Source organism: Phyllopteryx taeniolatus, chromosome 17, assembly GCF_024500385.1.
Source record: "Phyllopteryx taeniolatus isolate TA_2022b chromosome 17, UOR_Ptae_1.2, whole genome shotgun sequence".
Lineage (NCBI taxonomy): Eukaryota > Metazoa > Chordata > Actinopteri > Syngnathiformes > Syngnathidae > Phyllopteryx > Phyllopteryx taeniolatus.
In genome coordinates, this window is record NC_084518.1 from 5,277,899 (window position 1) to 5,349,987 (window position 72,089).

A 72,089-nucleotide genomic window follows, 5' to 3' on the forward strand; every position below is an offset into this window, starting at 1 on the left:
TATTGATTTAAACAAGCCTATTAAAATGTTTCAACATCAATATTTGTACTTGTTATTGTCTAGAACAAGCATCCAAATACATAGTACTTCAATGAGGAATTTTCCTCACCTGCTGCAGTTGACATGTCAGGCCGTGACAGGTTGACGTGTCCAAAATGTGGCCGGCCAAAATCTGGCTGATTTAAGATTTAATCAGAAAACGAGCCTAAAAATGTTACTTAGTGTATTCTGGGGAGGCTTTTTTCTGCAGACATCATTTGTGAGTCCAGAGCTATGGAATAAATGCTTACAGGATTAGATAGGCCCGACGGGAGAATCTGCACAGCCAGAGAAGCGGGAAGCTGCACGCCTTTGCTGAATTAAGCACATGGGAGAATATGCGGCTTTCTTGGGAATTTTGTACTGGTAGGAATGGGCCAATTATTACCTAATCACTTAATCACAATTATTTGAGATAATCACAATTACTGTATTTCATCATAATCGTTTCCATTTTAAAATTTCATACATAAAAAAACTGAAATAGAAGATCTACAAGCTTACAACATGACACCAAAGAACTGTACTGTACCAAGAAAGTCTGGCCAGCTATGTGAATGTGCACCATGTTGTTACCCACCTAATATACAGGAGTATCAGCATGTGCTTTATGATTGCATTTACTGTCAGTTTATCCCTACGCATTGAGCTTTTCCTTCACAGAGTCATCCATCCATCAACTCCAGCATGGAAAATCTCAGACACCCATTCCTCAGTAACAAGGATGTATTTAGGTTCCGAAATTTGATACTCGATAGTACCAACGTAATTCGGTTGGTGACATAAGAGTAACAAATTCGGTAACCATACCTAACTGTACGTCTGGCATTTAGATTGGCTGCCAAGGTTAACTGGATGCTTACATTAGCTTTATCCACCACAGTGGCTAACGATAAGTTAGCTGGCCGGAAATATTCATTCATTTCATCCAGGTTGTAATGTTATTTACCTCACAGTAGACAGCCATTGTCCCAGACACAGACATCGTCAGATTATTTCTATAATTTATCTTCTACAACAATGCCCTGGTAAAGATTAGCTAGTTATTGCTAAGCAAAGCTAACCATAGTTGCCATACTTGTACTCTTGTTTGTTTAATGTGAACAACACTAAAGGTCATAAAATACAGCAAGCTTCACAGAAAGTGCAATATCTTATATTAATATCAAAGGTGGTGTAACCAGACCCCTGCCGTTACTGTTCCACTTCACCATTAAAAAAAAGCAGCCACTCCAAAGCAGCTGAAAAAGTGGAATCAGAAACAAAAATGTCGAATTCGAGAAGGCAGGTCTTTTCCAACCCAATAGTGATGTAGCTTGAACCCGATGTTGTTGATCAAACTCAAACCCAGCCACCTATATACAGTCTTTGGGTTATGAAATACATGCATTTTGTTTTGTGTCGTGGGCGGTGCATCTCTTGGCCAACAGATGGTTTAACAATTGAATCCAATGTTTGAGTAAAACTGACCCAAGCTGTGGCCCAAAAGCGCCAACCCAACAGTTGAATTGCATAATTTTAACCAATAATTTAGTTAGATACATTATGCTGAATGAAAGCATTATTTATCATTAGCCTACATCCTAATTAAATGGGAATACTGTAATTCTATGCTCTAAATTAGGGTTGGGCGTTCACAATGATCTGTCATTGTGTTAATTGAAATGTTCTGTATCAAAAGTACTAGTGTTATCTGTACTCGGTATCAGTGAGTACTCAAGAGTGAATATCGTTCTAAAAAAATATGGTATCATCCATTCATCCCTATTAATTAAAGATTTTCACCTACATGCAAACACAAAGGTGAACAAACAACGTGTTGCCCGGAGACTTAAAAATGATATAATATGAGTAAGAATAATCAGAATGGATATTAATACATTTCTACTATGTAAGAAAAAGACAATAGACACAATAAGTACAAAAAAATAAAAGAAAATTTTAAAAAATCCAGGATTTACATGAAAATCATGTGAGATTGAAATACTGGAACACATAAAACAAAAGCAATGGTCCTGACAATGACATTCAAAAACAAGTAATTTTGATACAACTCACCTATTTGATACTACTTCTTTTACGCAAATCATTGTTTCCTACCTCGTCCATCATATCCAACTATTATAACAATTGCTTCTTCCCTGTAATTATGGGAAAGTGTTTATAAACGTTTGACTCCTAAATATAAAATTAGGACTGGCTGTCAGCACTGAAAATACTGAATAATAATAAATAAAAAATCCCCCAAACATTTGTAATATTTTAACTACAATAGTACATTATTTTTAAGTTTTAAGTTTTTTTGCTTTTTGAAAAAAAAAATACAATATCCATGCATTGTAATAGTTTAATACAATTTTGGGATTGTATGTTTCAGATGAATCCAGTACTATGAATAATCAGTTTTAATTGCTTTTGCAGAATAGATTATGAATGAACAGTTGTAATTATTATTAAAAAATTCCACACTAATAGTCTAAATATGGCGGCACGGTGACCGACTGGTTAGAGCGTCAGCCTCACAGTTCTGAGGACCCGGGTTCAATACCCGGCCCCGCCTGTGTGGAGTTTGCATGTTCTCCCCGTGCCTGCATGGGTTTTCTCCGGGCACTCCGGTTTCCTCCCACATCCCAAAAACATGCATTAATTGGAGACTCTAAATTGCCCGTAGGCATGACTGTGAGTGCGAATGGTTGTTTGTTTCTATGTGCCCTGCGATTGGCTGGCAACCAGTTCAGGGTGTACCCCGCCTCCTGCCCGATGACAGCTGGGATAGGCTCCAGCACGCCCGCGACCCTAGTGAGGAGAAGCGGCTCAGAAAATGGATGGAAAGGGTAGTCTAAATATGGCAAAGCTAGTAATTCCTGATCTCGAACCTACTTAATATGGGCCTATTGTTGACCCTGTATTTCTTTGTGTAATTCTAAGATGATTTTTATCATCGACAGTCATTTCCAATAGATGTACTTCCCCCGACTCTTTCATCTTTTAAAACACAATTTGTTTTGTTTGTCGTCATTCTTGTATGCGATCAACTTCGTCACACCAGTTGACACGAACCCGATGACGTCACTGTTGTTTCGCGCTCTCGCCAGCCTCGTACGTCAGAGGCACTTTACCTTCAAACAAAAATACGTTATGTGTAACGTTGAACTGCTTGTGCGTGCTGTATTTTAGGATAGATATTGTGACAATGTTGGAAATAATGAGCTGCTAATAATCAACACAGGCGTCGTCTCCACTTGATTGTTATTGTGTGGGTGGCGGTAAGTGCGTGTTCCTTTAAGGGTGGTGTCAAAGCAGCAGGCGGGGAGGAGGAGTGTGATTGTCCCCGTTCAGTGCTCCAGTCCACCGAGAGGGGACTCCGCGAAGAAACAACTCCCACAGACTGGCCGCACGCAGCACACCGCCGCCCGGACTGTTGTGGCACGAAGAAAAGAGTCACTGAGGCATTTCTGGACTTATGTTTTGATGTCGAAAGCCCGACTCGCCATTTTTTTTGTCTCGTGCCCGGAGTGACAAGACAGATGCATGCCGTTTTCAATGGATTTGCCTGCCCGTGTCGAAGATTAATGCGCCTCTCTGGCTGGACACCGCAGGTAGGAGATTCGCGTACCAAGAGAAACACTCTTGTCACATACACTGGGGTTAAAAAAAAAAAAAAAAAGATCTAATGTATACACTGTTACCCACCACGGGCGTGGTGTGGACTGTTCTGTCTTATAATTACGTATTTTATTGAGGGCAGGCGAGGTTGCTTGGGTGTAGTAAGGCGAGCGGAGGCGCGTACGGATGTATCACCGAAAACGTGTGATGAAGTATAAAGCCGCCCACAGACGATATCTGCATAGCCGAACAATAAACTAGTCCCGGGCCAGACGTATTTTGTGTGTAAAATGTTTATAGATTTAAAAAAACAAAAAACACCCAAGTTAAGAATGATATATCGTTAACTTGAAAGCCATTGGAAAAATGAAAGCACCGTTCTGTGTTGCTAGTGTAACGTTACTGTCACAAATTGATCATAGGGGCATCACCGCTCGTTGAACATCGAAGCCACCCCATCGAATGGTTGTTCTCAGTCTTTGTAACATTAGTTACTGTAGTCCATCACTTTAGGTCCAAACACAACAGGCAGCCTCTGACATTGGATAGTTTTTGGCATTGGGGGGGCGGGGGGGGCATACAAATTGAAATGTAAATGTGAACCTGAGAATCAAGATGGGTTGTACTAAATGGCAATACACAGACTTAACAAAATAATATTTTGGCTTAGATATTTCCTTGACTTTGTTCCCAATCTATGTTGCATATTCTACTTTTTACATTACAGATCACCTACTCGGAGACAGTGAGCAAGCACTTTAACTACAGTTTGGGTTTAGATCTAGAATTTAGAACTTTCTATTGTTGTTGTTAAAAACATTCGGCCTTTAAATGTGATCTACATGGCTTGGGTCATGAGCCACAAAATGGCAATTTTGTCCTGCTTCTTACTGGAAAAAAATGGGAGCGAGAGAGAGGGAGAGTGTTTTTGTTTTCTCTGGCGTTGGTGAAGTGCATCCTGTAATGTTCATGTCATCATGACATGTGTTATTGGAGTTCAAAGATTTGCGTTGTATAAGTAGCAGCCTTTGACTGGCCTTTATGTGGGGTGGTTTGTTTCCTTGAATGTCCTGTTGCTCCATTTGACTTTGGCTGAGAGCAGAGTCGAAAGGTCATACGCTGAGGTTTGTGACAAGTTACATTAAAGAAGGCAAAGTACATTTTGCTCTTAGGTTTGAAAAGGGCACCTTTGAAAGCCGCACAGCAGCAGCCTGATGTTGCAATCAAAGTCTACAAAGGAATGGTGTATTCATGCGCCACCTTTCACAAACCTAATTTAGCCTCAGTCAAGTTTAGAATAATGTAGAGGGAAATCTAACTTTTTAAATCCTGTGTCTGGGGTTCTACCATTTAGCCTACCTTTTGTTGAGCATTTAAGCTGCTTAATTATTTGACCTGAACCTAGACAAGTTTTTCAAGGTTATTCAGTTTGCCCTTTGTAGCCACAATAACCTAAAAATTCCACATTCAGAACCATGCTTGAAAGTTTTACTTTTTACAAAGTGGTCTGTATCTATAGGCATTGTATTGGTGGTGGTAGGTTGTGTTAACTGAGTTATCTGCTATTATCCTGGAAGCTGCTTTCGAGTGATGTGCAGTACAGCCTGCAACAGAACCAGAGGGCTTTTAAACTGCCGAATGCCAATTCTTGGGAGGCTGCTGCATATTGCAAGTATCTTTACGACGTCATCGGAAGTGGCACTTACATTTATTATGAAGCGCGATAGCATTTTCATGCCACAGTAGTACATCATGCCATAGATAAAGACATCAAAAACAAACTTCAACTCCATAGTTCATTACATCTGTCAGTCACAAGTGTAAGACGCACAATCAGAAAGTTTTGAGGTTTGCCTCACACCTTTGGATCACTGAGTCACTCTGTGGGGGAAAACAAATCAAAAGCACAATCTACCAGAACAAGTGTCGGGGCATTTACCGCACATTTTGATTTATTGCAGACCTGGGAGCTGCCCGGTACTGTTTTTTGGCCACTAAACATTGTTCAAGGGCACTTTGACAGTAGATGTTCAGGAACAGAAGCGCATTCTCATCTACTTAGAGCCCAGCAGGGAATCATACCAGAGGCCATTTGACCTCAAGCTCATTTCTCTAATTGTTCGGACTTTATATTTGTAAGCAGTATGCATTGAGTCACATTATTTAAATGTCAATTTTATTGGTAGTTTAATAATTATTCCAGTCCTGTTACTGTACTGAGATTTATATGAAAGAATTAAAGAGCTCATGTCTTTAATTATTTGGCCCAGTACAAAAAAACTGTACTCAATCAATATTTGAAATAAATACTTATCTGTACAGTGGACCCAGAGATTTTGAATGCTATAATAATGTCTCAGAACTGTTTGCTTCAGAAGCTTCACAGAATAAGGGAATGTGAAATCCAGGTTTTGGATTTTACTGCTAATTTTAGCTGTTAGTGATCATTTTATCTTGCCACTGACTGACTAGCTGCTACACAAGTTGTCACTTGTAATCAAAAGATATTTTGTGTATTGTTTGAACATTTTACATTAGTGATTAGCTTCTTTTTATGCTTGTGTGACATCTAAAGTTGTAAAATGATACATATTTACACTCTCCTTATTCACGATTAAAGTTAATAGTGTTTAAATATTGTTTCATTTTATTAAAATGCAAGTGGTGGTTAATGTGCTTGCACAGATTTTACAGCTGCAGTAACTAATAATGTTAAAATGTTTCTAAAACATTACTTACTACAGTTTGACGCTGGAACATATTCTTACAAAATCTAGTATTTCATATGGGAAGATTTTGGAAAGCCAAACAAATCAGGAGGTTGACAAGTGTCCTACAATGGATTGGATTTTGGCATTTGAGGTGCCACTGTATTTTATAGATGATAGCTCTAGATTTTCTCACATGCCACATAGTGTTTTACAGTAATCTGCTTTGAGGATGCACAAGTTACAAAAACCTCACAAGATACATTTTCTAAGGGAATTTTTGGCTGAAATGATATTGTTGTGTGGATTGTTTAAGGCCCTATTTTGGTGTACTGTTGCTTGGAAGATTTGTGTTGTTGCAAGCTCTTCAGTTATGGCATTATCTCATTCACAGATGATCACTCTGGCCCCCATTGGTGCTTCTGTCATGAACAGAAGGCAACCAAAGTCAATGGGACTCATTTTGATGACAAGGCAAGAACAGCTAAATGCGTATTTACAGCTATCTCTCTTGGATGCAGGCTGGGATGACGGAGTGTGAGGAAGAAAAATGGACGCCTCCAACGCAAGCCCCGACCGAGAGCTATAGGGCCAGCCAGTGTTGAATAGCTTTTCAACCACATGCAACCTCCCCGAACCCTCTTTCATCCTCACCTCCAACCCTACTGCAAGCATGCTTCACCTTGGCCTTGGCACAATGACAGGCCCCTCAATTATCTTCACCCATTGATTGTGGCTGATTGAAATAGTCTTGAATTATTTAGACCGCAGGAGAATGGCTCACTAAATTGAAGAAAGAGAACATGACGTGTTACCAAAGTGCCACCCCTGCTTTTAAAAAACAGGCCCATTACACCTGTGCTTATCAATGAAGCAGAGAAGGTAAACAAACCTATGAGCTGCTCTACTCAAAATCTCTGCTACTCCTTTTTGAAACATTAGACTGAGGAAATGTAGAATTGAGCAATGATGTGAGAGGATTTGACTTCCTTCCTGGCTGGGCCGGTGTGGTCACAGCAGAGGAATGCAGTAGAAGTGACTACCTCCCCTGCTTCTCCTCCTGTAGCGGAGCTGCTGCCCTCCGGCTGTAGAGGTGCAGTAGGAAGGTTTCTCTACCAGTGTGGTGACTGTGCTGCAGTCAGACAAGGGGAAGGTCTCTGTTGCCACAAGCAGGCTAATGTCAAAGCCGTGACAGAGTGGGCGGGTTGCAAAAGGAATGAGGACAGACTCTCAAGAGAGCAGGAGGCACAGTTGTGTTGTATCTGCAAAGGAAGTACAAAGGAAAAAGATATCGTCTTTGTACTGCACTTGTCGCACTTGAAGTATCAAGTCTGCAATAATGCAGTAATTGCTCCTGAGAATCATCAAATATGTACAAAATGACTTGATTGGTTATGCACCTTTTATACTTAATGATATTTGTGTTGTCAACAGTTACACAATGTAAATGGCATGGTGTAACTGTAAGAAGTTTAGGTGAAGGCTAGTACAATGGGTCACACAGTTGAGAGACTGAGGTCAGCTGTTATTCAGCTGTGTCTTATTTTAACCACTTTATGTGCCAGGAGTGAAGGGGAGAAGCTGGGGGCTAAGTGAAAATGCCACTCAGAGTCCCTGCCCTCGTCAAGGTTAGTGGCTTGTCTTTGTAAGTTGAGGGATTGATGCATGAGGCTGTCTGGCGCTAAATTCAAAGTCCAAGGCTGTCACTGGAAGCCGTCCTTCCCTCACTTTGCAGGCTATCGCAGGACCATGTCCTTCCCAACTTCTTAGCAACCTGTCCTTTTGGGAACCTTGAGCAGCCTAGGCAAGGGCATAGTGTCTGGTGCAGTAAGCCGGTGCAGAGGGGGAGGCTTTACGTAACATTCTGCTTGAAACATGGGTGTATGACTTCCTTGACACGGAGCAGTGCAGTGCACAGCAGCGCAGCTTACCGCTAATATACCCCATCTACATCACCCCAGACAAGGGGGGTGCAGAGAGATCTTTTAAAAGCTTTCGTTTGAAATTACATTTTCCTCAGCCATTAACTAAAGAGGCGTTTTCAGAATTTATGAATGAATGATGGATATGTTGCACTAGGCAGCAGGGAGGGGAGGGGAGACAAGAGAGCAGGGCTGCATATGCAGTATAGGTGTCAAAAGTTGGACCTCCAGGATGTATTTCCATTAAGTAAAAAAAGTAAAATTGGGTACATCGGGATCAAAACTTTGTTCCTAAGAGGTACTTGTAGTTTTACAGATTAGAATACATAAATTTGTCATTTCAGTACTTTTTCCAAGTAGTTTGATGAAACCCTATCATATGCTTAACACCCCAAATCCTTGTTGATTTAGTGTGATGAGCTGACTTGTTGCTTGGCAACAAGAAATAGTTGGATCTGCAGCACAATATATACAGTACAATTGTACAGTGCATTGTTTAGAATGGGATAATTGCAAAGTGATCCCGAAGCATTTTTTTTTTTATTATTTTTTGAGTCTTACTATTTCTTCTTGCTAAATGGCTGCTGTAGTGATCAAATCAGCAACAGGAAATGAATGTTTGATGTACCAGTGAGACCATTTTGAACACAAAAGAATAATGACCCTTGTGACAAAGGACTTTAAATGAAAGCATCTTTAAACTCACTTTGGTTGCTCGTTTACATGACAACTGAAAACCACCCCTTTTCTAAAACAGTACATAGTTCCCAAGTGCATCACAATCATTTATGATTGGCAGTACATTGGTACAGTACATTGTTCGAATCAAGATAAAGGGATTGATAACGCTCCTCCAGCAAGGTTCGACATTAACAGTGGCCCGATGGCCCGCGGCAAGTACGCCGTTGTGTCAGGCCACCACCTAACTATAGACTCTGGCCCGACCGGACCAGTACAAAGTTCTAAGTCAACCAAAAACTTTGGCTTCCTGCAGTGGAAGGAAAATGAGGAATGCCCTGAAGTAGGCTTTACAGATCAGGATTTTTGGGGCCGATCAGCAAGTTTAAAAAAAACGATCACCGATCCGATCACAAGATGGAGGAATGTGTATTTAAATGACCTGTTCATTTACTGTATATACTTGTGTACTTAATTGCTCCAAAAATTCTATTTACAATAAATAATGTATCTTTGTTCCTCTATTTATGCCAGTAAAGCCTGAACAGACAGAACAAATGAATGGTCTTCTATTAGATGGCAGGAAGTAAATACAGTAATTAATGTATCCACCTTTTGTGACATTTTTGTTTGTTAGTTTGCCGTGAGATTTTTCAATTGTACAATATTGACTCCATAAAGGTTGGAAATCACTGCTCTAGTCAGATCGTGTATTCTAATTAGTCAGGTCAAACCAACATTACATGAAAGAAATAATGGGTGCTAACATACTGTAATTAAATTACTCTATTTTTAATTAAATTCACCCACACCGAAACCTTAGAGCATGATTCGACAGCACGGCGGCATGTTTACGTCCAACCGTTCGTGCTACCGCTAGCTTGCTAGGCTCCCTAACATTGCCTGCTTGTGAGCCGTATCGTATTAAAAGTACGTGAACATACCTCAAGCAAGCCTTAAACGAACGTCCTCTCCTGTCCTGAGCACCGGTGACCACCAACACACGTTTTCCCCCATTTTGTCCTCACAATATAGTCTGCGCGATCCACTCTTGTTGTCGTCGCCACAGTAACAAGTGTATGCGGTCGCATTTGAGTTGACACGATAAAGCCCAATGGTCGTAAAAAAACGCGATGCCGTGTAATCGGAATACAAGATTTTGTTGCAGTAGTAGCGAATTTGTCTTGTAGTCTGATCCGGGCATTACGTGTTGCCTGTCGGTGTAATCGGAATACAAGATTTTATTGCAGTAGTAGCGTATTTGTCTTGTAGTCTGATCCGGGCATTATGTGTTGCCTGTCTCCGACGTGTTGTCTGACCCTCACCGCCGACTTTTAAAATTATTATTTTTTTTATAAATAACTTAATTCGCCGTCAGATATTTACAGTACTACGTCAAAAGACACGCGACAGGCTAAAAATAAACTAGCTTTTGGATTCAAATATACTGTGCACGCAATATAGGCCGATACTGATCAGCCCAATAATATCGGTGTAAAGTCTACCCTGAAGTCTAGGCAGCCCTGACGTCAGCTTTTGAGGTAGCGGACAGAGCTCCCCGGTGGTCCCACTATGGTCTTGGAGCCTTGAGCAGGAATGGCTAAGGAGTAAAGTGCTTGAGTTTATAAAAAGTCCTTTTTAAAAGCTTGAATTTATCCAACTTCAATGTATGAATTAAAGCCATGTGAATATTGTCAGCTCAAAATGTAGCTTAAAATCACATTTATATTAGGGAAGCACCAATGCCGGTATCGGTGCCGATACTGCACATCTGGACTCGATCAAATATTATGCTCTGCAAAATGGGTGATGAACTCCGCTCAGGTTGCGACGGAGGCCGTCCGGCTGTCCAAGCAAGCACCAAGCTTTACAAGCCCCTTCACCCACTCGGCTCCGCGCTGCTCGGCTCCGGCCAAGCCAGCCCCGCTCCCATCACAAAGCCGCAACGGAGAAAGCCGGGCGGGCGACACAAGCGTGTGTGATCAAGTATCACTCAGTTGTACTGTCATCCTTTTACAGTATTCCATAACTTGTGGTATTCTCAAGAAGCAGTCTATTTGTTTTTACTGTTTTTATTTTGTAGTTAAAACACAAAGGTATCGTGGCATCCAACCAGAATCTACATTCTTCCTCGTCTCTTATCTACTGTATGTAATCCTTTTACCTAGTGCCCTTTCGTGTTAGACTGAGACAACACAACTGAAATGCCTTGTGCTGTAGTCTACCTTTAAAGACATGTTGCAGCAACACTGTTAGAAAAACATGCAGTTGAATGGTAAAATGTCAGCAATGACAAGTTGTACATTAAAGAGTGTTTTATTTAAGTGAAACTTAAACTTGTTCAAATTTTTAAACAATATCTTATTAAAACATTTGTATCACAATTGCAAGATGTAAGGGCATTATCAAGTATTGCTACTTTGTATCTGTGAATTGGTCAACTTGTTATTGTATTTGTACTCGGTCTAAAAATAGTGGTATATATAAAAAAAGAAAATAAAAATTAAAAATGTATTAATATGGCGCATTTCATACACAAGGTAACTCAATTCTGCTTTACATGATTAAAAGCATTTTAAAACAAAAAAAACAGCTTATAAACATTTAAAACAAGAGAAAAATCAAAGTACAATTAATACAGCGTACAGTGTAAGAAATATAATTTAAAAGCAGAAATGCTCTAAAACGCATGGGGAAAAAAGTTTTTAACCAGGACCCAAAATCATTTACACTCAGGGCTCACGTAACTTCTGTTGGCAACTTATTCCAGTTTGTGTGCAGCATAATAGCTAAATGCTGCTGTTTAATGCTCTTTTGGGGGAGTCCAGTCAAAAGGCCAAGTCAAGTCTACTGGGGATAAAAGCATGGATGAGCTTCTCCTGATCTGATTGGCACATGCAAGTCTTCACTCTGGATATGTTCTTCAGATGGTAGAAGGCAGTTTTAGTAATTGATTTGCTGTGACTGTTGAAAGTCAGGTCGGACTCTTATCAGTACGCCATAGTTTCGGACATGGTCTTTGTTTTTTTTTAAAGAGAGTGACTACAAGTATTAAAAACAGCAATCCTCTTTCTTTATTGCCAAAAACAATTATCTCAGTTTTGCTGTGGTTTAATTGAAGAACATTTTGGCTCATCCAGTTATTTGTTTTAGACAGTGACACAGCACCTTAATTGAATTGTAGTCATCTGGAGACACTCCTGGATAAAACTTTGTGTCATCTGCATAGCGATGATAGTCAAAATTAAAGTTCTGAAGAATTTGGCCCAAGGGTAGCATATACAGGCTGAATTGGAGGGGTCCAAAAATGTACCCTTGAGGGACCCCATAGGTCATTGCCATTCGATGAGATTGAACACTTCCAATGGTTACAAAATAAAGGCCTCTTTATACTCCCGACAACGGCCACATTGCATCACGTGACCGACGAACTGGCCCACGCTGCCCCGCTGCGTTGCTTGACGCACACACAGCAAAAATTGTTGCTGCGCGTAGAATGCCGCGGAGATCATCTCTCTGGATTGGTCCGTTTTAGTCACATACTGTGATGACGTACTCACCATTCCTCCCGGTTCCACATAGCACCTACGCCGCCGCCTTCTCGATTGATTTTGCAGCATAATTAAACGTATCATCTGGTCATCTAGGTCCATTTGTTCTAGCAGACTCTGTTCTACGGTCGCCATTGTTCCTTGTTACGGAAAGGAAAGTAAAAACGGCTCCCGGAAATGGCCAAAAAATGCAGAGGAAACCCCACCCTGTGGCATCTTCGCCAATACCAGCTGTAGCGACACCCCTGACTTGGAGGAGACCTGCAGCACACTTTCAAAACAGTGGGCGTGGGTTGCGCTCGAGTATAAAGGCAAACTGCGTGCGGGATAGCCGCAGTGACGTCAGGACGGTCGCCGTCCGCGCGAGTATAAAGACACCTTAACTCCTTTCCTTCAGGTGTAGGACCTGAACCATTTAACGACTGTTCCATTTAGTCCTACCCACTTTTCCAACCTGTGCAGCAGATGATCTACCGTATAAAAAGCCACACTGAGATCCAACACCACCAGAATTGAGACCTTTTCCCAAGTCAGTATTCAACCTTATATCATTTAGCACTTTGATAAGAGCAGATTCTGTACTGTGATGAGTTCAGAAAGCTGATTGAAATTTGTAAAAAAGTCCATTTAAGTTCAAGAAATTGCTGAGTTGATTAAAAATAACTTTCTCAACAATTTTGGCTATGAAAGTGGTATTAGTAAATCCCTAATTTAAAGAATTGCACTTGCACTGTTAAAAATGGTATTACCGGTAATTGCTTATTTTGTACGTTTGTTTTTAGTTTATAACAATTAAATTGATGGAAAAACATTTGTGTCAATACGAAATTAATTTTTCATGCCGCTTCATCTCTACTTCAGACACTTCACAAAACTGTCATCAGCAGCATTGCATTGCAAGATTTCTATGACTGCTGTTTGTTTTCTTTGCTGCCTTTGGCTGTTTTCTTAATTTGACAGGTTTACTTCCACATTGTAAATGGCTCATCCACAAATACGTAATAGGTGCCCAAACAATGTAAAAGGCAAAACCATGTAGTATATAATAGACTTTACACCGATTTTATCGGGCTGATCGGTATCTGCCGATATTTAGCATTTTATGCTGATTGGCTTTAATGTCATAATTCGCCGATCATTGATCGGCTCCACAAAAGACATTTACTACGCGTCGCCATCGTGCACAGTATATTTGAATCCAAAAGCTATTTTATTTTTAGCCTTGTCGCGTGTCATTTGACGTAGTATTGGAAATATCTGACGGCCAATAAAGTTATTTAACAAAAAAAAATAATGTCGGCGGTGTACAACAGAGACAGCACAACAAGTCTGAGACAGGCAACACGTAATGCCCGGATCAGACTACAAGACAAATTTGCTCTTTCATGATTGCACTATGTCAGAGTACTTCAATAAAATCTTGTACTCCAATACCACCGCATCCCGTTTTTTACGATCATTGGGCTTGTCAACTCAAATGCCACCGGATACACTCGTTACCGTGGCGACGACAACAAGAGTGGAGCACGCCGACTTTGTATTGTAAGGATAAAATGGGGAAGTTTTTCCACATGGAAATAATACAAATAATAATAATAAATTAATAATAATAATACAGCACAACACTTAATATAATACTCTAATGTTCTAATCATATTTATTACTATCCACTCACAATGTGTTCCGTTGTGGTTATGTAGCACTGAGTAGCTTGTGATGCCCAACTATCTGTAACGAGTGAGATGCTATTAGGGTTGGGCATCAAGAATTTAGAACCGATTGGAACCGGGACTAACGTTCCGGTTCTCCCGGAATCGTTCAAATTTAAAAATTTTAGTTCCCAGTTAGGTTGCCTATAGTCCACCCACCCCGAAGAACAAGTGGCGAAAACCAACGAAGAAGAGTGTGCACAAAGACGTGCTTGTGCCCAATGGTGGCGGCAGCGAACAAAAGTGTGTCATAACATTGTTAAAATTTAATGACCAGTCGCCTCAGTGCAACACTTGGAATAAGATTATATTGTGCAAAGAGGAGGCTTTCACGATGTGTAGTGTCTGACGTGCTCCGAGCCTCAGCCTAAACCGCACGGAGCTTCAGTGAAGGCAATTGGGTGAGTGAAGCAAAACTTCACCGGAGCAACTTTACATCACAATGAATTGGGACAAAATTCACATAAACTTTGTCTCACGCTATCACAAACACTAACCTTAGGCATTATCGGTGAGTAGGGAAAGGAATCAGCGTTTTATAGCAATTGGTTCCATCCATTTTAAAAAATTACCGGTGCTGTGTGAAGTTACCTTACATGCCAAAATGCTGAGTTCCGGTGTGTACTCTTCAAAATAAAAGGCTACAAGCTTAAAACAGGAAGTCAAGTTAAAACCTGGAAATATAAACCATTTGACGTGATGAAACAGTCCCAAATAACCATTTCAACAATGCTATATTTAACTTTTGCTGAAACATTAATGAATATTAAGTCAATTGGGTTAGTTGCACACACATTGCCTTTTAGTTCATATGTTTGATATTGATACTGGTTATAAAAAAACCTGAATCAAATGTTAATTTTAGTCTGTGATGTGGGGTGCTAAGAAAGGAGATGTTCATAATTTGGACACCCTTTATTTAAACCATGCAAACATTTTTGACCCAGCCCCCTAAAAGAATCTGAATCGAGAATCGTTTGGAATTGGAATCGAAATAAGGAACTGGAATCGGAACTGGATGCCCAACCCTAGATGCTGTGCCTGCTCGATGCTCTTTTTCATTTGCTCATTTTGCTCGAAAGGTTTCGGTGTTGCCGTTTTGCTGAAGTATGTCCATGATGAAATTCTGTACATTGTACATTTTATCATCAACCTTTTAGCTCTCGTGCTGTCATGAGAAAAACCCAGTAGAAATGTCTCACAAATTGATGTTTGGCCTCGCTTACATCTTTTTTACGGGTCATGGTTCGTCAAGTGGTTCTCCCATCTTAAGGGAGATGTGGTTTGCTCCTCAGACCGGCCCACCCAATAGCGCCAGGAAAAAAACAACAACTACTGTTTGATACTCCCATGATCCCCTGCAACGCCACAGACAGGAAGTCCTTTTCATTAAAAGTGATATCTCTCGCTCTCCCACGCACACACATCCATATAAAATCTGCTGTTATTGCTTAGTATTGATACAGTCGATTGATTACGTTTTAAAACTATTTTCATCCGGAAGGCTAATTTGCCATGCACAGATCGATCTATTTGGATTGTAGGTATACATCCATGTAATGAATGAATCTTTACACCCCTCGTACAAAGTCTTTAAAGTACTTGATTGTTTCACTGTTATGGAGAATACTTTGTTGAAAATACTTGGATTTACACCATGTACCGATTTTCTGAAAGCTGTTTGACAATTTTTTTTTTTTTTTAAAACAATTTATTTTATACTACTGTTGAAAATTTTAGTAGTGGGAAAAACCTAGAGTTTGTCTACCAGTTGTGGTTATAAGTGCAATAAATATAAAATAAAGTATCCTTCTATGCTTTCTACTCTATGTAACTGGCTGGTAACGTATCTATATTTGAACGTTTTTCCAAAAGTGATGCAATAATTGGTATCCCTGGAATCTAATTACATTTATGAAGGAGTACTTCAGCAACAAGTTCAATAATTTTTTGGGGGAATGTAATTAGTAACTGCAACTATTTACTTTTTGAAAAGTAATTTGCGCAACACTGCTCATTTCTATGTTCCTATACTTGAAAGGCCAGTGACATTTCGTCGGAAACCCAGTTATCTCTCACTAAGAGTGATCCTTGAATTGCTCCACAATTATTTCCTTTTGTAAACCTCTAGCCCACTTACAAATCCGTTAGTGAGATGACGATATTCAGTATGTCCATTCCAGAGCAGAATAAACAGACTGAAAAGTGAGTTCAGAAGTACAGCTTTCTTCTAAACTGTGGTCGACAAAAGGCCATTTGAGGAGGAGATGGCGGGCACAGTGCTGATGACTTGAGGCAGCCATATGACCTATTACTTGGGCAAAATGGACTGGTGACCAGAAGATTGCTGGCTCATACTCCACTCACCCTCTGCCCTTGAGCAAAGGCAATTAACCTGGATTCCTCCAGTAAATATCCAGCTGTAGAAAGGGGAAAAGATGTGCAAGAGTGATCACCGTGTAAGTGACTTTGAATGAAACTGTCCACTAAGCAGGAAGATTAAAACTGATAATCAAATTAGCGCTTATGATTGCAAGCTATGAAAGCAGGACTGTGAACATGTATACCACAGTCACCCCTCCACCCTCTGGACTGTCGTAATTGTGCTCTTCCCCACTCACATGCACTGACTTTTTCTTTGGCATTGTGGCTAGTGTGTGACCTTGAACTGATTATTGAGGAGGCTTTTTACTTAACTATCCAGAAAGAGATACAATCATGTGAGACACCCTTTACTCCCAACAACTCTTTGACCTTGTATGCATATAAGGATGAAAGGGGTGGAGACCCTTATGATGTGCAGGTTTGCAGCTGTCAGTCAATTGGGTAATGAGTCCCAAGGTCGACAAGGGTCGAGGTCATGCCAGACTGAACAATTTTTCTCCACCAATCCCTGCCCTTGTGTCTAATTGGGGAATGCCAGGCTGCAAATGTTCTCTGATTTAATGGCAGTGAGTAGGTTGTTACCTTTTCCATTCTCAATCACAGAGAATGTCAGGAAAAGTTTGTTTCATGTTTCACAGTGATGCCCAGGGTGAGCTTTTTCTTTTTTTGCTGACTTGCATTATTTGTTGTATGTGCTGTCTGCCTCCAGCTGCCCTGCAGTTTAAAACCGGCTGGCTCGCTGTCTCATTGTGGAACATGCTACTGTCGCAGCTTGAGAGTATTTTAAGCTTGCACATTAACATGTCTGCCACCTTTATGTTTACCATATGGCTGGCTAAATCAGGATCTGTCTAAATATGATTGCATAAATGCCCTTCACCTTAATACAGTTGACCTCTAAATTTGAATGCTCTTTCAATCCTACAATTCAGAGTGGCATAAAAATCTTCTAGGAAATATGCCTCTAAAGTTGCACACAAACCCGAAGTTCAAATCACCATCGGACATAACGTCATATCTCGTAAGACTTCAGCATAACTCTTTGAGACGCCGGCTAAATGAGCAAATAATGGATTAGTGTGACTTGCTCTTGCTTTTTTGTGGTAAGGAACTGGGAAGTGCACCATACTTGTGCCTCATGAGGAACGACTCACCTCAGTACGAGCAGTAAAATCCCTCTACATGTTTAATAATGTGCCCGTTGCTCACTTCAGTTCTTTAACTCATTTTTAACATTTATTTGCCAGTATACAACTTTTTATAGCCAAAGCACTTCCATATGATAGGTTCTCCAACTGTCTGGGCTCTAAGTTTACTGCCATCTATACTTCAAGGTGCCATGTTTATTTTTATCGGAAACTTCCATCCATCCATTTTCTGAGCCGCTTATCCTCACACGAGTAGCGGGAGTGCTGGAGCCTATCCCAGCTATCTTCGGGCGAGAGGCGGGGTAAACCCTGAACTGGTCACCAGCCAATCGCAGGGCACATATAAACAAACAACCATTCGCACTCACATTCACACCAACCGGTAATTTAGGGTCTTCAATCAACCGACCACGCATGTTTTTGGGATGTTGGAGGAAACTGGAATACCCAGAGAAAACCCACGCAGGCACGGGGAGAACATTTGAACCACGGTCATCAGAACTGTGAGACGGATGTGCTAACCAGTCGTCCACCGTGCAACCAAGAAGAACTAGAATACAGGAAATTGGGGAAAGCTTGTATAATGATTTTGTGATCTCTTAGTTGCACACATGCACACAGACACATGCAAAGAGAAACTGTCACACTTTTATAACCATGTTTACATGTCTGCGGCCAGAACAGGCATAGGAGCCAGACAAATGTGGTTTATCCAGGGCCTCTTTCATTCTAATCCACCTTTTCTCCCATTCAGCGTTGACCTTGGTGCTTATGAGGAGGCAGGGCTTGACCTACATCAACCCCTTTAACTGGAACTAGAAACCGAACCAGCCTCTGGTGAATAAATAGACCTGGGACCGTTTCTACTTTTTTCTACAGTAATTTTGTCTGTGTCTGGCCTTTTTTGTTAGACTTTCCACAAAGTAGGCTCCAATACAGCAAGGCTTTTCAGCATCTCTGGCAGAAGAGAAAATTAGAACACTAGGCTCCATCACTCATCTCAGAGGCAACAATATGTCTATGTGCACCAGGTCACCAATAGCATGTATGGGCTTAGCGCTGTGCTGGTGAGATTTTAGCAGCAGGTCAACCTTCCTGTTTTTTAAAGCAGCATGTCAAACTGTTGCTAATGCAAATCAGTACATACATAAACGTGTACTCAATAGCAGCTGGTGGAATAAAAGTAATTCTACAGGCAACCTGTAAGACAGTGTAGTGCTCACATAAGGCGGGATAATATTCAGAATACCATCCCACAGTAATGGTTTTAAAGGATGTAAACAGTGGTGAGTACCTTACATTTAATTTAGGAGGTTGCATATTTTGCACAGAAAACCTCAAGTAGAATTGTTCAGTGTGTCTATTTAAAATGCGTATTTAAGAGTATTTAAATGGACATAATTAAATGTATCTCTCGTACAAGTATAGCTCTTAAACAAAAGCTAAACAGTGGTTGCTGGCCAACACTAAGGCCTCATTGAGTGATGATTTTTGCCTTGCACATTATTTATTTGAAATTAGCAGTCAAAGGTGCGTGTTGATGAGTAATTACACAGAGGGTTGAAGAGTCAGAATCGGCACTGTTAAAGATGCGGATTATAGTGTTGCCGGATTCCCATTTTTTGTTTTGTTTGAAAGCTGTTGTCAGAAGAACGTGCCAGTTGAAGAGATCCGTGTTAATGTATGGAGGGATTACAAAAGCAATGTATGAGCAAGTACAAGCTTAATGAGTGTAGGCTTTGTATGTGCGTGATTGGAGATATATCATGAGCTGCCCCAAACCACACAAGAGGCATTCAAAGGGGACCAGTGTCATGCTACCAGGCATCAGGACAGGCCCTGGCTCAGCTCTTCCCTTAATATCAATTCGAGCCAAGAAGCTCATAAATTTCTCCCTCTGGGATGACTTGTCATACCGTCATGGGTGTTAAATTACTGCAAAAAGCAGTGTACAGTATGTGTTTAAATAAAGGCAGTGGATCCCTTTTAGCTTTCTGAGTAGCCGATGAGATAAAGGCTACCAAGAAGAGATGTAGAAATGAAGAGTTGGTTAGATGGGTGTTTAACCTCATCAGCAGTTGTATTAAGGAGTGGGAGGGATTTCTCCAAACATACAGCAGGCCAGCTGATAAGGGTCACAGCTATTCCAATGGCCATAAGAACACATAACCAAAATATCTGCAAGCCTGCCTTTTAAAATGGCTTTTCTTTCTTTGCCTTCCTCTCTTTCTCTTGCTTGGACTGTCTCCCTCGATCATGCTCAGTAGAACTCCTAGCACGATCTTGGGAAGGGGAGGGAAAAAAGAAAAGTGGGTCAGGGTGACCTATTTTTTTTTTTCTCACAGTTCACGGAGGCAGAGGGTGGTGGTGTTATCGTCAGTTAGACGAGGAGCAGGGCCTGATGGGGAGGCAGGGCCTTGTCGCTAGACGCAGCCACTCAGAACTGGGTCAGCAGCAGAGGCTACGTCTTGTAAACGGCTTGTCATAGTGGGGAGAAAAGCTGCAAATGAACCATAGATTATATGCTCCAAGCTGAGCACTGAGGTCTCACTGCACTCCCAGCATCACACTTCAAAAACGCACACATATAAGCCTTACAGTACAGTGCAGGAGTCTCTGAAGTACTGCCTCTGCCTTTGAGTTCCTCTCTGGCCCTCTCAGTCTCCAGTAATAGCGTTTGATTACTGCAGTCAGATCTGACAAGCTCAAAGCCCCAAGCCGCATACGCTTTTAAGTAAAGGATCTTTTCACATTTCCATTTCTCTGACACACAGTTCGCTGTTTGCTAAATTTAGCCTACTTCCTCCTAGATTTGCCCGACTTTATTCAGGTCAGGTTATTTACTGTACCAAGTTCAACTGTGGTTTAGACAGAATGATACAGATGCGATTCAGCTCAAATTACCTCTTTGCATATCATCTGTGCCAAAGTCAAACGTGAATAGATAATTTGCTTACATGAGCTCTCCTGAATTTTTTTTCCTTGATTCAACCACTTCCAAAGAAGATCCATTTTGATAAACTGTTCCTTCCAAAGCAAACTTCATCACTGATAAAGCAGACTAAAATCAGGGTGTTGTGTTACATCAAGACTTGAACATTTCAAATTTGAGATGGGTAAAGGAAATAATTACATGTGTTAATATTGATTTCATAGTGGCCTGAGTCATACATTTTTTGTTCCTTCTAATGTCTCTCAGACACACACTGGAGATAAACACTGGGTTTGATCTCCTCCCTAGCAATAATTGCTGTCGTTGTTGCATCCCCGAACTGAGTTGTCTTTGGAGCAATGCAATTTTCAGGCAGTAGCTCTTACTCGTGTTTCACTATGTGGAACAAATCTGCCTGTAATGAATCTCTCAGGACTCTGGTGCCTCGACAAACAAGTCTGCTTTTTGGGCTCTTCGGCAATGAAGGATCTACTGTGGGCCATTTCACCATTTCAGTATACCATTTGCATAACAGAAAAACACTGCTTTTTGTTAGTTTAACATATTCACATTCATGTCATTTGTGAGTTGTGTTTTGCTGTCTTTAACAACAGCCCCATTAGCCAAGGTGTTACACTAACACAAACAACGTAATGTCCTGGGGAAGGGCTAAACATGTTGGGAGGATCGGATTAGCAGCAAGACTCTTGTTAGTACACACACTAAAGTCACAGTGCCACAGCTCACAAGCCCTTTCACTGCTGTAAGCACAACTGTCCAATGTTATTCTTAGCCCCAGAGCTTCATGCCTCTGTGTGAAAGCCCCTTAACGCAGCTAATTGAGGAGACTGCTCATGGCTCATGTCACTCATCAACAGCTTCTCAACAGCATATGTGTGGTCTTTCTCTCTGTGCTTATGTGTGTTAAGCGGAGAAACTGGTTGGGACTAGTACTCTGCCACTATAACAAATGTTGAGGGGTTTCTCTTTTATTGTGATAGGCTTCCACCACAGCGCCACCTTTAGCAGATTGTTTCCAGGATGTCTGAGTTTAACATGTGATAACATAGTTTGGAAAGGTCAGGCTTGGAGGGAGGTAGAGTGCAGTCTCTTTTAGAGTTTCCAACCCTCCAAAACGTTGGCGTTACACTTTGTTGTATTGATTTTAAAACACACAGTATGTAATACATTTCTTCTTCCCCTTTGCCTTCTTACACAATGCAGTGGGAATTTTTAAGGTTACTTGAACTTTGGTGGCCTGACTTAAAGTTGTAGGAAGGGTGCCGCAATATTTTCATACTGATAACAACCCTGCTTTAGGTTTTTACAATGGTCTACACTTAGCTCTCGTTTAAGAGCCCAGTATGACAATAGAGACGCTGAGCCAGACCTTGGTCCGAGTGTTTACTCTGGAAAATCAAAGGTCTTTATTGGGACCCAGCAGGTCACCCATCAACTTGTCAAAACACTGGACCTAAGGTGCATTTACCCTCCCCCTCACCCCAATCTCAATTGGAGAATTGGGATTGGCTGTTCAGCAAGGCGCTTATCCTCAGAAGAGAGGCTGGTATACTGTTATTTGTTATGAAGTAACAGGTCACAGTGTGCTGGTGACTCAGAACGCAACAGGGAGGAAAAAGTGCCTGGAATCTCCTTGTACATAAACACCGGTTTGGCAGTCATCATCCAGGTGTATTCCATAAAGCCACCCACTTCTTGAATGACTCAAATGGTGCTTGAGGTCGCAAGGTAGACGGGGTTGCAAATTTTTATTTTTTGCTACTGGTCAGAAATGTTGAAATTCTGTTTCTGTCCAATAGAGAGGTTAAAGATGTAGCATCCTGATAAATCCCTTCCCGGGGAAACAGATAAGGACTCTCTTAGATTGACTAAAAGCTGTGGAGAATAGGTTGGGGGAGTAAGAGGAAGACTGAGATGTCTATCACACTGCTTTTTTTTCCAGTTCAAGGGCGCCCATAGGCGAGGCAGCTCTTGCCGTGCCAGTGCTGCTGTTCAAGGTCATATGAGCCAGCCCTGTGACATTAAAGAGGAACAGGAAGAGGGGGGCGGGGGGTGCATAAAACCATCAAATACACACTCGCACACACATTCACACGCGTACACACCACACAGAACTAAGCTTTAAGGGTTGTAAAGTAACTAGACTGTCAGGGTCTACTATGGCTTTGCGAGCAGCAATGCAAGTGTCTTCTCTGCACATAGTAAAAAGATGCTTCGGTAGACATTTGTACATACAAGATACTGTATACTGTATAGATATATTGAGGCAGTGCAGAAAGACTGAGGTGAGAAGACTGATAAACCACAGGGGGAGTGAAGTAAAGTTATTTTAAGAGACTGGGAACTGATGGTATTGGTCTTCACTTGAGAATTTAGGATCAACTTGTTAATGCTATTTGACCAATGTAAAAAGTTAAGTCCTCTAAGGCCAATTTTATTGCATCACCAGATCGTCTCCCACAAACCAAACAGCAGTCACAGGTACCAGCCTTAATATTTCACCTGCTCTTCTTAGAAGACCTAATCAGTGTAAAGTAGTTAAAGTAATAGATTTGTTTTTTTCTTCAAACACTTTTTGTTTGTTTTCAAATGCACCTTTACTCTTTTTAGGGGCTCAGTTGCAGGTTTTGGTTAATTTTCTATAGTAAATACTTTCAGTCTGTTATGGGTTTTGTTAATAATTTTGTTTAAAACGATAAGTAGGTATAAATGCTTATTGTGCATTCCTAGACTCAATAATTATGACTTCAGATGGCCTCCTTTGTCTGATGACCAGCCTCTAAAACATACTGTAGTGGACAAAAAAAAAGTTCATATAATCTGAGGCTACCCAAAAATGAATTACAAAAAAAAAAAATAGATTTTCCCAAAAATCTAAATCAATTGTAAATTGTCCCAATTTACAATTGATTTTGTCAGCAGGCTCAATGTGTCTCGTCATTTCCTCATTTACAACCTCCTCTGTCTTTAATCCTCTGTTTACATGTTAGCCCTGCCTACCAGAGCTTCCATAAAGGAATTAAGGAAGGCTACTTGAAAACCACCTAAAGTATCTTTGTGCTACACAGAGTGCACAGGTGTGTGTGTGTGTGTGGTTTGGCACAGCATTTTTTTTTTTAAACAGGCATACTTTGTCTTACAAAGATTTGTCTTTGCTAGCTTAATGCTAAAACATAATGTAAAATGCCATAGACAGGCTAACAAATAGCATTCCTCTTGCAGTATAAACCTTTCAACAACGAATATTCGAACACCGCAACAACATTTAGTGAAATGATCCGCGGCACGGTGACCGACTGGTTAGATTGTCAGCCTCACAGTTCTGAGGACCCGGGTTCAATCCCCGGCCCCGCCTGTGTAGCGTTTGCATGTTCTCCCCGTGCCTGCGTGGGTTTTCTCCGGGCACTCCGGTTTCCTCCCACATCCCAAAAACATGCATTAATTGGAGACTCTAAATTGCCCGTAGGCATGACTGAGAGTGCGAATGGTTGTTTGTTTCTATGTGCCCTGCGATTGGCTGGCAACCAGTTCAGGGTGTACCCCGCCTCCTGCCCGATGACAGCTGGGATAGGCTCCAGCACGCCCGCGACCCTAGTGAGGAGAAGCGGCTCAGAAAATGGATGGGTGTCCTGATCCGATCTTTGAAATCTGAAATCGGTCCTAACCTAATCTCAGGTTTTACCCCTCTTATACAAGCTGTCCATTCCTGGCTCCGCTGCAGCACTTCTATCCAGCAGCACCTTTGATGGCATGCAGAGCCCACGTGATCACAACACCAGGTTGATAAGGTGCTAAAATAGGACCAAGGAGTAAGACTGAATGTTGCTTGCTTAAAAGTCGTTTATTGACACTCCAGTTGAAGTTCACTGTAAACCTAAACAGACAAAAGGATTGCACCTATTGAATGTTCAAATACATCACAGACTTAGTTTGTCCGTATTTGTCACAAAAATTACTAGCTCAAAACTAACACAAAATGAATGAAAAACACGTTTGACGAGCTAATGAAAATTAGCATAAAATGTTCGCCACTTGTATCTCTCAAAATAATGATTATTGGTACACAAACACACATGCACATTTGTTTGTGTACATTGTTGTACACACAAACAGGCAATATAACAATACTCTCTGGAATATATTCTTCATACTCTGTGAAAAAAGGAGTTATAATAACAATACTTGATCGTGACTTCTACTTTCTTTGTTACTGCAAGTGTGTATCTCTTTGGGTGCACCACACTGACCCTCAGAGGTCAAGACGTGCACAGCAGTTAACTTTATTTAACCCGTTGGGTAATAATAAATGGTTCAGTGTTTTCCATTTGTTTGAGTAATATAACTTGATCAAGCCTTTCCTAACATTCTATCCATCCATCCATCCATTTTCTGAGCTGCTTCTCCTCACTAGGTTCGTGGGCTTCCTAACATTCCATACTACAAAATAAGTGAATTATGTATGATTATTGCTGAAATCGGATCGGCCTGATATCGGTATTGGCCAAAACTCAAGGCTGCAATATCGCTATTGGATCGGAAGTGAAAAAGTTGGATTGGGACATCCCTAATAACAATCTTCTTCCTACTCTGTTAAAAATGTGTTATATTAGTGGTGGCGAACGCATGGTTAAGGCTTCATTAAGTTCCTGCGCCAACTTCAAATTGAAAGCCTAAAATGGCATTGATGTTCAATCTAGTAAATAACCATCTATTAATTTTCGTTCCTGCTTATCCTCACAATGGTCGCGGGGGGTGCAGGAGCTTATCCCAGCTGACAATGGGCGACAGGCGGGGTACACCCTGTACTGGTCGCAAGCCAATTGGACTGGACCAAGCCAGGCCACCATTCGCACTCACATTCACACCTACAATTGAGGCAATTTAGAGTCTTCCGTTAACCGACCATGCATGTCTTTGGGTTGTTGGAGGAAACTGGAGTACCGAGAGAAAACCCGCGCAGGCATGGGTTAGAACATGCAAACGCCACAGAGGCGATACCGGATTTGAACTCAGGTTCCCGAACTGTGATGCAGATGTGCTAGATGTAGTAATATATGAAGCTTTTATTTTGAAGTTGTCACAGTAAGACACAATTAACAATAGTTGTAGCAGCTGCCTGCAACTTTTCGGACGGTCTGACCACAATGAAGAAACTCCTGGAGTAACGAGAGCGGGAAATTACAACTGTTGAGTTCTTTGCAGTTTTGTGACCGTGCACGACTGACCAATGGTCAAGTAGAACAACGGCGAGGTACCGTCTTGGACAATTAAATATATTGACTACGGGGATTTCAAATGAAAAGTCGGTGCTTACAGCCTAATGTTAGTCTTTTATGCAATGTAATTGCTTCCATTAAGTCGAAAGTCCTGATTGCACTTTGTAATAGCACATTTATTCGGTTAGCCCTTGCTAAAGTAGAATTTTGTTGGGGTACATACATATTTTTTAATTATTATTATCTATCATTTACTCTTATTTAAAGATTAATTGTGAACTGAAAACTGTTACACATTGTTAAAAAGTAATGCAATAAAAATATTTTTTTCCTATCATGAGGAATAATCATGATTAATAATTGTAATTACAATATTGATCAAAATAATTGTGATTATTTTGGCCATAATCATTCAGCCCTAAATTGAGCACTTCCAAAACTTCTAGTAATGCAATGAATGTCTTATTCCTAGTCAGCTGGTCTAGGCTCATAAATGCACAACCATGAACCTAACGTATTAATATGTCACAAAATGCTAAAATTTTAGCTGCTAAAGTGAAGTTGCATAATGGCTGTTAATGCCTTTTTTAAATTAATGCCTTATGCCCAATGTAATTTTAAGAAATAAAAACTGTTGATTACATAAAAAAGAAACCAATTTGGGCGGCACGGCGACCGACTGTTAGCACATCTGCCTCACAGTGCTGTAGACCGGGGTTAAAATGTTTGCATGCTCTCCCCGTGCCTGCGTGGGTTTTCTCCAGGTACTGCGGTTTCCTCTCACATACCAAAAACATGCATGGCAGGTTAATTGAAGACTCTAAATTGCCCTTAGGTGTGAATGTGAGTACAAATGGTTGTTTGTTTATATTTGCACTGCCATTGGCTGGCGACCAGTTCAGGGTGTACCCCGCCTCTCGGCCGAAGATTTAGCTGGCATAAGGTTCCAGCAGGCCCGCGACCCTACTGAGGAAAAGCGGTATGGAAAACGGATGGATGGATGTAAACCAATTTGTCCTACGTTATTTAGTGAAGGATTTTATTTTCTCCTTTGTAGTCATAATTGCTCTTTGACCAAGCAAAAATATAGTTTATCCAAATAATAATTCGATATAAGTACTAAAATATTTGTTAGCAGCACCCCTTCATTCAACCGTCCATCCATCCATTTTCTGAGCCGCTTCTCCTCACTAGGGTCGCGGGGGTGCTGGAGCCTATCCCAGCTGTCATCGGGCAGGAGGCGGGGTACACCCTGAACTGGTTGCCAGCCAATCGCAGGGCACATAGAAACAAACAACCATTCGCACTCACAGTCATGCCTACGGGCAATTTAGAGTCTCCAATTCATGCATGTTTTTTGGGATGTGGGAGGAAACCGGAGTGCCCGGAGAAAACCCACGCAGGCACGGGGAGAACATGCAAACTCCACACAGGCGGGGACGGGGATTGAACCCCGCACCTCAGAACTGTGAGGCTGACGCTCTAACCAGTCGGCCACCGTGCCGCCTTCATTCAACCGGTTCCGTTGTATTTATTGATGTGACTGCTGACAAAGCGTCAGGATGAATTCTCAAGTGTTTCGTGCAATAATATCTGCTCATATTCAGCCAAATGCTTTAGAACTCTTTGGGCGTCAGCGCTTCATAGTGCAGATCGACAATGACCCAAAGCATAATTCAAAAGCAACCAAAGGATAAAGAAGTGGAATGTTATGCAATGGCCAAGTCAATTACCTGACCTCAATCCGATCGAGCATGCATGGGAAAATGCCCCAAGAACAAGCAGGAATTGAAGACAGTTGCAGCAGAGGCCTAGCAGAGAATCACCAGGGATGAAATCCAGTATCTAGTGACGTCTATGCGGTACATACAAATGCTTGTAAATCCTACAACATTTGATTGTATGTAAAAGGATGTTACATTTGCGTAACAGTTGTATTCAATAAAAGTTAGTTTTTACAAAATTTTGTAAGTCATATTTGAGTGAAATTTTGTTTTTGAAAAATGTTTAAATAAAATAAAACACTCATCAAAATTGCATAGGATTATCAAGTATCGGTACTTAGTATCGGCAAGTACTCAAATTGAAGCACTCATGGTCTTGGTCTGAAGAAGTGATCCTCCTACTTTAAAACAGCATTTGTACAGCTTTGTTTCCATCCATGTTTAAAATAAATTGCGGATGACCTTACTTTAATTATCTTTTTGAAGACTGAATGGAAAAGATGTAAACTACAATATTACTCAGCATTGCACAAATCCAGCAGCAACAAAATACATATTATAAATCACTGGCAGAATCATTGCAGGATCTTAAATTAACAAACCTGAGTCGCTAACTGAAAAAGCAGTCATTACGAATAATACACCTCGAACTAAAATGTAAAATCCAGCTGTTATGTGCAATGACCAATATTTTTGCAATACCTCAGATAAAAACGTCACAACTATTGGACCTGCTTCCTTCAATGAGTCTATGGCTGTCTTCGGAATTATTCACTCGTTCCCTACTCCCTAATCACTATACAGGGATTTATTTATACTTGACTCTGTTATACTGTGGACCCCACTATTTACGGACTGTGTACAGTGAATCCCCCCACTATTCACCCCACCGTGAATAGCGAAAATCTGCGAATAATTGACGCCCGTTATAAATGCCATGATTTTATTCCCCTGAAAGAAGTCTGAACTAGCGAGAAAATACTGTCAATTAGCGGTATCGATAAAATAAAAAAATATATATATTTTGATGAAAGTCCACAAATACGTGAATCTGCTGATGCAGAACCGCGAATATACGATGTTTCACTGTATACTACAGTGGTCGTGTCGCGGGAGCAGTACCTTTAGCATGGACACCCAGACTCCCACTCCCCAACCACTTCATCCAGCTCTTCCGGGGGGATCCCAAGGCATTCCCAGGCCAGCCATAGTCTCTCCAGCGTGTCCTGGGTCGTGCCTGGGGTCTCCTCCCGGTGGGACATCCCCGGTACACCTCACCGGGGAGGCGTACAGGACGCATCCTAATCAGATGCCCGAGCCACCTCATCTGGCTCCTCTCAATGTGGCGGAGCAGTGGCTCTACTCTGAACCCCTCATGGATGAGGGCAGCCTTGGCGGAGTCCAACTCTCACCGGAAACAAGTCCGACTGACTGCCAGCAATGCGGACCAAACTGACACTGGTCGTACAGGGATCGAACAGCCCGTATCAGGGGGTTTGGTACCCCCCATACTCCCGAAGCACCCCGCACAGGACTCCCTGAGTCGAACGGCTTCTCCAAGTCCACAAAACACATGTGGACTGGTTGGGCGAACTCCCATGCACCCTCGAGAACCCTGCCGAGGGTGTAGAGCTAGTCCACTGTTCCACGGCCAGGATGAAAACTACACTGCTCCTTCTGAATCTGAGATTCGACTTCCCTCTTCACCAGCATCCCTGAATAGACGTTACCAGGGAGGCTGAGGAGTGTGGTCCCCCCGTCGTTGGAACACATCCTCCGGTCCCCCTTCTTAAAAAGAGGGACCACCACCCCAGTTTGCCAATCCAGAGGCACTGTCCCCGATGTCCACGTGATGTTGCAGAGGCGTGTCAACCAGGACAGCCCCACAACATCCAGAGCCTTGAGGAACTCCGGGTGAATCTCATCCCGCAGGCCACCGAGGAGCTTTTTAACCACCACTGTGACTCCAGAGATAGGAGAGTCTGCCTCAGAGACCCCAGACTCTGTTTCCTCATTGGAAGGCGTGTCGGTGGAATTGAGGAGGTCTACGAAGTATTCTCCCCACTGACTCACAACATCCCGAGTCGAGGTCAGCAGCGCCCCATATACACAGTGTTGATGGTGCACTGCTTCCCAGAATTGGGAATGAACCAGAATTTCCTCAAAGCCGTCTGGAGGTTTTTTTCCATGGCCTCACTGAACTCCTCCCATGCCTGAGTGTTTGCTTCAGCGACCACCAAAGCTGCATTCCACTTGGCCAGCCGGTACCCATCAGCTGCCTCAGGAGTCCCACAGGACAAAAAGGCCCGATAGGACTCCTCCTCCAGCTTGACTGCATCCCTCACCGCTGGTGTCCACCAACGGAATCGGGGGTTGCTGCCACGACAGGCACCGATCACCTTACGGCCACAGCTCCGGTCAGGGGCCTCAGCAATGGAGGCGGGGAACATGGTCCACACGGACTCAATGTACCCCGCCTTCCCCAGAACATGTGCAAAGTTCTGTAGGAGGGGGGAGTTGAAATTCATTCTGAGAGGGGATTCTGGCAGACATTCCCAGCAGACCCTCACAATACGTTTGGGCCTGCCAGGCCGGACCGGCTTCTTCCCCCACCATCTGAGCCAACTCACCACCCGGTGATGATCAGTTGACAGCTCCGCCCCTCTCTTCACCCGAGTGTCCAAGACATGCGGCTGCAACTCTAATGACACGACCACAAAGTCGATCATCGAACTGCGACCTTGGGTGTCCTGGTGACAAGTGTGGACACCCTTATGCTTGAACATGGTGTTCGTTATGGACAATCCGTAATGAGCATAGAAGTCCAATAACAGAACCCCACTCGGGTTCTGATCGGGGGTGCCATTCCTCCCAATCACGCCCTTCCAGGTCTCATTGTCATTGCCCACGTGAGCATGGAACGATGGAGTCCCCAGCGGGAGCGGTCTCCAGCACCCCCAGGACTCCAAAAAGGGTGGGTATTTCGAAATTCTGTTTGGTGCATAGGCAGAAACAACAGTCGGGAACTGTTCCCCCACCCGAAGGCGGAGGGAGGCTACCCTCTCGTGCACCGGGGTGAACCCCAATGTACAGGCGCCGAGCCAGGGGGCAATAAGTATACCTGCACCTGCCTCTCACCATGGGCAACTCCAGAGTGGGAGAGAGTCCAACCCCTTTCAAGAGGACTGGTACCAGAGCCCAAGCCGTGTGTGGAGGCGAGTTCGACTATATCTAGTCGGAACTTCTCGACCTCACACACCAGCTCGGGCTCCTTTCCTGCCAGAGAGGTGACATTCCACGTCCCTAGAGCCAGCTTCTGTAGCTGGGGATCGTATCGACTTTGGCAATCTTCCAGCTCACACTGCACCCGACCACTATGGCCCCTCCCACAGGTGGTGAGTCCATGGAAAGGGGGACCCACGTTACCGGCCACCAGGCGCCTTCGAGCCCCACCTCCAGGCCTGGTTCCAGAGGGGGCCCCGGTGACCTGCGTCCGGGCAATGGAAACCTCCATCCATTTGTTTTGTTCATCATTGGGGTCTTTTCGACATGCTTTGTCTCGTCCCTCAACTAGGACCTGTTTGCCATGGGTGACCCTACCAGGGGCGTGAAGCCCCAGACAACTTAGCTCCTAGGATCATTGAGACACACAAACCCCTCCACCACGATAAGGGGGATATTATAGTCCTATCATTTTAAGATTAGTGTATTTTACAAGAGGCAATTATATACATTTACTATAAAAATGATACAAGCAAATCACTTAATGTTCATCCATGTAGTAATGTGTTGTTCTACTTATATGAAAGATATTTTAATGCCACAACTCATCTATTTTGTCTTGTGCTGAAAATCAAAACAATACCATTAAAACAAATCATATTTTTTTCTGTATAAGCTCGATGCATCACAGGATATGTTTAATTTTCTCGTGGGAATCGTTCACCACTTTTCAAGATGCATTTTGGGATATATTGAGGACGCTATATCGGGGATAACCTACAGTATCTATACTCACTACAGCATTACAAAATGACATACTCACTCATGTAAGATACTGCATAGTGGATATATCGGGAGTGATTCCGAACAAAGCCTGTGACTTGGGTCATGCTGTAGTATGGTTTGCATCAACATGGTGCGAAAATCCTGCTGTACCATAACGGAATAGAGATGAAATCCTTATCAATAAAGATTGTAATCGAGCATTTGATTCGCCTCACCCTTTGATTTATTTAATTTTTTTGTAGGAATATTTTGGTATATGACTTCTTGATGGTTGAAACGTGTAATGCGATTCTATACATTTGTCGCGGTCCCAAAATATTTTTATGATGTTTCACATAATGCTCTAAGTGCTAGAGGACTCAGCATCTTTTTGCACAATTGTTTTTTGTCAATGTCTTTATGTCTCCAAAGTGTTCTGTAAATTGACTGTCTGTTGTACTAGAGCGGCTCCAACTACCGGAGACAAATTCCTTGTGTGTTTTGGACATACTTGGCAAATAAAGATGATTCTGATTATGATTCTGATAACTTGCTCGCTTACAGCTCTAAATACCCTCTAGAATAACACTATCTAGTAACTAGCCTAGCAAGTAAGGGAGGTAATGTAGAGGGTATTGCTGCTTTCACCAACAAAACTAAAAAATTTAAAATATTCTTGTATAACCTGATCAACACTAGCAATATTACCAAGAAGGCAGGACCTTGGGTGAGCTATTAGTATATATGTTTACTATTACTTGGATAAGAGCAGCCATCAAGGGTATGAACTGGCTAAGGAAACTATGTGAGAATGAGGAATCTGGGACAAAATCAGTGAGGTACCATTAAGGGTAATTGGTGTTGATTTTGAACATCTGCCTATGTGGACTTATCTCTGTGTATGTACAGTCGTGATCACCATTATTGGTGTCCCTTCATTTTTTGTATAACCTGTATAATATTCAGAAATAAATGGTATTGTACCAAACTTATATCAGCATCTCTTAATTGGAAGTCCCAATTAATTTTAACTTTTTTTTTCCAACTTAGATATTGTCATTTCAAAGAACAAAAAACAGAAAACAGCATGGTGCCGCAATATTGGCACCCCTCCTTAATATTTGGTTGCACACCCTTTGGCATAAGCTCTTTGCACTTCTCTGGTGGTATTTTCTCCAACTCTCCATTGCAGTTTGTTCAAGCTCTTGAACATTTGCAGGTATCTTTTCCCCAGTGGCAGATTTCAGCGACCCCCCCCCCCCAAAGATATTAAATTGGATTAAGATCAGGACTCATTTCTGGGCATTTTAAAACAGTCCCTTTTCAACCATTGCTGTGTGTTTTGGGTAGGGATGGGCAATGAATATTGCCTTCGATATAATTGTGAATGTTCCTTTAACGATGTGCAATTTTACGTTATCGGGTTTTCATACTGTCTTTTTCTAAAAGAGAACAACCGAACGGCTGCATGGACAGCATATGAGGAGGAGAGAAATGAGGAAGTGCGTGAAAGTCCTCACTCGCCAAATCAGCGGACAGGATTCCGTCACGTGACACAGTGGCAAGCAAAATAAACTCTAGCTCTCAAACTAGCGGGCCGAATAAATTTTTCAGGAGTTTACAAGCTTAACCATAGGTGAATTGAAACAATGGACCTCAATGTAATGCATATATAGTTTTTAGTTGGCCAATAGGAAAATGACACAGGTCACTTGATGTACGTGCTGGGTTCCCAAAAGCAGCCAGTTTAAAAGTGAAACAAAGAGAATGGAGGGCGCTGTTACAATTGTATATTCACTGGAGTATTTATCTGTGTTGGATAACATTTACAAAGAAAACTGCACTCTCATAGTCATCCTGAGTGCTGGTGAGGTTAATGGAGGAGCTAGCTAGCATAGCCCTACTCCTGCCCCAGCTGTTTGTAAGTAAATTCTGTATTTCACTATCCCATCACCAATCACCCTCTGCTTATTTGAAACCTTTACTGTATTACCAATATCAGCTGCTAAACTTCCCACCGGGATTCCACGGTCATGACGTCAAATATCATCTTTTCAAAATTACGTGTGTGTGCTTGCGAGTGTATAGCTTGAACTTTTTTTTCCATTTCACGCTTCATAAGAAAAACCTAGTCATGTGGCAAGGTTCTAAACCTTTATGAAGCTAGTAAATCAAATTTCCCTCACGGGATGAATAAAGTTATCCATCTAGGCATCCATCCACAACTTCCGCTAAAGAAAAGATGAGAAAATCTACAAAACGCACTCAGAAAACCCTCGCTCGGTGAGTCATTGAGCAAACACGAACCATATGGCAAAAGCAAGTAAACGGCAAGACATAAAGAACGCCATCAACTACATTTCTTTGTGCAGTGTTCTAGCCAAATTTGTATGCCAGTGTGTGCTGTAGTGACAAACCTGTCTATTTGGTTTAAAATATTTAATTTGGGTTACATTTTGATGTCATCTTAATTTTTGGACATTTGTTTATTTTTTTTAAAACAAAAGCTTAACTAAAATACTATTGTCCAAACCTGATTTTACATATTCGTACGTATACAGCCTGGACATAACTTAGAAATATTGTCATACAATATTCTTGTGTAATGTCCTTGAATTTCCAGGGAAACAAGTAGAGATTTACATTTTTTTTTTATAGGATATCGTCAAATTATCATTATCATAAAATTTTAAAAAAGAGATTATTTTTATTTGCCCATATTGCCCACCCCTAGCTTTGGTCATTATCATAAAATTAAAAAAAAGAGATTTTTACTTGCCCACATCGCCCACCCCTAGCTTTGGGTCTTTGTCTTGGACTCATGATCTTCGTCTCAAACCAAGTTTTCTTTCACTGGATATGACATTTCGCTATAAAATCTCTTGATAATTTTCTTATTTCATGATACCTGTGATACAGTTGAGGCCTGTACAAAATATAACAAAGCCAGCCCCACAGCATTATGGGTGCTCCTCCATGCTTGACTGTTGGCAGGGTGTTCTTTTCCTTAAGGCTTCATTGTGCTATCTGTAAGCATACTGTTAGTGTGCATTACTAAAACGTTCTATTTTTATTTGATCTGTCCATAAAATATTGTAATTTCCGCTTTTGTATTAAGCACAGGTTCTCTATAGAAAAATATTGTTTCCCTTGATTCGCTTTCTTCGGGACATATTCCACATGTAGTACTTAAACTTCATGGGCGCCAATAACGGTGAGCACGACTGTATGCATGTTAATATGTGTGCATGGACAATTAGGGAAAATTTTGTTTGGGCGATATGGCCTTAAAATACAATCACTTAAAACCATTCTAATGGGGCACTTGGGGATGGAGAGGCATTTCTTGCCTATATTCAGCCATGGGAAGTTTGTTTGATGCTGCTGTAGTGTTTGGTGAACTCTTATTGTGAAATTGCACCAACGGAAGTAGTAGAGGAAAGAGTGCTATGGATACACTGTGACAGGACGAATATTACAAACAATACTGTATTAATAAGCATAACCCCAGGGAATTGACGTTTTGAAAAAAATCAACATCATCCAAAAAATCTTATATATCAATTAAATCGATAAATCGCCCAGCCTTAGACAAACTGAAAAAAATGTGGAATTACCTGTATGATGTTAAGCTGACTTTAATTTTTAACCCTTGTATTTACCCCTACTTTTTATTTGTATGTATTCTGTTGTATATGAAAACGTTTTTTAAAGTTGGGTGATGATTGCCTCACTGACACCCGTTTCACTTGCCACAAAAATTCCCGATTTCAATTGTCAAAGTTGGGATCTCTGTACGTATCACTCTACGTAGCAAACAGTTTTGAAAAATATATTACAAAAGCAATTAGACAATGTTCAAGTTGTAATCTTATTTTACCAGTGAGACAATTACTATGAATTCAGCCCAAACCAGTCTTAATCATTTGATTTAAGTATTTGTTTTCTCACAAAAGTTGAAGAGGACATGGAACATTATACAACCATGTCAGACAAAAACACATGTAGGCTATATATTTATAATAAGTTACAATCTGACCATGCAAAAGCAAGTTTCAAGTTTTCCTATTCCAATTTACACGTAGGTACAGTAGTTTGTAACGACGGTCCTTTACTTTAATCGTTCACTTGAATCACTTATTTTCAGCCATGTCAGGATTTACAAACCGTGTATGTATCCACACTGCTCAACTTTCTGGGCCTTTCTTGTGAACGATGTAAGCCGTTGAGCCTTGGGCTGGGTCTCCCGTCGCTCTCCAACTACTGAGCTCCACAGGTAGAAGCAGTATAAACATTAGCGCCTGTCGCGTCTCGCTCCTAATGTGGTGTGTGCACCAACTTAACTTGTCATGTTTCCATTGACGCCACATGTTTGGTTCAGTATGGAGCGCCTATGAGCATTATTATTGGCTATTTCCTTTTATATGTCAAAACATGGACGAATGTATTCTGTTAAAGTCTATTGAGCGCTTCTCATATGTTTATCAAGGAAAAGGTATTTTGACGCCACGTTTGGTTCAGTATGGAGCGCCTATGAGCATTATTATTGGCTATTTCCTTTTATATGTCAAAACATGGACGAATGTATTCTGTTAAAGTCTATTGAGCGCTTCTCATATGTTTATTAAGGAAAAGGTATTTTGAGATGTGTATCTTTTATCAGCCAGCCCTAATTAAGACATTTTGACATACCCTCATAGCTACTAAACAGCGAGGCTACTAAACAGCGAGACTGAGACACCCATGACACATGCCACCTCTTTGGTGCTCAGCCACCATAGCTTTCCACCGTGTTGCACAATCAGCGACGGGAGTTTCTCCCTTGCTTGCTGATTTTATTTTATTTTATTTTTTTTTTTAGTGAACATTTTATCAAAAGTATTTTCTATTGATATTGATCACGTGGTTGTCACGATACATATTGTTATTGATTTATTGCCCAGCCCTATTTCTTTGTAGCAATTATCAAGGGATAATATGTTGTCATCTTAATTATCAATTTCCGATAGTTTATATTCGGAAATAATCTGCAGTCTTTTTGTCCTAGCTTTTATAGTTTTGTCTATGCAGACATACTTAGTAAAAACCTTAACATTGACATGCCTGTATGATGATCCAGGATAACGTAATCCCTGTGTCAGCTGTCGCTAGATATCTCAGGAATGCCTCGATGGAATTCTTCTGTTTGGCTTGAGATAATCAAGTCATTACTTGGACTAAATGATGACTTGATTTTATTTTGGTGGTCAAAGGTCAAGGTCGCTGCACAAAAAAGAGTATGTTCAGCCATATTTGAGTATAATATTCGTATTTCCTCCAGAGAATGTATTCAAATTTGAGACCGAAGTGTGAACTGACTTTGTAGTCAAAGAGCAAGGTCACTTAGACCTCACAAGCCTATTTTGGGGAGTGATAGCTCAGAACCACCTCGAGGGAGTTCCCTTAAATTTGCCACAAATGTTTATTTTTGTGTAATATTTGATATGGTTCCACTACTTTTATTGTTAGCTAATCAATGTTCTGAATTTGACAGAATGTATGTATGTCAAGCCTTGTTTTGCCCCCCCCCCCCCCCCCCCCCCAAAGAAAAAACACCCATCAATGTAATTACATCAATATATTGTGACTCTGTAAAGCATTGATGGAAGCTGCAACTAGATAGTTTGGTGGATGCACACCCCCCACATGGCGTTAAGTCTAGTTAACAGCATTGTCATGTGTCCATTGATCAATGAGGCTTCAGCTTATGGTGCCCTTGGTGCCCTTACAGAGCTAGCCTCACGACCCTTTTGTAATACGAGAGCAAAAGGTTGTACTATAGTAACTTTGTAGTAGGTCCACAGACTACCCCGTAGCTCAAGCACTAGCTTTGTACTTCATGGAATGTTAAAGTAAACATGTTGTATCAGTCCTAAAAGTCAATCTGCCAGACCACTAAGGCTCTGTATACACCGACCGATCCGACTGATCAAGACTGGAGAGAACTATCGCAAACCAATTACAGCCTCTTCTTTCCCCTCCTGTCCCACACCTACCCATTGCTTCAACGGAAAAACTGCGACCCGTGTTCTTATTTGGAAACAGGGTTTTGAGTCTCCACATATACCAAAGGTACTCAGTATAATATTTGTGGTCCCAGTATTGTTATGGCTCTTTCCAAGATCAGACGAGGTCGAGCGTTTTCATTGTAGGCAGCCACATTTCACCTCACACTCAGTGAGCCCATTACTTGTTGTATGTGAGGATTGCATGCACGAGGTTGGCGCCTACCGCATGATATGTGTGCCCAATTGAATGTTTTTTTTTTCTTCACTAACTGTTTTGGTTGGGTCAGCACGTGTTGAACGGGACTTGTCTTCATCCCAACAATACACAGTAAGTCTGTAAAAAAAAAAAAAAAAAAAAGGCCCCCAAGTCATTCATTGTGAGGGAAAATAGGTTCATCTCTGTAATGTAGGTGTCTTAAGTATGTATTTGTTCATTCTATATTTCTTATTCAAGTGGACAAATTCACGTGGCTTGTGCATGGGCAGTTGTCGGGGTGGCTGGAAACCTCAATGCCTCAATGACAAAGTGAGTAGCGACACACAAGTGCCTTCTTAGCAGTAGCCATTATTTTTTGCAACATAATGCATTATGCCCGCGACCCTAGTGAGGAGAAGCGGCTCAGAAAATGGATGGATGGATGGATAATGCATTATTAGAGTGTTTTTGTGATGTTTATTAGCCATTATTTATGAGTTACATGTATCGATAGCTATGTAAACAATGTCCGCTACCGGAAGTGGTAAAGGTCTTTCAGAATAAGAGCAATTAAAGGAAGTGATATTTTAACGTTATAAATGTTGCTAACTTAACAATGTTCTTGATATCATTTGCAAATTTGCTCATTTGATTATTGATACTATTCATCCTGTTTGGGTTCATTTACAAATCTGTATTTAGTTATTCTAAGACTTAAAAAGTGTGAAGCCTCAATATATATTTTCAGCTTGTATTTTTGTTTTAAATGGAAATGACATTTTTTTTGAATATTGAAGTATTATCGCATGTGGCCTGACTGACCTCGATAAATTGACCTTTAACTCATTGATAATATTATTTGCTGCCTATAGGATTTGTATTTCAGTATCCCTGGCATATACAGTACTTTACTGTAGTGTGTTATTTTTTATTGAACCACAAACAACATAGGGTGATTGTCAAAGAACCGGATTGACCTGGCTGCTGTAGCTATAATATAATGATACAAAGAGACTATACGAAAGAGAAAGAAAGGAGAGAGAGTGTGTATAATTGAGAGGCTGTTGACAAAAACTAGTTGCCGACGGTCTGCCAGTCATGAAAACTAGTTGCACAACCCCCACACTCTGTGACAGAACAGTCGCGTTCGGCCCCATTGCTTGGTGTGCGGCTTCCCTAATGCTTTCGAGGTGCTCCAAGCTATGCATCAATATGACATTACAGATTACAATCTTTAGTCTTTAGGAGCATTCAATGTACTTTCAGTGTCCTGACAGAGGAGGAACTGGCTGACAAATCACTTGGTCATTATAATAATAATCACAGAGATGGGTGAAGTACTGCAGTCATGCAAACCTTTAGAAATTGAGTATTCCTTAGAAATGTGAGATGATGCCAAAGAGTTTGATGGGGAATATAACTGAGAACCTTGAAATTGACTAAAAATGTGTATATTAGTCTCCAAAGTGTTCATCAATATTAACATGTCTGATTATTCCAGAAATATGCATGTTATGGCTTTCACATTTATATGCCTATTCAAATATTATGACCATTAAATGTTGAATTCTCCTTTCCAGTTAACAGAACATTCACATCCCTATACACTGTACTCTCTACTCAGACAAGCTTTATTGGATAAGTGTCCCTCACACTTGTGATGGAATCCTTTTGACCATCAACCACTCAAAGCTGGAATTGGTGCTTCTTAACACTGATGAACTTGGGGATGTAAGGAGGAAAAGAGTCTCCTGTACCCGATGCACCCCACAGTGCCCCCCGCCCCATGGTGTTTTAATCAGAGCCCTATATCACCCAGCTGGCATTGAACCATTATAATGCTTTCCTTTGATTAGAGTAAATAAGAGCATTTGACTGAACAATCAATAAGTACAGGCCTCAGCAATGAATTTCTGTAACATAAATCTTCTTGCTGCGTCCATGCATGGAATCGTCCCGGTATCATTTTTGTTGATTAGTTTCACCATTACTCAAAACAGATGTTTACAGGTGATAGAAGATCCAATTATATTGTATTTCTCAGTCATTTGGTATCTGCTACAAAAAAAGAGTGTAAAGAATATTACTGGCTGCTCTAGTTCGGTACATGTTGACCTGGCCTTTGGGTTTGTTTTAATGGCTGACTGGAGTATAGAAAGCCTCAATGAGAGGCTCGAATCCAAGTAGCACCCAGTTGCAGGATTATCTATTGAAGCTTGTCATTACATGTAATGCTCAACACTTATTTCCTTTTGTCAAAAGTAATCTTCTTGACTTAATGTCACTGCACTATTGTTTACCCAGAATTTTCAGGCACCTTGCTGCCCTTGTTGTTGTCAGGCCTCAGAAAATAGTCATACATGTCTTAACTGTAGATGACCCCACACCTCCTTCACACTAAAACAATACACTGACACTTTGCAGCTGAAAGTGTCCCCTCATGTGGACAGTAGGTTCCTACAGCCTCCCTCCTTCACTCCCTTACTCTGTAATGTGCGTGGGTGGGTGCGTGCGTGTGTGCGTGCGTGCGTGCGTGTGTGTGTGTGTGAGACAGCTGCCTAATTGGGCATTCTCCCCTCGTCGGAGCGACTGCTCTCCTCTCTCTCCTCCTGGGCTGGGGCTGCTGACGAATGGCAGCGGATTACAGATGAGGACACTGTGACCTGCCTGACCTTGCTGCACAGCCGCGGGGGAGAAAGAGGCGGATGGGGAGGGGTGGGAGCGACAGAGCACAAGCAGTGGGGAAGACAGGGTGCGAGGACTGCAGAGGGGCGGAGCACAAGCGGGGGCGGACTCTGTGCTCACAGGTGGGAGGAGGGGTATCAGGTCAGCAGAGGACGAGGTCGCACAAAGGTGGGGGCGATATTAGGACGGGAGGGGGTCTGCCAGGTGGCTGGGCGAGGTAGGTGATCAGACAAATGACAACTGTAACATGACAGGATCTGCCCAGCCGCCTCCTTCCCTCCCTCCCTCTGCCCATGTCAGTATGTCAAGGGCATGAGCCTCCAGCAATGCAGCATCCCCCCCTTTTATTCGTAAATTTACTTGCCTCTCCCCTGATCATCTTCAAAAAACAAACCAAAAAAAATAATTTTTACGTGTCTTAAGCAGCTTCTGCACGACTTATGGCTTGCCTCTCCATACATAGACCCGACCCCCGACACACACAGACATAAGGTGATCCTTTAGTGTGGTGAATTTCAATTTCAGTGTAGATATTTCCATGCCCCCACCCCCTTTTGTGAGACTGCCAAGGTGAGGTGTCCTCTTGTTAAGAGCGATTAATGGCACTCGTTATACATCATGAAATATCCCTGCCGATAATAGGGTGCTGTTTCACTTTTTCAAACGCAACACTAGTTTACTTTAAACATGTAATTAAGTGGCTGTCAAGCCACAGAAGGTTTTATTCTTTATTCATAATTTTGACACTCGTCATACTGCACTTCACTGTGTGCCATGTCTGATAGAGATGGGTGGCTCATGCTGAGTCCCATTTTGACTGGCTGAGTAAATTTAGATTTAATCTTCCTGTGTGTGTTCTTTTACCAGAGAATGCTCACCTAATATTAGCTTCCAAAGTCGACCTTGTTGTTGTGTGTTGTCTTTTGCATGTGTGTGTTTCTGGGACTCTGCTGGCTTTCTTGTAGGTTTTTATTATGAACTCCTATGGATGTATGTGTATGTAACACCATTCACTGTCTGAGTCAAGCTGTGCAAGCTCTTTTAATCCCATGCCCCGGTGCACGTAGGCTTGATTAGTGGCAGCAGTTATCTGCGCATAAGATGGCGCGCCCTGCTTTAGCATTTGGTCAGGTCTGGGGCACGGGGTGGAATATGGGGGCAAGTCATGAGAAAGGTGAATGAGGAAGGAGAGAGGTATGGAGGGGGGCACGTCAGATGGGATAGTGAGAACAAGAGACGAGGGGAGGGCACAAGCCTGATTAGTATTCTAAAGGAGCACTTGTGCCAGTAGAGCAAATTGATTACTGCACTTTACCTGTATCACCCTCCACAGCTAAGGATGACAAGGTACAGGAGCTTGATGTGTGTCTTTGTTCACATCCCAACCACCGTAGAATAGGAATGTTAGCATCTAGCTCTGTAGGAATTCATTTTAACTGTCCTCTAAACATCTTTTACTGTGATTACCAGTGGATAGTTTTCTTTCTCCACTCAATCTCCTTCATTACAACAAAATAATAGTCTGGTTGCTGTTGGGTGCTGGCCTTGTCTGCCACACTGTATGATTTAACAGTCTATGACGGTTAATGGGGAAAACACACTCAAATCTTGGCGTTCATGTGGACATCTAGGTGATGTTGTTCATTGGAGTAAACCTGCACCGTTCCAGCTGTATTTTAGGTTTAAGAAATATACTTGTTTTTTTTTTTTTTTCTCCCTCAAAAGCCCTTACTTGTGGCTTCTGTCATTATAGTGACTGATAGTATTATAGTGACTGACAGTAGTGAAGCCAGAGATTTCCTCATAACAAATTGATAATTTGGGTTAAAAGTCTGAACTTGGATTATATTCAAACTATTCTAGGTACAACATTTTCAGGCAGCGATATTTTGCTCAAAAAGACACTGGCATCAAAACAGGAGCTTAAAACACGAGATTTTCCCATCCCATTAAGAAAGAGGGTAACAATTGATTCTTGGTTATCAGACATTTTGTCAAATGCTCAGCGTTGAACCCTCCATTCACAGACACTTTCATGTCATTGAATACTAATTAGACAGTAACTGTTGAATTATCTTTGCTGTATTAAGTCCGTGATGTATTATTTCAAATGCTTTGTCAGTTAAATAATAGTCCCTCGAAAAAGTCTTACTACTGACACCTAATTGGTTGAGTATAGATCAAATAAATCAACATATACACACACTGAAACTATGCTGTTGTTATACACTTATTGCAGGCTTCTGTATGTTAGCTTTCAGGACTACTAGTTATGAGGAGGCTTGAATGGAAGGAGGTCAAACCCTAGTGACTGGTACAAATGAAGGTCATGGCAACAATACCTCAAGAAAATGTCCAAAAAAAGGTGAATGAGTTCGCACTTTGAATCCCTGCTGTTTTGTCCTTACATACAGTTTACATTTATTTCCTTTTCATTTTTAATCAATTGTGATGTAGAAAACAACTCATTATATTATTTGTTATTACTTGATTATGTTTGGACAATTTTGTCAAAGCTCGACTGATAATGCTACTTGGTAGCAGAAGCAGAAGATGTGAATTATCATTTGGAGTAATGTTCCATTGCTATTTTTTGCTTTTTATATTGCTTATCATTTCTCCCACAACAATAACTATTGGAGCTGTGGTCGACTAACTGCTTCACTTCTTTTTCAGCACTGTCAAGTGCGAAAACCAGAGACCACTGCCTATTAACTCCTGGTGCATGATATTCTATGCCTAGGTCAAAGACACCAGAAATCCGGAAGTTTCGATCGATCCAAATTGAGCTAATAGTAGAAATACATATACAAAATATGAATTTTCATCTGCTGTCTTTTCAGTGGCTATTTTTAAGTGTGTTAGCTCAATTGGTCTTACATATACAGCACCTAAGGCTACAAAGAGGACATCCTGTATTTGACTTCTTAGCATATTGTAGCCAAACCTGCTATGTCTCCTTGCTACCATCTCCTTGCGGCCTATTACCTTGATGCGAATTCTACTGCATCCTAAGCTATATAAACCACTCTCCAGCCTGTAATGTAAATCAATGTTGTCCATAATTTAAATGTATATGTTGGACTAAAGTTTGTCATAATTTATTTTGTCTAAGATTATATTTATGGCTGGCAGGTGCATAGACTATCAAGACTCCCTTTGTTGATGTGGTATTGTACAGGGCTAACGATGTTTTTGCGAAGACAATGACGGATGATAAATCCACTTATTTTGCCACCATTTCAATTTTAAACTGCCCAAAAAACAACACATGCATTGGGCCCTAAAGAAACATGATTTGCTTTACTCACTTAAATGACTTCATGAAGAAGCTGACCAGACTGAGTGGTTGTGTGTGCGTGTGCGACACCATATGATAGGGCTAATTTTGCCATATCACTGCCAAAACAACACTAGATACATCTGCAACTTACCCCAAGGTGTTTTCTCAAGTTAGAAGTGGGCTGAAATAGTTTGGGCAGTCACAATCTAAGAGCTGCATGACAAAGCTGTTGTTTTTCAGAGTCTGGAAAGTAAACACACTTGCGCAGCTGTTTTTTTTTTTTTGAAAATGAGCCCTTTTGATTGGCTCGCGAAGGCTATGTGCGTGGTCATGTGACTGCCTTGTGTCGCCTGATTGGCGCAACGGGCACCCTATGCGGAAGTCGAAGATGGAGTCTAAAAATAGACCTGCACACGCAGGAATGGATAAATAAAAGTAGCGAACGGATTTCAATTATTGTAACGGAGTAAAAGTATCGATCCTTCTTCATATAAATACTCAAGTAAAAGTAAAAAGTACAGTGCATTTGAAGTACTCTGACAAGTACAGTTTATGGAAAATGTTACTTGAATAAATGTAACAGAGTAAATGTAGCGCGTTACTACCCACCTCTACTCCAAACTGGCCTTTTACTACTAACGTAAAACATCTCTCTCTAAAATATTTGGTTCACTCCAAGTTGTGCATCAGCTGGCCCTTTAACGTAGCAAATTAAGCCCAGACGCTGACAGATGTATGTCACACTCACTTTGTTTCCAAGCTGCAAACTTGCATTTAAACATTAGTTATCCTCCTGGTTAATAATTTAGCTTCTGTTCCAGTGTCAGAAATATAGGGCATTATTTCCTTGGTTTCAAAAGCTCCTGGTGTGTGAGTACTGGGTCAGGCATCAGGATCAGAGACACAGCACTAATCTAATTGAAGTCTCCTGTTCATTGGCATGGGTTCAGATCTTCCTTGCCAGCTGGACTGGTGCTGCTTGAGACTTTATTGTTAAAGGTTACCCGTAATTGTTACATACTTGATTGGGTTAAATGTATCCAATTGAATGAATTAACATGATTTTAATAGTGTCGTTAACTCAGACTGTACTTTTGAAAGTTGAACACATTTTCTTGTGAATTATCAAATCTTTGTAAGCAACATGGGCATTCGCTATCCTTACACAGAGCAAGGTCAATAGGAGCTTTCCAGGAGGCAAACTGATTGTAGAAGTATGTCCTTTATCTTTTTCTGTCTTTCAGACCTCTGTCGCATAGCATACTCCTTCAGCACATCCCAAATTACTCACAGCAAAAGGGGGAGGAAAAAGCAATACTCATAAAGAAGGACATCTTGCTGACTCATGGCAGAAGGCCACTTAAGGGCTGATGCCAAGGATATTATGAAAATGATTCATTAAAGGCCAAGGATTTTAGCTGGTTTTACCTCGCTTTCAGGGCAGCCTGGCAGTGGGACATTTGATCTCAATTGCAAAGTGGCCCATTTCCCTCAGACATCACTGCTGCAGTCTATATCAAAATGCCTAGCTCTGCCATTTGGCGTGCTCGCTTTGGGGCAAGCGGCTGTTCTTAGTTTTAGCTCTCGTGTTTACAAATGGAAAATGTGTGTTGGATCAGAAGGGAAATGAGCACTATTTTGGAAAGACGATATAAGCGAAAGATAACCTCAGAGCCCGATAGGAATAAATCGGGTAGAGATTGATAGCAGCCACGCCTCATTAAGAAGGAATGTATGTGTGTTTAATTGATGCACTAATTTGCGGCCACTCAGGAAATGGCCCTTGGGTGGGTCGTCCAAATGGCACACAAATATTTACTATAGATACAAATATTTTTGTAAGCATATTGTTGTAAACCGGTCAAGGTAGGAAAAGAGTGGAAAGAGCATTATGGGTTTGTGATATCACCACTGGCTGGGTCCCATTGCGATGACTAATCTTCAGGCATCAATTGCCAAATGTTTACCCTAGACCTTGGTACTTTTCATACTGAGGGGTTCAGATGAAGTTAAAATAAAATGACCCTACAGATTTGTACTTCAATTCCATTTTGGTAAAGTCTGAAATGTTAGCATTGGATACTGTATATACACTCAAGCACTGACCGTTTTTTGTGGTTTGTTTTGCTATTGAACTGCATGTGGTATGTTTCATCAGAAGATTAGTTTGTTGTATTCATTTATGTGGGGTGCAACCATGGGTTTCAGTGTCCACAAACTGCATACACGTTTGGTCGTTACATCCCAAGAAGTGGACCAGAGTGCTCTAGTTTCATTGTGTGGGAATGCATTTGCCTGCTAAATGCATTTATGTGTTGTTTTTTCCTAATTGACTTTATGCAAAAACATTTACTTCTCCGAGCTCTCCTGCTGTTTGCTAGCCTGGTATTCTCTGGTTTTACCCTCATGGTGAACAAGAGCTTTTAATTCAACTTCCCTCCGGTGTACTCACTCTTAGAAGAACTGCATTTGGTCAAGCAGCTTATGTTTTGCCTTATTTAATCATGCCACGCCATATTGAATTTGCGAACAGCGGTCACACTGCATATGTAAGCGGGCTACTGTGTTGTGTATGTGCAGCAGGGATGGGCTGCAGATTACATGATATAATGGTGTTCAGGCATCGCTTCTCCTTTTGAAATTCCTTTAACCTTGACTCCCCTAAACAACAGGGAGAACACATCTGCCAGGCTGGTGTCAGACATTAGTACACACTGCTCGGGCAGCATTGTCACTTTTTATTAACGCCGAGAGCTTTTCTATGGACACCAGCTGTTGTATCAAGTGCAAAAGCCTTAGTTACATAAATGACCTTGACTTTAAAAGAATTTGTTTCAGCTCCCCTCACAATTCTTTTGTTTAGTCTCATACATTTTAAATTCATTACTGTTCATAACAATGAAGGTCATTTTGGAACTTTTTTTTTTATTTGGAGATAAGAGACTGGATAGGCAAGTATGTTCATGTGGAGGTCATGTGGAACAGAGTGAAGGTCACATTCTTAGATCTGTAATCCGTGCCATCTGTGTCATATTTTCATGTTTGCCTGCTGATATTCCAAATGTTTGGAAGCAACTAAGGGTTCTCTGACATTTACTGCTCAGTTACTTTTACATATGAGAGAAGATTGAAAGAAAAATAGACAAAGAGAGGCATCCAGTCATGGATCATAAAGCTTTTAGCCCTCCCCTTCATGCTTGTTCTATCGCATGTGCGTAAGCGGCAGACAGTAGGGGTAAAAATCACTTTTGAATCGTGCCTTCTCTGTCATTGGCTGACATTGTCAAGGATAATGGATAATCACCCCTGAAACTGTAGAGCAGTTTGTTGGTGCTATAGGTGTCCTGTGGTGGAGGAGAAGATGGAGGTCAGGCTTGTTGGGTGCCACTACCAAAGAGATGATATGTTAACAAATGTGGAAGGTCATTTTCAATGTATACACCAGGGGAGATAATGTAATACTAATAAACACATCACACGGTATAAGAGAGGAAACTAGGAGTTAGTATGCTTCTGGCGCTCAGTATAGACTATAGAGGACAGCTTTCCCTATATAATGGTAATGTATTAGTTAACTGACTGTTGTCACTGAAGAACATCTTTTTTTATGCCCTAGCTTAATTAGGGCTCTCTGACGCCGACTCTTTCATTACATGTCTGTCAAGAGCCCAAGTGTTCCTACTTTTGTTTAAAGTTATTGATACATTATAAACAACACTGGATGCTGAAACTAGTTTAGTGTCCCTAATGCTCCCTTATGTTCTTGCTTAAAGTTTCTCAGGGCAACTCTAGAAAAAGTCAACTGTAATTAGCAAGTTTAGCATTACTTCCGCCAGTTGAGACAAGACAATGAATCATGGCATTAAAACTTGTACAGGTTTACTGAAAAGGATCGAATGGTGGTTGCGCAGGCATTCTATTAAAATTGTGTTAAACTCACTGGCGGGAAAATAGCCCTAATCCTTAGTATCTAAGCAGTATGGTGGCAGACATCAGATGGCCCAGTATGACCAGGTTGGGTTTTGTTGTCATCAGATTTAGGTCAACAGCTTAAAGATGGCCTTTATCAGTAATTGATGCCAGTGGCCCAGTCTTAGTTATGTTATTTATACAATTACACATTGTGCTTAAACCAATTAATTGACGATGTACCTTTATTTAGAAGAGGTACCAAAAATGGCTAACTGGATTGTTATCTTAGTGCTACTCAGACTTAATTGCCCCTGATCAATTTAAATCCAAGATCTAATCCCAGCTCATTTTCAAGGTGGAATTAAAAAGACAACCTTGTTAACCTTTACTGTCATGACAATTTGTATCTGTGGGGGCAGATTTCAACCTAGTTTAAAGTTGCTAGCATTTCCTGTTAGGTATTTAGACTGGCTGGGATTGGCTGGCACCCAGTTTAGGGTGTACCCCGCCTCCTGCCCGAAGATAGCTGGGATAGGCTCCAGCACTCCCGTGACCCGTGTGAGGATAAGCAGCTCAGAAAATGGATGGATGGATATTTAGACTGGCAACTGAATGGGGTTACCATGACCTTTGGTCATGATCAAGGACTGTTGTCTGGTCGTGTGACCAACTATGTTGGTCCACTCAGCGGACACCAAAGGTGAAGACAGCTGAAGCGAGGTGGAAATTCAGTATTAATTAACCTTTATGAATTAACCTTTTTGGGAGGTGGCCATGACTGTTGAAGGTGTTCAGTATCCATGGAAACCAAGCTGACAAGGTTCATTGTGGAGGTCTCCCAGGGCTGCGCCACTGTCACAATAACTGGCACATTGAACATCCAGTGTCAGTGGTGTGGTGTGATGGACACCTCTGATCCACCATCAACCTTCAATACACATGCCAGATAATTTGCCTACACACACACACACACACTCACACACGCACATACTTGGTCAGCAAGTAATCTCACTCAGTTTGTTTCTGTGCCTTCAAAAAAAATTTTGTTTGTTTGTTTCGTTATTGTTTGCTGATATAAACACATGACAGATAACGTGAAGGTTTCATTCCTCTCCATGCATCATTACAGATAAAGATGTGGCCTGGCCTGTTGTGAGAAGTATCAACTGTATTTGTATTTGTCCTTATAGTGTTGTTAAAAGTAGCAGTTGGTTGAAGGTTTATAAGTATCGTAACATTCATGCTAATTTCCGTTAGCCAGTCTGTTTCATTAGGTTGCTTTAATATATTGTACAGTGTTTAATTCTCTTTGTTTTAGGTGTTAGATTCATACAGTTAATCTCAACTGGGAGTTTGAACGTGTTGTGGATTAGACCACGCTTGCTGTAATGTTCTCGTTAGGTCCCGATGGGAAACTGGATAAAGTACATTACAGTCTACTGCAACATGTTTGTCCTTTTCACATACATATACTGTACACATTTTACAGGAGTGACTAATAAACAGATTGAAGCCAGCACACTTAGCCTATTTTTTGCCAAACTGCGCAGAAGTACCGGTACTAAAAATGTGATTTGTTTTAATTTTTCACGCCGCATTATTGTAGTACTTTTCTAGTACCTCGATACCGTGAAACCCTAGTCTTATACACATTTATGCATACTGTATGTCTAAGCATAATTATAGTGGGTGAGTGGGGGGGATGGTTCCTGCTTTATTTATTTGTATCGTGTGAGATGCTGCTCATGTACATAAGGAGCAGGAGGTGGTGATGGGGGGATAATCCAGTGAAATGACAAGATGCATAAGAAATTATTCACAACACTCTTAAAGCCCTTTTTCTGAGGGGATTTTGTTTCAAGACTTGTTTTCAGGGTAGTTGGCTTGAATTTTCAATTTGAATCCAGTCAGAGCTAATCTACATCTGTCATCTGTTTGGTAATTCTGGGGTGGTGGGGTGTTGCTGGGGCAGTCAATTTGAAATGTTGTTCAGTAACAACGGTGACAGACTAGGTGGTGAAATGAATGTGATGTAGTGGTTTGCCAATCCTTGCTTTTAACAGTCCTCATTTTCTTTGTCTCTCCCCATGTCCAACAGGTCCCCCATGTGAGATGTGCAGAGTTGCCACTGACACCCAGGAGCCATGGAATGTGTAAACATCTTTCCAGCAATATTCCTCTGACTCCTTATGTTCCCCATACAAACATAGAGGGAGATATTCTGACAGTCTACGGGATACAGTATTGCCTGGATTATCTGTAACCATGGCTGTTTTTTCACCACAGTGCTGACTGTGTCCACCAGAGAGACTGGTCACATTTTTGGGTACTTGGGAAGTGCATGGCACTGTCAACCAAATGATTTAGTTGACATTTGTTTCCCTGTACCGCTGCTGAACCATACAAGGGGATCCTAGTATTGAACATGACTCATGGGGAGGAGCCTGGCCCTGAGACACACAAAGATTCAGCTGTTTTAACTTATCTGGAAGGTTTACTGATGCATCCAGTGGTGGCCGGGCCTGGGGCCACAGCAAGCAGGAGGTCTGAGGCTGCCCACAGCAACCAAGATCAGGGAGACAAAGTGGGTGGTCCATTTCAACTACCTACTCATGGACCCACAGCTCCAAAGGCTGGAACCAATGGACCGACCCTAGGTGCTTCACAGCACTTGAAGAAGGCCCGTCTCTTGCGCTCTGGAGCTTGGAATGATCCAGGCAACCACTGTTTGAGTTCACCACCATTGGAGCTTAATGGCCAAGCAGGAGAGCTGAAGAATGGGTCACAGGAGGATTCCCCTCATGGTGGTGAGAGTACTCTTTTGGCTTCCTTGCTTCAGTCATTCAGTTCACGACTTCAGAATGTGGCAATGTCTCAGCACTCAAACAACCCACCAAGTGAGTGTTCCACTCCGTCCACTGCGCCACCTGCAGATAAGGAGCCACTCCCTGTGTATGGGACCGCCTCAAGCCGCTTGAAGGGCTTAATGAGAAAGAGCAAACTTCAAAATCACAGCAACACCCCTTACAGCCGCCGGGGACACAGTCATGACAGACCACCAGAGTCACCCCGAGCAGCACACAGCGCCACACCCCCTTCTGCAACTACAGCTTCTGAATCAGTATCCTGTGCAGACCGTTTGAAGGCTGTCGCCAACATGGTTAAAATACGTTCCAGTCCAGCCCCTTCACCCAAGCCTAGTGTTGCCTGCAGCCAGCTCGCCCTACTGTTGTCCAGTGAAGCTCATCTTCAGCAATATTCCAGAGAGCATGCGCTCAAAGCCCAGCTCTCAGGAAGATCTGCTAGTGAAAGACTCGCTGCCATGGCAAACCAGCAACATGGCCTTGACAAAAGGCCTCCAAGTGTGGGCAGAACTTTGCCAGGGAGTCCAGAGACACTAAGCTCTTTAACAACCCAAAATGGACTGACAACGACAAACACACTAACAACAACACTCCCTCGAATGGCCTTGTCCAGTCCACAGAGCCCCCCTTTGTTGTGTGGGCACTCCCAAAGCTCCTCACCAACTCCCCCACATGCTCTGAGCCACTTTCACAGCCAACCCCTGAAGCGAGGCTTTGACTCACGACCAACTCGCCCCCCCCAAACATGCAGCAGTTTGCTGTTGTTGCTACTCAACAACCACAACAACCAGAAGCAACTGACAAAAAATGGACACCTGGAGGTTAGCTGTAGTGTTCTACCACCAAGCGGCTCTTCGTCAGTTACATCTGATAGTGAATGTTCCATCCACGAGAAAAGCCTGACCAAGGACAGCAGTGATGCAGAGACTTCCTACTCAAGATGTTCTCCCATGGACCTCTCTATGCGAAACAGGACCAAAAAACTAGATACAGGGCCAAAACCTTACACCCCTTGTACCTCTTCTGCCACATTTTCCATCCTTCCAACCTGTGTATCCACTTCTGCCACTGTTGTTTCCTCCAATGCAACAACATTCTCTTGTCATTTATCTGTTCCACCAACTAATGCAGTCTTTTCACCGCCGCCCACTGTTGTCTCTTCTCCCTCCAAAGCTATTTCTTCATATTCCTCTTCATCTATTTCTACCTCCTCCTTGGATAAACTCACAGAATCTTTACTAAAAAAGTGGAAGCCTGAGCCATCAGGAACAAACATGGTGAAGAACAAAGAGCATGAAATTAACCCAGACATAAAATCCCAATCTAAGGTAACACTAATGCAGCTTCTGCTTGAGCGCAGAAATAGTGATCTAGTAAATAAGAACACAGATGAGGATTTGCCACTTGATATAACTATGGCCACCATGTCTCGAAGTCAACCTAACCTTGTGTCCTGGGAGGAATCCAGGACAAAAAGCCCAATAGATAAGCCTGTAGCTCCACCTCAGCCTACTTGCTCCCTTAGTCGGGACCCAGGTGGTACATTGTCTCCCCACCCTCCCTCTCCCCAGGTCCAGTCAAGTCCATTGGATTTGTGCAAGTCGAAAGCATTCCCTGTTGATAAGGGTTCAGAGCCCGCCTTCAGTGCCAGTAAACTGTTACAAAATTTGGCTCAATCTGGAATTACTTCATCCTCCCCGCCAATCCCATCCAGCAGTGTGTTGGGTCAGGAGCTTGATACCAGCAGGCCCTTATCCCTATTGGAAAGACTCAATGCTCCAACCAACCGGAGTACCACCGCCACCCCAATCTCTGACATACCTGCAAGAAGTGGCACTCCTTTAAATAGGAAGGAAACGTTTCCTCCTCCTTCACAGATAGAGAACCTTTTGGAGAGGCGCACTGTGTTGCAGCTGCTTCTAGGGGCAGGCTCAACTACTGCTTCAGTCAGCCGCAAAGACAGGCCTGAAAGGAGTGGCAGAAGGAGTGTGGAGTTGGAACGGGGGAGTTATGACAGAAGCCCCAGTGTCTCAAACATCTATGATAGCGCTGACGTGTCTGCTGTTGATGTAAGGGTCAAAACAGAGGAAGGGGTGGGGCCATCGTCAGCCATGTCTGAGGACTTAATCAACAGAAATAGACAGAGCAGCGTTGAAAAACGTAGCTCCCTGTCAGATGCTGATTTAAGAGCAGAACATGGACCAGCTGAGGTTATTGCAAAATATGGTCTACTTAGCCAGTTGCTTAAACATCAGACAGCTTCGTACTATACCAGTTCTGTTGTGCAGACTGAGTCACAACCCAAACAGGTAAAAGAGGAAAAGAGAGAGTACCCCAGCCCCAGTCCTAAGAAGAGACGCTTATGTTCCAATCAGACTGACAGTTTGGACAATACCAACTCTCCAAGAGCATTTCAAAGGGGTGACACAAACATTTTTACCCCTCCTGCTCAGGTAGAACATGACAAGCAGAGGCTTCCAAAAGTAGAGGAGTTTCCAACCAGGAGCCCACCAAGAGAAACTTTTACCAGAGAGAGTCGGGGATTCAATGTGCTCAAACAGCTGCTGCTCTCTGACAACTGCCTGAAAGAGTTGTCTCAGCAGCACCGTGGGGGACCCAGCCCTTCCATCCAGCAGGCCAATGGTAAGGCTAATGGCAACATCCTCTCTCAGCCTGCCCATAACCACAGCTTCCTCCACCTGCCCAGCTGGCAGCCTCACGGTTCGCTCAACTCAGGGCTTTCGAGTAACGTCAGAACACTGCCCACCCCTCCTGCAAGTGACAGCCTTATTCGCAGCCCCCGGGGTCATCACCAAGCACCATGGCAAGGCACACACAAAAGAGACCCACCGACTCTTGTCAAACAGGAGCCAGAGAGTCACGTTCAATGGAATAGTCAGGAGAACGATGAGAGCTGTGACTCAAACCCGGACTCTCCTCGGCTATCACGTTCCAACCCTATCCTGTATTACATGTTGCAAAAGGGCAGTGTTCAGCTAAGGAAGGAGCTAATGAATCAGGCTGAAGGAACTCAGTCTGTCGTGAAAATTAAAGAAGAGCCCATCAGTGACATGCATGCCTTTGAACAAAGTCTGAGCTCAACCCCACAATCACCAACCAACCGCCATGAAAAGCACAGCCAGGACAACCAGAGCCTGAGTCAGTCATCTGAATAGAAGTTGTATTATCCAATATGACACGAATAATTATTGAGTCTTTTTGTTTATTTTTTCAACTGCTTGCCATGTTTATTATTTTCAACTGCTTGCCAAATTGGTTGATAGCGAGAGAGAGAGAGAGACAAATGACAAAGAAGGAAAAAATTAACAATGCTAGTTAAAATTGCACACTTAAGTCATTCAGTACTGCAAAGAAGGTATATATTTGGATAAGTGTACTGCTGAAAACAAACAAAATTCACAAAATAACTCATCAGTAATGCTCAGGCCTTGTATACTTTTATTGTATTTTTTCCATGCCCTGTCATTCGCGACAATTGTTCAATTTTGCTTATAATTTGTTTGTGAAAATGATTGGATGTATTTGATTCTTTAATATAACACATCACTTTGAAATGTCCCCATTGCTATGTTCCCTACCATAAAAAAAAAATATTGATGGCTCCAAAAAAAGGTAGCACTCGCTTCAGTTTTATTTTCTGCATCACAAGTTTTATTTAAACAGGATAGTCCCAATGCTCTATTACAACAGCATACATGATTGATTCAACAGAGGATCTTGAAAACAATGGTCACTCTGTAGTTGATACAGTAGCCTGGTTAAATTTTGACTTAAGGCTCTAAGTGTATTGTAATATAATGATGGAGTACAGTTTATCAACATATATCAAATTTATTTTTAACAATTTTTCAAATTTTTTTTAATCCATCCATCCATCCATTGTCTGAGCCGCTTCTCCTCACTAGGGTCGCGGGCGTACTGGAGCCAATCCCAGCTACCATCGGGCAGGAGGCGGGGTACACCCTGAACTGGTTGCCAGCCAATAACATTTTTTTCATTTCTTTATTTTATTTTTGCTTTTATTTGCTTTTATTTCCACTTTCGACAGTGCAAATTCAGGGAAGTATGTTAGTGGATTGTGTACTTTTTTAGTAAATTGGTACCACGGCGCATGAGTGGTTTTCTGCAAAATCTGAAAAACTAAGCTTACCACCCCAGTTGAACACGCATTATTTATATTTGTGCACAAAGTTTGAATATGAAGCACATTGGCTTTTACTCTTTAATTTCTTCTAAAGGAGCACCCAGAGTTTGCACTATTGAAGCCAAAATCCTTGTCATTTACAGAAGAATAAAATGGCATGTGATAAAAATGTCAGTGTTGTTATCTGTTAAGAAATTGACAGTGATTTCCACCCCGCCCCTCATTTCTTAACTGTTGTGGTTTCTAGACGTTTCTGTGGCCGTCTCTTGAATTCTTTTTAAAAATGTAAAAAAATTGCATGATGATACTGAAGAGAAGACCACAGGTTGTTTTCAAATCGTTGACTATGCTGTATTCTTTTAATTTTCATTTGACATGCCGCTTTCTCCACTTAATATTGTGATCTTTTTAAATACACATACATATGTCTCTTCAGTTATTGATACACTTTCACAATGGTTAAATGTATTTGTGTAAATAGTACTTTCAGTATGAAAGATGACTATTTTGTAATGTTTAAGCAAAGATATTACCCTAATTTTTATTGGCGCTGATATGTAAATACAAATTATATGCGTAAAGGTGTATATACAAACAAAGAGGAGGTTATGCCCATTTTTTTGGTTGGATGGTTTGTTCTTTGCATGTGTCTGTGGTAAAAATCTATTCTGCGCTGTGTTGTGTAATGTCAGACTCTCCTCACTGCTGCCTGTTGCATGCAGACGCATGGGAACTACCTGTGTATCCCCATTGGTGATGGGGGGAAAAATGTTAAGTCTTAAAAATAGGTCTTTTTTTTTTAATCACACAAAAGTTTCTTTGAGAAGATGCGGTCTTTAAATAACCACAGACTGTTTAACAAGTTGATGAACAATATGTGAATATAATCGTGCATTGAATATTTTTGTGATTATATTTTTTTGAGTTACTGGTCAACAAAGCTCTGTGGAAGGGCTTTAGTGAAGAATTGACGTACAATCATAGATTTGCATTGTGCATCTAAGAATTTGTAGCTGCAAATACAAAAAAAGGGTGTTTCTTTTTATTCATGTGAAGACCTGAAACAATTCATTTTTTATGTTTTCCTTTTTTTGGTGTTCATTTGCACTGATATCTCTGAAATAAAGTTCTAAAATGCATGACCTAGTTTAATGTTTTTCCACTTTTTCTACTTGGCCTTTTAGAATTTGGTTTGTCAGATCTCACTGGACTGGAGACTAGTTGGTGACCTGATGGCGACTCAAATCTCCACTGGTTGCAGAGACGTCTCCTGTAGACTAACCGGGTTGCCAGGGAGTCATGGTGAAATCGAACGTTACCAACGGAAAAACAAGATTTCATTGGAGACCTTTTGGCGACGACTAATATGCTCACTATGGAGAAAAACCTTAATGTAGCTTAACGTGACAAAACTGTAATCACTCGTCACCAAAATGTATGTGGACATCTATACTTAAAGCCACTTCAACATCTGAAAATATTGAACCACACCAATATTTGGGATTTTTTGTACGTTAAAGCGTTTTCCTCAAATAGATGGCCGTGTGCATGTCTATGCGCCTCGTACTTTTGAAATGTGGGTGCTAGCAGACTTTAAGTTTTCTGACGCCAAGCTAAAAAATATTTGAGCGGCATAATTGGAATTAGTTTCAAAGCCTAAACCCACGGCGACGATGTGAGAACATTGGATTCAAGCCAGATTAACGCGGCCATCCCGCTAACACCAACGAGCTGGTATGTTGAATTTGTACGAAGTCGCAAAAGTGACGAAAGTGACAAAATCCATTTTAAACAACCATCCCACCCAATTTCTTCAGTGAGGAAAAAAAAAAACTGGGGCATTTCCCATTTCCTGTCAGCTTCCAAGTCATGGAACTCTCTGCCCATCTATCCATTTTCTTGCGCTTATCAAGGTCAGGTTGCGGGGGCAGTAATTATTAACAGGGAAGCCCAGACTTCCCTCTCCCCAGCCACTTCATCCAGGTCTTCCGGGGAGATTCTGCGGCGTTTCCAGGCCAGCTGGGAGACTTTCCAGTGGGTCCTGGATCGTCCCTGGGGCTTCCTCCCGGTGGAACGTGCCCGGAACACCACACCGGGAAGGCGTCCAGGAGGCATCCTAATCAGATGCCGGAGGCACCTCATCTGGCTCCTCAATGTGGAGGAGTCTCTCCCCGGATGACCGAGCTTCTCACCCTCTCAAGGGAGAGCCCAGACACCCTGATGAGGAAACTCATTTTGGCCGCTTGTATCTTGTTCTCTTGGTCACGACCCACAGCCCGTGACTGACCATAGGTGAGGGTAGGAACGTAGATCGACTAGTAAATTGCTTCGCCTTTTGGCTTAGCTCATCCTTCACCACAACGGACCGATACATAGTCCGCATCACTGCAGACGCTGTACCAGTCCGCCTGTCGATCTACAGTTCCATTCTTTCCTAACTCGTGAACCAATACTTGGAACTTCTCCACTTGGGGCAGGATCTCATCCCTGACCGAACAGCCCGTCTCGGAGAGAGTGCTACCCCACAACACCCTCAGGATTCCCTGAGGGACACGGTCGAACGCCTTCTGCAAGTCCACAAAACACATGTAGACTGGTTGGGCGAATTCCCATGCACCCTCGAGGACCCTGCCGAGGGTGTAGAGCTGCTCAACTGTTCCACGGCCAGGACGAAAACCACGCTCCTCCTGAATCTGAGATTCGACCTCCCGACGGACCCTCCTCTCCAGCACCCCTGAATAGACCTTACCAGGGAGGCTGAGGAGTGTGATCCCCTGTAGTTGGAACCAATGTTCCCTCTAAACTGCGCGCCTGCGCAATCGCGCACTGCTCGCACGTACTCAGCGCACAAGAAAATCCATGCTGCGCAAAAACAAAAAATTTAGGACTCCTGTGGTTAAAGCATTTTCATTTCAAGTGGGCCAAATCAATTATATTAAAAGTTAAACCAATGAAAATTGCTGCTGAAATTTGGTTCTTTAAATAAGCCATGCAACTTGCTATGATCCAAGGTTTTGAACAGGTGTCATACTGGTGTGTGGCCACAGCGGGCACATCTGATGTTACCCACAGTGGTCCTCAGTGCGCTCAAGGAGCTTGTGTGTCTGCCCAGACACATGAAAAATTAGAGGGAACATTGGTTGGAACACACCCTCCAGTCTTCCTTCTTAAAAAAGAGGACCACCACCCCAGTCTGCACTGTCCCCAATGTCCAAGCGATGTTGCAGAGGAGTGTCAACCAGGACAGCCCCACAACATCCAGAGCCTTTAGAACTCCGGGCGAATCTCTTTGCTAACGAGGCGCTTTTTAACTACCTCGGTGACCTCAACCCCAGAGATAGGAGACCCCAGACTCTGCTTCCTCATGGGAAGGCGTGTTGGTGAATGAGGAGGTCTTCAAAGTATTCTCCCTACGGACTCACAATGTCCCGAGTCGAGGTCAGCAGTGCCCCATCCCCAATTTACAAAGTGTTGATGGTGCACTGCTTCACACTGTGACTCCAGATGATGGACCCTAATTTCCTCCCATGTCCTCACCGACCTCCCATGCCCGAGTTTTTGCCTCAGCGATCACCAAAGTTGCATTCCGCTTGGCCAGCCAGTACCCGCCAGCTACCTCAGGAATCCCACAGGCAAAAAAGGCCCAATAGGACTCCTCCTTCAGCTTGACTGCATCCCTCACCACTGGTGTCCACCAACGGGTTTGGGAATTGGCACCACTAAAGGCACTGACCACGTCTCATCGTGGGCAACTCCAGAGTGGAAGAGTCCAACCTTGTACTCGAGTCTAAGCCGTGTGTAGAGGCTAGCCCGTCTATATCTAGTCGGAACCTCTCGAGCCTCACACCCCTGCTCGGACTCATTTCCTGCCAGAGACGTGGAATTCCACGTCCCTATAGCCAGCTTCTGTAGCCCGGGATTGTATTGCCAAGGTCCCTGCCTTAGGCCACCCCTTTGCCCAAACAATGCAATTATGAACATGACAGTCTATATTGTGCACATATGCTTGCATTATATATGCACAGTATGGTGTTACTCACTATTGTAAGAGATGCAGCCATTGAACATGTTGACAAAGCAGTGTTGAAAGACAGGCTGGAGAGTGGTACAAATCTTGAATCATAACAGGTTGCTTTGAACTCAGTGTTGTGTTATTACTTTGCACTTTTTCTTAACCGACTGGAAACTTGATTGCCAGTTAAGGATGCAGTACACTAGCAGGCAATATACGTATATTGCCTGTTAAGGCATTAATGAAGTGCATTTTTTGTGAGCATCCTTAAGTCTGTTTCATATTTTTATCTAATGCATTTTATTTATTGTTATACATTACAGTGTCAATGTTCAATATTCGTGGAATTAGAATGAAAAGTTATTTGTTCTTTCAAACGATGTACAACCCCAACTCCAATGAAGTTGGGATGTTGTGTTAAACAAAAATAAAAACAGAATACAATGATTTGCGAATCATGTTCAACCTATATTTAATTGAATACACTACAAAGACAAGATGTTTAATGTTCAAACTTATGAACTTGTTTTTAGCAAATAATCATTAACTTAGAATTTTATGGCTGCAACACGTTCCAAAAAAGATGGGACAGGGTCATGTTTATCACTGTGTTACATCACCTTTTCTTTTAACAACATTCAGTAAACGTTTGGGAACTGAGGACACTAATTGTTGAAGCTTTGTAGGTGGAATTTTTTCCCATTTTTGCGTGATGTACAGCTGTTCAATAGTCCAGGGGTCTACGGTGTCGTATTTTACGCTTCATAATTCGCCACAGATTTTCAATGGGAGACAGGTCTGGACTGCAGGCAGGCCAGTCAAGTACCTGCACCCTTTTACTATGAAGCAACACTTGTAACACGTGCAGAATGGGGTTTGGCATTGTCTTTCTGAAATAAGCAGGGGCGTCCATGATGAAGACGTTGCTTGGATGGCAGCATATGTTTCTCCAAAACCTGTATGTACCTTTCAGCATTAATGGTGCCTTCACAGATGTGTCAATTACCCGTGCCATTGGCACTAACACAGCCCCATACCATCACAGACGCTGGCTTTTGAACTTTGCGCCCATAACAGTCCGGTTGGTTCTTTTCCTCTTTGGCCCGGAGGACACGACATCCACAATTTCCAAAAACAATTTGAAATGTAGACTCGTCGGACCACAGAACACTTTTTCACTTTGCATCAGTCAATCTTAGATGAGCTCGGGCCCAGAGAAGCCGGCGGCGTTTCTGGGTGTCGTTGATAAATGGCTTTTGCTTTGCATAGTAAGTTGCACTTACGGATGTAGCGACGAACTGTATTTATGACATTGGTTTTCTGAAGTGTTCCTGATCCCATGTGGTGATATCCTCGGCCTCCCTCGGTGAGCCTGATGCCGGAGAGACAAACGCTTAATTGTTGACACGCAACAACCACCAAGAAGACAACAAAAGTGGAAGAAGGGGAAGAATCACAACTGACAAAAAGCAGCGCGGTCCTTTTTGTGGTCAAGGTGTGCTCAAAAGCTGCCAAAAACAATGGATTTTTTTTAAAGGCATGGTGAAAATGTGATGTGATGACAATCCAGTTTCCTTGTCAGTGTTGCGAAGTCATAATGTAAGGTACTACGAATAACATTTATGCACAACCCCAATTCCAATGAAGTTGGGACGTTATGTTAAACATAAATAAAAACAGAATACAATGATTTGCAAATCATGTTCAACCTATATTTAATTGAATACATTACAAAGACAATATAATGTTCAGAATGATAAACTTTATTGTTTTTAGCAACTAATAATTAACTTTCAGCAAATAATAATTAACTTAGAATTTTATGGCTGCAACACGTTCCAAAAAAGCTGGGACAGGTGGTAAAAAAGACTGAGAAAGTTGAGGAATGCTCATCAAACACCTGTTTGGAACATCCCACAGGCGAACAGGCTAATTGGGAAGAGGTGGGTACCATGATAGGGTACAAAAGGAGCTTCTCTGAATTGCTCAGTCATTCACAGGCAAAGATGGGGCGAGGTTCACCTCTTTGTGAACAAGTGCGTGAGAAAATAGTTGAAAAATTTAAGGACAGTGTTCCTCAACGTACAATTGCAAGGAATTTAGGGATTTCATCATCATCGGTCAGCCGTGGCCCAATGGTTAAGATCATCGCCTGCCACTGTGGGAGACCTAGGATCGAGACCCCGACTGGACCATCCACCAACATCCCCCCGACTCAGGGCTGTGGTGTCCTTGAGCAAGACACTAATACCCTGAAATGCTCCCCGGGCACTTCAGCTGCCCCCTGCTCCAGTGTGTTCCACTAACATGCGTATGTGTTCACTGTGATGGCTTAAATGCAGAGAACAAATTTTGTGTGCATGCATGCATGTTCATGACAATAAAAAGTGATTCTTCTTCTTCTAATATCAAAAGGTTCAGAGAATCTGGAGAAATCACTGCATGTAAGCAGCAAGGTCGAAAACCAACATTGAATGCCTGTGACCTTCGATCCCTCAGGCGGCACTGCATCAAAAACCGACATCAATGTGTAAAGGATATCACTACATGGGCTCAGGAACACTTCAGAAAACCAATGTCAATAAATACAGTTCGGCACTACATCTGTAAGTGCAACTTTTTATCAACAACATCCAGAAACGCCGCCAGCTTCTCTGGGCCTGAGCTCATCTAAGATGGACTGATGCAAATTGGAAAAGTCTTCTATGGTCCGATGAGTCCAAATTTCAAATTGCTTTTGGAAATTGTGGAAATTATGTCCTCCAGGCCAAAGAGGAAAAGAATCATCCGGACTGTTATGGACATAAAGTTCAAAAGCCAGCATCTGTGATGGTATGGGGCAGTGTTAGTGCCAATGACATGGTTAACTTACACCTCTGTGAAGGCACAATTAATGCTGAAAGGTACATACAGGTTTTGGAGAAACGTGCTGCCATCCAAGCAACGTCTTTATCATGGACGCCCCTGCTTATTTCAGCAAGACAATGCCAAACCACATTATGTACGTGTTACAACAGCGTGGCTTCGTCGTAAAAGAGTGCGGGTACGAGACTCGCCTGCCTGCAGTCCAAACCTGTCTCCCATTGAAAATGTGTGGTGCATTATGAGGCGCAAAATACCACAACGGAGACCCCGGACTGTTGAACAGCTGAAGCTGTAGATCAAGCAAGAATGGGAAAGAATTCCACCTACAAAGCTTCAACAATTAGTGTCCTCAGTTCCCAAACGTTGATTGAATGTTGTTAAAAGAAAAGGTGATGTAACACAGTGGTAAACATGACCCTGTCCCAGCTTTTTTGGAACGTGTTGCAGCCATAAAATTCTAAGTTAATGATTATTTGCTAAAAACAATAAAGTTCATAAGTTTAAACATCTTGTCTTTGTAGTCTATTCAATTAAATATAGGTTGAACATGATTTGCAAATCATTGTATTCTGTTTTTATTTATGTTTAACACAATGTCCCAACTTCATTGGAATTGGGGTTGTACTTGAATTAAAAAAAAACATTAAAAAAACATCAATGATACTATCGTTTGTCGTGATAGTTTTGAGGAAAATATATTGTCCTAAAATATTTGCTATCATGACAGGCCTAAACACATATTGAGAGAGAGCAAGACCAATGGATAACACAAAAATAGTGTACAGTCTAAAAAATAGAGTAAAAACTGAAATAGCAATCTGGAATATACAGTAGTGGGACCGCAAAGCAAGAACCGTGATGATAAGTTGCAGGGACTCTCATATTCTCAAGTGTAAAATGATCTATGCTGTATACCGGCCTATATCAGAGACTTCCGGGTGAATTGGTCATCACGTCTCCCAGACATTGTCCTGGTTATAGCACAAGAAGTAGTCTCCCAGGTCCCAAAGTCGCTGTGACGGTTGAGTGCTGACAAAAACCTTTCACAGGGTCAAACCAGTCCAAATACTGCGTGAGGGCCAACTTTACATATAACATCCATTCGTAAACGGGAGGAAATGCTGCCATGTGCGATCGCACATTTCGCACATGCCAATTATCGCTACTGACCACGGCAATCTCTGCGACGACTCCGCCAGTGAAATACGCCCTTTAGGTTTAGGCATACGCGATAAATTGAACATTAAGAATTTGTCAATTGTACGGAATAGATTTCAGCTTGATCATGTCTTGAAGCACCTGAGACAGTAAATGCAAAAAAAAAAAAATAAATAAATGGTGCTATTAATTCAGTCTGAATCATCAGTCATCAATCATCCCTCTTGCTCAAATCACATCTCGCAGTGAGACAGGAGCAAATATTAAAGATGTACCAGTTGAGCTGCGACAAATAGAGGATTTAGAGATATGCTGCGTTCGTGTTAGGTGGTTAGAGCTGTAGATGCAATTCACCTCAAGCTCTCGATAACGCCGGCATCCCAAATTGGCACCCTTTTCATCACCCAACGTACATCAACACCACTATGCCAAACGCTACATTTTCCTTTCATTGTCACCATAACTACACCACTTGTCCTAATTTGGGTCGTGGGTAAGCTGAAGCCTTGCATCCCAGCTGATTTTGGGCATGGCAGAGTACACCCCAGACTGGTCAGTCAATCGTAGGGCACATATAGAAAAAAAATAACCATTCATAATCATATGATTTAAAGTCTTCAATTGACCTCAAATGCATGTATTTGAAATGTAGGAGGAAGTCGTCGTACAAAAAGGGTATAACATTTTGAAAAGCATTTTTGTTCATAGGGTGATTCGTGTAATTCAAGAGGTTGGCAAGATTTGCAGATACTATTGAGTGTAAAACATTTTTGTCACTGTGTAGTACAGGGATGTTCAAACTTTTTCCACAGAGGACTGCATACAGGAAAGTGCAAGAAAGAGGCCATGTCACCTTGTTTTAAAGAAAAAAATGTGTGGTGGTAGCAGTGGAAAAGCTAAAGTTATTAGTAATTTGTTGGCTTGTTAACTTTTTTCCTCACCAGCCACTGTGGCTGCTGGTTTCACAGTTACGAGCCACTCAAGATTTTAGTAGCCACAAAAAAATACATTGTAATAGCCGTTGGGGGCTGCATGAGAGAACCTTTTCCTGATTGAAATACAACCCGCCAAAGTGGCTGTTACCCGCTACAGCTGAGATTCACCCGCATAGGGCAGGTGTTAATGTCAAGCTCTGAGTCTGATATCTTGTAACATTCAAAATGTTTGATGTTTTTTTTTTTTTTTATGTGCGTTCTCTTGTAACATTCAACGTTTTACAACAATTTGAATTTGATTTAAACAAAGTGAATAAAACTGAAAAATGTAACCGTAACAAAAATGGATTTAAACTTTTACACAATTAAAAAATAACTGAAATACAAACTGGTATCTTGTAACACTCAAATTTTGCTCATTTTGTCTTAATAAAAAAAATTATGTGATATCTTTCAATATTAAAATTTTTTTTGCACAACCTTCTTAAGCAGGGGGCGGCCAATGGCCCACGGCCCAAACATTGGACATCCCTTATGTAGCACCTTGCATGCGAATAAGACTCGGGTGTTTACAATAAAGATTATTATCTTAAAGGACATCCAAGTCAAGCAGCAACTGTGTCACCAAAGGCTGTGCATCTTTATTAAAGTTAAGTGAGAGGATGTCCTGTATTCGCTCCCAAAACAACAGTTCCTGAATTGGCTGCTGCCCACTAGTGCTGAATGTTAACAAAGGCAGGAAAGACACTGGAGGGAGGGAGACACGTGTAGGTCACCAGATGTACAATAAAACCGCAAGTATTTGCCGCAGAAAACGGAACACTTTTTAAAACAAATTCTTAAGAGGCCAAAACAAAGTAAATACATTTTTAATTGTTTCGGGTAGTGGAGAGTGTCATACGTGCTGTGCTGGTGTACTTGACAAAAGCAGGCTTTCATAGGAGACCTTCTTACAGGAGGAGACAAGTTCATGCTACTTGGTTTGAATGTAAAATCCAGTGAGAAAACAAAGGGCTTTTTGTCTGCTGTGCACTTCTGAAAAAGCAGCACAGTTCCCTTTAGCCCTGACTTCCCCCTTTTTTTTTTTTTTTTTTTTAATCTTCCCCATGACTGACTGCACTCTTTAAACTCCCAGTCACCCTTCTCCTCTGTGAACTTCTCCATTTCAAGATTCTTATCAAGCCTGAACCACTAGTAACCTCTTGATTTCCTCTAATTGCCGAAGCGGCGGCAAACATAAAGGAGGGAGTCACAAGTTTAACTTGAGGTCAATGTGTAAAACTTGACAATTGACTGTTTGTCTGTGTGCACTCACGCTTCGATTCCCTGACCTCAGCTTGTGGCCCAAAGACCAGCACACAGCATGCGTGTATGTATATTGCCCCCCCGCCCCCCCCAAAAGTGTCTCAACACAAGAGTTTATGCACATTAATTTCAGTTGCATAAATAACAACATTTTTGGAAGAAACAAGTGTCTTCCCTTGTTCAGAAGACATTTATCTATTTCAAACATCAAGGACGCTGTCGATTTTTCTTTGGTAGGTTTCTTGTTTGTCCACGTGGAGACCGCACAGCGCTAACTCTTGTCGAACGTTGTCACAGTGATTAAGTGTGGTAGCTCACAGGTATCCTCCTCTCACTCTCCACGTCAATATGAACTTTGAACCTGAACCTCACGTGTTATATAAACTGTTTTTAAAAGTTTGTTCACCTCATCTTATCCATAACGCGTCTTAACTGAGCGTGCGTATGCCCACACACTTTCAGAAAGCAGATTGTTTCATTTTATCGGTTGCCTGATCCTATTCTGTAAATGAGAGCACTATGTACACACAGTATCAGGCACACATACATATTTAGACAAATGCAAACTACATTCCCCATAATACACAGTACATAATTGAACACTTTTAGGAAATATAAATCAATTGACCTTTTATTTGCATATATGCAAGGGGGTTACCACCTCCATTTGTTAAAGTCTTAAGTGCACTTTTAAGTACCAAATATTTGTTTATATTTACAATTTTATACCTCGTTACATGTATTTGAAACTTCATGCCCACGTCCTTTGCAGAGGAAAAAAAAACAATGAATGATAATTGCTTACTTTAATCATCATTATTTTAATTAGTATGTCATTAATACTAACTACAAAATACTTTTTTCGAGAAGAAACAGTGTGGGCTTGCTATGTAAGAGGATGTTTAGACCAATTGTCACTTTGTTGCCTAATTTTTTTTTTCCCAAGTAGACTGGTCAAACTTTTCTGAGTTTATATGTGTACAATTATTTATTTATTTATTTATTTATTTATTTATTTTACAGTAACCCCTCTACGTTGTAGTCAATATAACTCAACTTTATCATTTACCACTTGTAAACCTTGGTCTGTGTGTTTCATAATGTATAGACATTATAAAACAACAACTACAGTGTTGTTTTATTTTCAATAACCCTTGTCATTGAAACCAAGACGTTGGGTCAAAAAGGGTCAATTTGACCCAAATAGGTTGTTTATTTAACCCAAAATGTTGGGTCAAATAAATAACACAAGAAGACGGGTTATTTTTACCCAAATAGTTGGATTATGGGATAAAGCGGTACAGACAATGGATGGATGGATAGTTGGATTATTCATTTAACCCAAAAAGTTGGGTCAAATGAATGGCCCAATTTTTTGGGTTAAATTGACCCAAGCAGAGGTCAGTGCCTTTTTGACCGGGTAATTGTGTTAAAATTAACCCAAAATTGGGCTATTTTTAAACCAACTGTTTTAACAGGATATATATATGGTTTGTTCATCCCGTGATGGAAATGAAATCTCGCAACTTTTAGACATAGTGTTTCACAATATAACTTTTTTATTATTATTTTTTTTTTACGTACAATATTTCAACAAAATAATAAATTGGTCGCCAGCCAATCGCAGGGCACACATAAACAAACAACCATTCGTACTCACATTCACACCTATGGGCAATTTAAAGTCTTCCATCAACCTACCATGCATGTTTTTGGGCTGTGGGAGGAAGTACCCGGAGAAAACCCACACAGGCACGAGGAGAACATGCAAACTCCACACAGGCGGAGCCGGGGATTGAACCACGGTCCTCAGAACTGTGAGGCAGATGTGCTAACTAGTCGGTCACCGTGCCGCCCAATATAAACACATTTGCAGAATTGTTTTTCAGAGAAATCTGGGGTGTGCCCATTTATGCTAAACACTTGATATAAATTGTAAAAATCTGTTTCAAATGGCCAGTGTGCTTGGATGTGCGTTTAAACATGTGCTGCAGCTACAAGTCGAAGAACAATGAAAGAGGTTAAACCACACACCTGGGGAAACTCTGACTCTGAGAAAATAGGTCAAAGTTTATTTTTCCAACCTTTTTTTTTTTTTTTTTTGCCAGTTCCCCTGATGGGGGCCTTAGCTTTTGAAGATGTACCTCTTTGTGAAGTCTGTTCCTTCTCCCCAGGGGTCAGAACCTTTTTTTTTTTGCCACAACTCCTTGACCTGTTCCCGGGGACAGGATCAACTGTTGGCTTGCAGCTGTGTGACCTCCCCGCCCCAACTTGCTCCCCCGCCCCTTTTCTTCAAACACTGTGTATAAAAACAAAATATAAAAAAAGTGACAAGAGTAGCACAGATTAAATCTTTCGCTAAGCAGTCAATATGCCTATGTAACACATGAAATGGTACAGTAATTAGCAACAAATGTGCAGCATTTAGTACTGGAAAGAAAGTCAGAGCCCAGTGAACGTCGTGTACAATCAAGGCAAGGATGTGACTGCTTTCTTTTCCCTTGCTCAAATCACTAACGGCTTTGCAGAGCATCCATGATCGCTGCATCCAATCATGGAAACTGAGCCAATGCAATATTCATGAGAGTCCCTGAGGTTCACGGTGCGGCCTGTCAGTTTGATAGTTCTTGGCTGACACTGAAAGAAACATGGATGATATTTGCTACGTCAGATAAGTGTGTTTTACAAAGTGGCTTGGGAGAGGAAGAAGCAATGTCAGTGTCCCGACGATCTGGTGTCCGCTCTCACTGTGAACCTTTTTTCAAAGTCCTTTTACAGGCATCCATTTGACATTCATTTGGGTGTTTATATTTGAGAGGCTAGCAAGAGATATCTCTTCTGTGATTAACTGAAGGGTGTATGACAGAGAAGAAACTTCACCAGAAATGGCAAGAAATATTTCTCATCAGCACCATATCATCTTCAGAAAATCTCACTAATTTCCTGAATGTTAAGTGAGAAATGATGACTAGGTGGATAATCTGCAGGGTCATGAACTTTCCAAGTAAACATTTCTCAAAAGGAGAATTAGAGAGTTCATCAGTCCAACTGCTGTCCAACCACTTGCCCTGTGAACTTTGTACTATGTGGGGACTAAAGGACAACTGGAGTTTATGTAAGGCATTCATAAAAATGTTGTCAGGTAAATTCTAGAGTTACACAACGATTCTGGTTTCAGGCACAAAAACATCAGTTGCTTTTTAAGGGATGGGGGGGGGGGCAATGAAATGTTGCTGAAGGGGACTTGTTGCTTACTGGTAACTGTAATAAATTAATAAAATCAGAGTATATGTCAAATGTTTACAAGTCAAAAGCTACAGTTTGAAGAGAACAATAAATAGAAAAGCTTTTCGGGGGTATGCAAATGGTGGGTATGGTAGTAGTTGTTTTAAAGAATCTTCAATTAACCTAACATGCATGATTTGCGATGTGGAGGGAAGCCAGGATTCCAAGAGAACACATGTAAGCACGAGGAGAACATGCAAACTCCACACAGAGATGTTCCAACGGATTCGGATCTCCTGCCTGTGAGGCAGGCGCGCCATCCACTACCCACCACGCTGCCGCATTATAACTTATTATAATGTATTCAACTTTATGTTTTACTAAATGCATTCATGAAATGTGTTTTTTGATCTTCTGCAAACAGGTCTGAACTCTGTATCGTCTTGTCAGCCAACGGTCAAGTCAGATTACAGTAACAACTGTCTTTGCCAATTGATTCAACTGATTAATTTTTGATCGGCTTCCTTGACAGCCCTCCAGATTTTCATGATTGATAGCTCAAGCCCCCGGCCTTGAGGTCAAACTGTGATGTATCTGCTCAGGCAAGACGCCTGTTTAAAGGGCTGTACGAATAAAGCACACTGACTGCTTATTTAGGTTAGGTAGCTATATGCGCAGTCAATAGTCGCAAACCACATGCGCAAAATATCGATGAAGTCGCAATTCTAAAATCATACCTTGTGACTTATAATGCAAGTTGATTTTCCCACTGAGATCATTCTCATGAATCATTCATCTCTTAGTCAACATTTCAAGTGCTTGTGTGTGCGTACATACGCGAAAGGAGGATGTTGCCACCTGCTGGAAAAACAGCACCTGCACACCTGCTGAAAGTGAACCCATTGACATTTCTTGTTCTTTATAAACTGGTCATCAATGGTAATCTGATCTTCATCCAAATCACAAGAATATAAAAAGAGTCTGCTTGAACTAATACCACACACACACTCAAAATATTATTTCATATTTTTAAAGAACATAACATGTAAACATTCACAGGACGGGGAGGAACAACTAGGTGAACCCTTGGATTTAAAGGTGCCATATTTTACCAAACCAACTTTTTCCACTATTTGGGATGGAATATTGGCTCCATGGTGACTCAGGAAACGTGTATGCAAATCGTCCACGCAGTCCTGACTTAAAAGCGTTTTTCTTTGGAGGCCTGAAATCAGGTCGTTAGAATTTCTCGAGCTTATCTACGTCACTAGCGAATACCTCCAACTACCTCCCCAGCCAGCGCTGTCAACGTAACAAAGACGTGTGCCCTTACAAATATGTCTTCTACACGGAGGCAACCAATCAGAGGCCAAATATGGACAAGGCTGATACAAGCTAGGTCAAACAGAAGTAGAGGGGCCTTTTCTGGACATTCGAATGAGAGGTGTTTTTTTTTTTTTTTTTTTTTTTTAAATGAAATTGACACTTTTCTCCTTAGCCCATGTTTGAAAGTTACTCTATGGAGGTCTAAATAGCCAAAATATGGGACTTTTCAAAATTGGTTGACCCTCCTTTGGTAGCAATAACATCAACCAAACATTTCCTGCAGTTGCAGGTCATACGTGCAAAACGATCAGGATGAATTTTGGACCAGTCCTCTTCACAAAACTGTTGCAGTCCAGCAAAATTCCTGGGATGTCTAATGTGAATAGCTCTCTTGAGGTCATGTCGCAGTGTCTCAATCGGGTTGAGGTCATGACTATAACTGGGCCACTGCAGAAAACATTTTTCTTTCTTCTGAAGCCATCCTGTTGTTGATTTGCTTCTGTGTTTTGGATCCTTGTCTTCTTTCAACACCCATCCTCTTGAGCTTCAACTGTTGGGACAGATGGCCTCAAATTTGTCTGCAAAATATCTTATATTTTTCAGATGACTGCACTTTTACTCCCTGCAATTGAAAATGGATCTTTAGTCTACTTTCTACTCCTTTGTCAAAATAAAGTTTTTACTTTTTCAACGCCCACGGATGATTACATGACGTAAAAAAGACAGCTAGGAAGAGGTAAAGTAAAACACAATTGAGAATATAAGAATAAGAATAGAATATAACTAAATACACTTTGGATTCTGAGTCCAGACACAACATATGACTATAAATTAAAAGTCAAAGAATGTGTGCATTCAAAGTTTCTGATGATGTCATCATATTTCAATTTGCGTCACACTGAAGTGACACTTCTTACATTGAGAAGTGTGAGAAAAATAGCGTTGGAACATTTGACGTGTTGTTAGTCTTCCTGGCCGCTAGAGGGCATAAGTTCATTATTAGGTTACAATCTCAACCAGGAGATTGCAACACGAAGTGACATTTTAGGAAATGTCTCTTTGATAAACTGTTGCACAGAAGTCTTACTGTAAGTGTGGTGGTTATTTTATGCATCTACATTCATCATTCTGTTCCAGCCTTTTGAGTGGCAATACAAGTAAGTGTATACATGTTTTTTTTTTCCTCTTTAGTAGACACTATATTCTGCCTCATTTTTATATAATTCTTCATGATGTACCACCTTTGTATTTTATGTACATTTGACTTTAATATAGACCATAGATCATTTTACACTTGAGACTATGAGTCACAGGATGCGTGTCTGGAAACAACGAGTCCTAGCCCTGGAACAATGAGTCCCTGCAATTTATCGTCGCAGAGTACAGATACAATCATCCTCCACTATCTGATGGTTGTTGCTTCGTGGTCCCGCGATATTGCAGATTTTTTTTCGTTTTTATTTTTGTGTTATCCATTGTGCTTGCTCTCTCTCAGTACATTATGTTTCAGCCTGCCACAATAACAAACTTTTTAGGAGTATACATTTTCCACAAAACAATCATGTATAGTATTGTGGATGTTTTTTTTTTTATGCCACTGATATAATGATATTATAGAGCATAATAATTCAAGTACATCCTTTTTAAGAACAATTCACTTTAAATTCTAAAGAACTTCCTGTTCCAACATGTCTGTGCACCAGTGCACAAAGAAAGGTCCATAAAGACATGGGTGAGAGAATTTGGTATGGATGAACTTGACTGTCCTGCACAGAGTCCTGCACTCAACCCGATAGAACACCTTTGGGTTGATTTCGAGTGGACAGTGAGCCAGGCCTTTTCATCCCAACAACAGTGTGTGACGTCACAAATATGCTTCTGGAAGAATGGGCAAAAACTCCCCAAAACTCTCCCCTAAACCTTGTTGAAAGCCTTCCCACAAGAGTTGAAGCTGTTACAGTTGTATATTATTTTGTGACAGCCACGAGTTTGCACACAAGACAATCAGGTCTGTCCTTTACTTTGGTGAACAGATACTGTAAATCTGCCTCCTACCTGTCTTAAATGCTCCTATTCTCCATCTTTTGTTTGGCTGTTTTTGGGAAGGGGAGATGTAAATTTTCCCAAAGAGACTGGTAGCATGGTTGCTAATGACCGCAACGGAAAAGGAGGGATCGCTTGTCGGTCTCGGCTGACGTGCCAACACGCTAGTAAAGCTGTGCATGCACTATATACTGCCAGACCAGCTTTAATACACATATTTTTGCCCCTTCATCTTTACCAATGAGCTCCAACACTTGCGGGGTTGGAGGGTGTCCTAGCCATCACACTGATCTTTAGCTCCCTCCACAGATTCTCAATTGGATTCAAGTCAGGTCTCTGGCTGGGCCAGTGCAAAACGTTTTTGTCTGCTAACCATTTCCTCACTACTTTTGCAGTGTGTTTTGGATTGTTGTTGTACTAAATGTCCACTGGGGCACAAGGC

General features: G+C 41.7%; 1 protein-coding gene and 1 long non-coding RNA gene across 2 annotated transcripts in view; both read left to right on the forward strand.

The window, feature by feature from the left end:
* The first annotated feature begins 3,347 nt into the window (after positions 1 to 3,347).
* Positions 3,348 to 55,917, forward strand: nrip1b (nuclear receptor interacting protein 1b). The gene is made up of 2 exons (XM_061751657.1): positions 3,348 to 3,638; positions 49,848 to 55,917. Exon 2 carries the CDS (start codon positions 50,175 to 50,177, stop codon positions 53,787 to 53,789), a length of 3,615 nt encoding a protein of 1,204 aa, XP_061607641.1. The 5' UTR covers positions 3,348 to 3,638; positions 49,848 to 50,174; the 3' UTR covers positions 53,790 to 55,917.
* Positions 55,918 to 70,626: 14,709 nt separating this feature from the next.
* Positions 70,627 to 72,089, forward strand: part of LOC133467075 (uncharacterized) — a 2,312-nt gene continuing 849 nt past the window's right edge. Inside the window, exon 1 of the long non-coding RNA XR_009785128.1 lies at positions 70,627 to 70,761. This is a non-coding gene — a long non-coding RNA (uncharacterized LOC133467075). The remainder of the gene's footprint in view (positions 70,762 to 72,089) is intronic.

What these genes read in the sequence shown, in the direction of transcription:
- nrip1b (XM_061751657.1), top strand. Translation starts at nt 50,175, where the DNA reads ATGACTCATGGGGAGGAGCCTGGCCCTGAGACACACAAAGATTCAGCT.